The 60,948-nt window shown below is 53.4% G+C and overlaps 1 protein-coding gene across 1 annotated transcript; it reads right to left on the bottom strand.

Moving 5' to 3' along the window:
- Nucleotides 1-3,216: 3,216 nt before the first annotated feature.
- Hmgcll1 (3-hydroxymethyl-3-methylglutaryl-CoA lyase like 1) lies at nucleotides 3,217-55,718 on the bottom strand. Its single transcript, XM_048347601.1, has 9 exons — nucleotides 55,644-55,718; nucleotides 34,845-34,925; nucleotides 34,501-34,608; nucleotides 26,225-26,320; nucleotides 25,461-25,609; nucleotides 24,103-24,166; nucleotides 21,330-21,518; nucleotides 7,404-7,529; nucleotides 3,217-3,947 (listed from the first exon to the last, which is right to left on the bottom strand). Exons 4-9 carry the CDS (start codon nucleotides 26,318-26,320, stop codon nucleotides 3,846-3,848), a joined length of 726 nt encoding a protein of 241 aa, XP_048203558.1. The 5' UTR covers nucleotides 34,501-34,608; nucleotides 34,845-34,925; nucleotides 55,644-55,718; the 3' UTR covers nucleotides 3,217-3,845.
- Nucleotides 55,719-60,948: the final 5,230 nt, after the last annotated feature.

Genomic DNA, 60,948 nt, shown 5'->3' with positions numbered 1-60,948 from the left:
GGGGCTCAGGCTGGCGGGCGCCTTGCCTCCGGGTCAGGAAACGCCCATCCACGCATAGCGCGTGCCTTGGCCCAGGTTTCCCAGGTGAGAGCAAGCCCCGGGGACGTCCACCCCGTGAGACAGGAAGGCAAGTCCAGGGACACCCTCCCGGGGGAGGGCAGGGAAACCCAGGACGCACACCCCTAGCACCCTCACTCCACCAGGGGGCGCCTGCCGAACCCAGAGCCACACCGTTTATGGGTGATCCACAGTGAGTGTTGAGAGACCAAGCAATCTGTTCACAGCACCGCTGGTGAGGGAGACACTTGGGATTGGAACTGGAGTCTTCCGCGCTGAACCCAGGCTTCACAGCCTTGTTTACTGAACTGTCGGCATTTCAACAACCTCCTGGGATGAAGAAGAGAATGCATTTTGTAAACATGAGAAACGAGTGCCAACCTCTCTCCTTCGGGGCTCAGAAAACCCAGTTTTGAAGGCAGCGAATTTCCTGGACTAATACTGCTGAGGAAATCATTTCTTAGGGGGCCTGAATCGTTGCTAAAAAGCTACAGAGTGGCCTCTCCGGGGCGCCTGCAGCCGGTGAGACCCACCTGGACGCCTCAAAGACCTGGGCTTTGAAACAGACAAAAAAAACCAAACAAACCCCAAAACCCTTTCGTATGTGAAACTGTCCTTTGTGTGCCGATAAGGACCCAAGGAATATTTAAGGCCGAAGCTAAGAATTGCCTTGGTACCATTTGGTGTCCCTCCTGCAGGAATGCAGTTTGCCTGGGTAATTATCTGCATGCCCCCATGATCGTTTTCTTACTCTAGGTCTTTCATGGGACGCCGGTCAAATCAACACGTCTGGTCATTTTCTTGGATCTCTTTTTATTTTGATGTTCTTGAACGGATATTTCCCCCAAAAGTCCACAGATACACCTCTCGTTTTCACAGTGCAGTGTCACAGACACGGACCCCAAGAGAAGATCAGCCCGTGTGATCGGAGAAGTCCAGCCGTGGGACCGAGGGGCAGCCCGGCGTGCGCTCTGCCGAGGTTGGGGAACCGCTCCGTGCACGCACGCCAACCCGCCCACCCCGCCCCGCCCACCGCACTGGCTTCCACGCACTGCCCTCCACTCAACACTCCAAACGGCTGCTACCTCAGCTAGCAGAGCAGCCCCTTCAAAAGCCAATCGCACCGCGTGCGCTGAGATCAACGCAGATGGCGCTTTCACGAACGGGAACTGTCTCCGTGGTCTTTGGATCCCGCAATATTTTGCGGTGTGTCTTGGAAGTGGGCTGAGAATGACGGAAGCATCACGGGGCGCCCCACCGCTCTCAGGGCTGGAAGAGGATCACGGGGTGCACCCCACTGCTCTCAGGGCTGGAAGCAGATCACGGGGTGCACCCCACTGCTCTCAGGGCTGGAAGAGGATCACGGGGTGCACCCTACTGCTCTCAGGGCTGGAAGCAGATCACAGGGTACACCCCACTGCTCTCAGGGCTGGAAGCTGATCATGGGGTGCCCCACCGCTCTCAGGGCTGGAAGAGGATCACGGGGTGCACCCCACTGCTCTCAGGGCTGGAAGAGGATCACGGGGTGCACTCCACTGCTCTCAGGCTGGAAGCTGATCATGGGGTGCCCCACCGCTCTCAGGGCTGGAAGAGGATCACGGGGTGTACCCCACTGCTCTCAGGGCTGGAAGCTGATCATGGGGTGCCCCACCGCTCTCAGGGCTGGAAGAGGATCACGGGGTGCACCCCACTGCTCTCAGGGCTGGAAGCAGATCATGGGGTGCACCCCACTGCTCTCAGGGCTGGAAGAGGATCACAGGGTGCACCCCACTGCTCTCAGGCTGGAAGCTGATCATGGGGTGCCCCACCGCTTTCAGGGCTGGAAGCGGATCACGGGGCGCCCCACTACTCTCAGGGCTGGAAGCAGATCATGGGGTGTACCCCACTGCTCTCAGGGCTGGAAGCGGATCATGGGGTATACCCCACCGCTCTCAGGGCTGGAAGCAGATCACAGGGTGTACCCCACCGCTCTCAGGGCAGGAAGCGGATCACGGGGTGTACCCCACTGCTCTCAGGGCCGGAAGCGGATCACGGGGTGTACCCCACCACTCTCAGGGCCGGAAGCGGATCACGGGGTGTACCCCACCGCTCTCAGGGCTGGAAGCAGATCACGGGGTGTACCCCACCGCTCTCAGGGCAGGAAGCGGATCACGGAGTGTACCCCACCGCTCTCAGGGCCGGAAGCGGATCACGGGGTGTACCCCACCGCTCTCAGGGCCGGAAGCGGATCATGGGGTGCACCCCACTGCTCTCAGGGCTGGAAGCAGATCACGGGGTGCACCCCACTGCTCTCAGGGCTGGAAGCAGATCACGGGGTGCACCCCACTGCTCTCAGGGCTGGAAGCGGATCACGGGGTGCACCCCACTGCTCTCAGGGCTGGAAGCGGATCACGGGGCGCCCCACTACTCTCAGGGCTGGAAGCAGATCATGGGGTGTACCCCACCGCTCTCAGGGCTGGAAGCGGATCACGGGGTGCACCCCACCGCTCTCAGGGCTGGAAGCGGATCACGGGGCGCCCCACTACTCTCAGGGCTGGAAGCAGATCACGGGGTGTACCCCACCGCTCTCAGGGCTGGAAGCAGATCATGGGGTGTACCCCACCGCTCTCAGGGCTGGAAGCGGATCACGGGTGTACCCCCACCGCTCTCAGGGCTGGAAGCGGATCACGGGGTGTACCCCACCGCTCTCAGGGCAGGAAGCGGATCACGGGGTGTACCCCACCGCTCTCAGGGCTGGAAGCGGATCACGGGGTGTACCCCACCGCTCTCAGGGCTGGAAGCGGATCACGGGGTGCACCCCACCGCTCTCAGGGCTGGAAGCGGATCACGGGGTGCACCCCACCGCTCTCAGGGCTGGAAGCGGATCACGGGGTGCACCCCACCGCTCTCAGGGCTGGAAGCAGATCACGGGGTGCACCCTACTGCTCTCAGGGCAGGAAGCGGATCACGGGGTGCACCCCACCGCTCTCAGGGCAGGAAGCGGATCACGGGGTGCACCCCACCGCTCTCAGGGCAGGAAGAGGATCACGGGGTGCACCCCACCGCTCTCAGGGCCGGAAGCGGATCACGGGGTGCACCCCACCGCTCTCAGGGCTGCAACCCTGTGGCTGCAGCCGGAGCTCACACCGTGTCGTCTCCCGTGGCCGCACAGTGTGCTGGTTTCTGCGGCAGCTGAGGACAGGTGTTGTATGGTACCCCCAGCCTCCCGGCGAGCGGGGCGGGGCCATGTGCCCCCAGGACACGGCTCCTGCCATGGACCACAGCCCCTTGGGACAAGGTAAAGCCATTGCAATCGTTAACAGATTGAGCTGACTTGAAGCGTAAAAGCTCTGCGGCTAAAGTCATGCAGGGTCAGCGTGGATCTTGGTCCATGGTTTAACTGACTTGGCAAATGGAGAGCGGAGATCCAGGGACCTCCTGAAGAATACCGGCCACAGTGCACGCCGGGCCCGAACTCATAAACCACGGCCCCTGCGTGCACGGTGCCGGGGAGCTGGAGTAAGTATTAACGCAGCATCTGACACTTAGGGAAATCAGAGTTCAACTTTCACATATCCTACATTAAGAGGTTATTTCTGAGAGAGCAGAAGAGCTTGCAGTTCACCTGAAACTGGCAGGCTTTCCACTGACTTCACAGTCTACTTTGTTATAATCCTTGGCAAGATATCGTTCCTTTCCTGTCTTGCCTACAACTGTACTTTCCAGAAGCTGTTGGTCTTCACTGGCTTCTGACATTATCTACGGAGCTGAAATGGATCTTCTCCGTCCTACTCATAAATCCGTTCAAGTCAGGGTTTGAAGGAGGCTCGTGCTACTTTAGAGTTTGTGGTTTTATTCAAAGCTTTGCAGATAAAGTCGCCAGCTTCCATCACCTTGTTGAGGTTCACGCCCTGGTGAGAAGGGAAATTAGAGAGGGAGAGAGACAGAGACAGGGAAAGAGACAAAGCAGAGCTTTAACGTTGTACCAGAAAACAAGTAACTTTTTTATCAATGCAGCTTCCACGTCTAATCTAGGCTGTCCTGCTTTCATTAAAATATATGCTGACTGTAACCTTAGTGTAACAATCTAGGCTGGATGCAAGTTAAAAACCGCGATCAATGCAGCAGGGGCCTACGGGGGCGGGGGGTGGGGTGGGGTGGGGGGGCGGACAACAATTGAGTTAGAACACAGGACACAGAATATTCTAAGCAGATGACTGAGCGACCATGGTTCGGGAGGGTTCCTACAGTTTATGGAAATGAGAAGAAGGGAAGAATCACTTTGCTGTAAGTAAGGGTGCCGATCTGCCGGGGGCTCCTCGCTGGCTTCACGGCCGTCGCGCTGGCGTGTTGGGGGGCTCGGCCCACGGCACACGGCGGAGCCGCACTGGCTGGAGCTCCTCGAGGCCTTCCCGTCGCCTGAACGGGCTCGGCGGAGGCTCGGGTCCATCCGCGGGTGATGGACGCCCAGCGGGCACCAGGAGCAAGCCGAGACCGCCTCCTCATCTCCGAGCCCTGGAGCAACAGCAGATCCCCCCCCCCCCACCCCGCCAGCCCCCTGCACCTGCCACCTGCAGCAGGCGCTGGACACAGCCAGGGCTCAGAGCGACACCGCCTCCCTCTGCCTGCTTCCTAAGGAGCGGCGTGCCCCGTCCACGGACGCCCCACAGCGCTACACCCTGGCCATCATCAGCTTTTCATAATCACGACTGCTGTTGCAGAAAATGCAGACCTTTTCATGACTCTTCCCAAGGAATGTTTTGGGATAATGTTTCCTTTCCCGTTGACGGCATTTTAGAGAGATCGAAAGCCGCTGGGTGAGTGGCACCTTGAGAGGAGAGATGGATGGGAGTCTTGCACGCGCACGCATGGGAATCGCACTCTGAGCTGGTGCGTGCACGGGTGACGGACGGAAAGGGAACGCGTGCTCTCGGGCTGAGGCACGGACGTGAGCACAGCCGTCTGGGTGTGGAGACGGAGGAGGGGGAATCGGCCCGGGAGGCGCAGGCAGCAGGGTTGGGGGGCTTAGGGGTGTGGAGACGGAGGAGGGGGAATCGGCCCGGGAGGCGCAGGCGGCGGGGGGGGGGGCGCGTAGCGGGGAATCCTGACCCCGGTTTATGTAGCGAGTGGAGCCTTTGGGAAGGAGGAGAGAGGGCGAGACCAGTGCTTACAACAGCCGGAGTCTTAGAAGCAGCTCAGGACCGTGGGTGGAAACACCATCATCACCTGTGTTTCTCTTTAGTTCCGGACAAGGTATAAGCGGACCCCTGATGGGTTCCTCCTAGCATGCGAGAGACATCCGCAGACCGCCAGGAGCAGGATGAATTCAAAGCCAAAGTGGGGAACATGAAGACTGCACACACCGTGGAAGTCAGCACGGAGGCTCCTCACAGAACGGGACAATCCGCCCCGCAAACCCACCCTAGCAAAGAGAGTACACCCGTGGGCGGGAGCAATACCTTCACAGCCACGTTTGTGGCAGCTCTGTGATGTGCCAAGCTGCCCAACAAAGACAGTGTGTGTGTGTGTGTGTGTGTGTGTGTGTGTGTGACATAGAATATGACCCTGGTAAAAAGAAAAACTAAGATGATGTCATTTGAGGCAATGTATGGAGCTGGAGGTCATCCGGTTGAAGTAAGCCAAGCTCAAGGTTGATGACAGTGAGTGACAGCCACTGTGGTAATGGGGTGTGAAGAAGGCAAAGGGGACAATGTCCAGGAGGGAGCCAGAGGGATGCCAAGGAGGGAAGGGGATCAGAGCCCTTGCTCAGATACACATACATGAAGAGAGAGAGAGAGAGAGAGAGAGAGAGAGAGCTCGAAAAGTGGGGGCGAAGCGAGGAGAACATGAATGCATTCAAAATGCATGGTTTTAATGTAACTCACAGTGAAACCTTCATCATGTTACAAATGTATGCTAGTTAAAAATAATAATAATAGAGGGCTGGGGATATAGCCTAGTGGCAAGAGTGCCTGCCTCGGATACACGAGGCCCTAGGTTTGATTCCCCAGCACCACATATACAGAAAACGGCCAGAAGCAGCGCTGTGGCTCAAGAGGCAGAGTGCTAGCTTTGAGCGGGAAGAAGCCAGGGACAGTGCTCAGGCCCTGAGTCCAAGGCCCAGGACTGGCCAAAAAAATAAATAAATAAATAAATAATAATAATAGAAAAAAAAATTCTGTGCAGAAACCAAGCTAAGTCTGTCCCCACAGTGAGTGTGGGGGCCAAGTCCTTAGGAAACAGAGCAGGGCTTACGCTTACGTCCTTATAACCACCGCAGTAAGGAACAGTACCCAACCGGAATATTCTAGAAACGGAATCATTAGTTCTTGGTTGTTGCCTAGGCCTTTCATCCACAGTGACCCCGAGGTCTATGGAGAACCGTGGGTTTTTAGCTTGGATAACTGGTTCAACAGTGACTGCTATGCAGTGTCATAGTGTCATAATCTCCCTTGAGTTGCAAAATGATTATGCTACTATGCGAAAAAATAAAAATAAAACACTTCTCCTAACCCAGAGAAGAGAAGCAATAGCTTTTGGTGTTTATAGACAACAGCTGTGGGTGTTTGGTGCCAGGTGGAATCTCAATAAATATTCATCCCGTATCTGCATGTCACAGGATCTGAGTGAGAATAAGCCGTAATTGCTTTCTGGCTGCACAGGAGGCCAGATGAACAAACAAGATCATGACACGGCCTGGCGGGGTGTCCAGAGGTAAAACTCGGGGAGCCCCGGGGAACGCAGGAGAGAAAGGGCAGAGCCCAGCCCCAGGGAGATTGGAACGTGCTGGAAGTGGGTGTCTGCGGGGGGGCAGGGCCAGGCTGAGAGCGGGCGCGGGGGGGGGGGGGGGTCTGGAAGAATGTCTGGAGAGCCGTGGAAGCACCGGCTGGGCTCGGGGCAAGCCCCAGAACGTGGGATCCAAACCCCTCCGCGGGGGCCGGGTTACGGACGCGGGGACGACGTGGCTAGGCGGGCGCGGGTCAGCGGTCGGCGTGGGTGGGGTCACGCAGCCCGGCGCTGTCTCCTCCCCCCGAGCCTCCCGTGCGGAGTCGGGCCCACTCACGGAGCGGCTGCGCGGAGGGGGAAGCCCCGGCGTGGGCGCTCGGGACACCGGCGCGTGCCGAGGGCCTAACCCACGCCGCAGAGCCGGGCGACGCCCACGGGAGACACAGGTGCCGCGTGGAGCAGTCCCGTAACGGTGCGGCAGGGCAGCGCCATCAGTGGCTCAGCCCCCCAACTCCCCCTAAAGCCCCGGGGGGAAATGTGGCAAAACGTGGCCCCCCAATGACTCCTCAGCCGCGGGAGGCACCGGGCCTCGCTGCTTTGGGGCGCGGGGCGGGGGGGGGGGGGGGAGCGGAAGCACTTACGGTGTGCAGCCCCAGGCCGTCCAGCATGTAGAGCAGGTCCTCGGTGGCCACGTTGCCGGAGGCGCCCGGGGCGTAGGGGCAGCCGCCCAGCCCGGCCACGGCCGAGTCCACCGCGCTCACCCCCATCTGCAAGACAAAGCACGGCCCGGTGTGCGCACGCGCCCCAGCGTCTCCCCCGCAGCCCGAAGGCGCGTTCCCGGACGGGAGGGGGAGGGGAAGGGGAGGACGCGCGTGGGATCTCCTCTGGTCCACGCGACTCACCGCGGACTCACGCAGTGACACGGACACGCGGCGTCGCACACACCGCTCGGCGCCTCTGCACGCGAAGGGGTGTCTGAGAGGTGGCGGGGCCGTCCCCTCGGGGCCAGCGCCCCCCCCCCCCGGGCCCGCTCGAGGGGCGGGTGACCGGCCCTCGCCGCACCGGCCGCGTCTCGGGCACTAACTCCGAATTGGCACCGAAATCTACGGGGGCCAGGAGGCAAGGTGCTAATCACGAGCCGCAGAGAGGCGTAATGCAAGTCCTCACCCCTGAGCCACCTCGTCCACAACGGAGGGGAGGCCGCCATGACACCAGGCCTCACCCCTGAGCGACCTCATCCAGAATGGATGGATGGCCACCATGACACCAGGCCTCACCCCTGAGCCACCTCGTCCAGAACGGATGGAAGACCGCCATGACACCAGTGCTCACCCCTGAGTGACCTCGTCCACAACGGAGGGGAGGCCGCCATGACACCAGTGCTCACCCCGAGCCACCTCATCCACAACGGAGGGATGGCCGCCATGACACCAGTGCTCACCCCTGAGCCACCTCGTCCAGAACGGATGGATGGCCGCCATGACACCAGTGCTCACCCCTGAGCGACCTCATCCAGAACGGAGGGAAGCCGCCATGACACCAGTGCTCACCCCTGAGCGACATGACCTCGTCCAGAACAGAGGGAGACCGCCATGACACCAGTCCTCACCCCTGAGCGACCTCGTCCACAATGGAGGGGAGGCCGCCATGACACCAGGCCTCACCCCTGAGCGACCTGGTCCAGAATGGAGGGAAGACCGCCATGACACCAGTGCTCACCCCTGACCCACCTCGTCCAGAACAGAGGGAGGCCGCCATGACACCAGTGCTCACCCCTGAGCCACCTCGTCCACAATGGAGGAGAGGCCGCCATGACACCAGTCCTCACCCCTGAGCGACCTGGTCAGAACAGAGGGAAGCCGCCATGACTCCAGTCTGGGCTTTCCTTGTGCACAGGTTGAAGGTGATCTGAGTAGTTAAATGTCGTCTGTCTCCAAGCAAAGTCTTCCAGTCGTTCCAGTCCTGCTGCCCACCAGAGCCACCTGCCCGTTTAAAATACCCATGCCGACTCCTCTTCCCAGTGGAATCGAACCCGCGCTGCTGCCTGGGCACGGGGCTCCCGTAAAGTCCCCCTGATGACTTCCATGGGTGACTGTGTGGGGGAACCCAGGCCCCTGTCTGCGCCATCCTCACCAGCTCTGGGTGTGAGCGGCCTTCACCGTTAGAGACGCTGCACAGACTTGAGTATTAGGAAAGAAGGGTGAGGAGGTTACGCCAGAAGGGCAACCGGGGTGTGAGAAAGCACGCTCCCCCCCCCCCCGGCGTGGGGGCTCCGCTCCCCCCCCAGCGTCGGGGCTCCGCCTCTGGGCAGGGCCCCCTCTAGCCCCCCTCGCCTCCCTCTGCAGGGTCAGGACCGGCACCCCTGGGAACATCGGGAAGAGAAGGGGCCACCTTGTCGAAGGGGCACCCACCTGCTATCTTAACTGACCTTTCACTCCTGTTTTGTAGATAAAGGCCAGTAGGACCCTACTGCTGGGCAAAAATGAGAGATTTATCCAAATCAAGCGGCCAGTGCCACCGGAGAGTGGCAGGAAATGGCCTGCGCCATGCTGCAAGGAAACAGCGGGGCCAAGAAAGTGCGGTCCACTTCAATCGCAGCCGGAACTGTGAGAGCGGAAACTCAAAGACTATCGGTCATTGAAGACATGGGAAACGATCTACACTCCAACCACGGGGCCATACTCTCACCACCGAAGTGAGGCTCAAAGGAGCACATGCACTCTCTCCCTTTAGGTCAAGTCCTGGGGTGGAGGAAGACAAGCCGCCGGCGTCCTTCTCTGCAGAGCGCGCACAAAAGCCCCAGAGAACCGGCGGGGTCCGGGAATGTGGCCTAGTGGCAAGAGCGCTTGCCTCCTATACATGAAGCCCTGGGTTCGATTCCCCAGCACCACATATACAGAAAACGGCCGGAAGTGGCGCTGTGGCTCAAGTGGCAGAGTGCTAGCCTTGAGCAAAAAAGAAGCCAGGGACAGTGCTCAGGCCCTGAGTCCAAGGCCCAGGGCTGGCAAAAAAAGAACTGGAGGCCGGGCTAGCGACACTAGTGACATGAACTCACTACATACATAATTCAATGAAGTTGCACTTTATAAGAAAAAATTGAAGCAATTCAAATGATTTGCAAAATGGCTGTTACATCCATCTATAATTAAGGAAAATAATTGGGTCGAAGTATACTCTAACTGTATATGAAGTCATATCATTTTCTTTTTTAAAATGGGGTTTAGCTGATACCTCTATGAAAACGCTAGCCATCTTGGGTAGGAGGGTTACACGCACTCTATTACGCGTTAATTCCACCGTCTTCCGATGCCCAGTGGTGAGTTTGGGATGAGCAGCCACAAGATGGCACCATAGTACAGGAAACAGGCAAGCTCGGGTACAGCCTTCCCGGGTCGGCCCAAGGAGAGACCGGGGCGGGGCAGGGGGGAGTGTTAATTTTTTCATAGTTATCAAATCGCTTATCACATTCAAGATAACCACGCGTTCACTAATAGCACTGGATGTGTGAAACTGCAATTCAATATATTCAATCTGGGCTTGCTTACTCTTCATTTACTTCACCAACAACATTCGACGTGAACATAGCACATGGGACTTACTGTTAGAAGTGGAAGCTTCTAGATTGGGTCCGTCTGACTCAGTGGTTGTGTGATCCAATGAGAAGCAATTGTTTCTAAGGCTTAAACATCTCTCAGAGGACTGAGGTTCTCTCTCTCTCTCTCTCTCTCTCTCTGCTTTTTTGCTCATGGCTGGTGCTCTACTACTTGAGCCATGCCTCTCATTCTGACTTTTTCATGGTTAATTGGAGACAAGGGTCTCCCAGATTTGCTACCTGGGTTGGCTTCAAACCTCAGTCCTCAGTCCTGTAAATGCCCCTCGAATGTTATGCCACCGGCCGCCCTGAAGAGATCCACAAATCAATACATACGCAGACGCGTGTTTCTGTGTTGAACTGGCCATCGGTGTGCGCGTGTGTGGCTGGATTTCATAGTCACTGTAATCTGAAATCTCACACTGGAAGAAGCGTCTCCACACCGGAGCCGGGCAGGGCTTCTGTGGTAGCCGACGCATTTTTAGCAGGAATTGGTCTGCTCTGGCTTCTCGTCTCAGGCAAGAACCAAACCTTGCGCCAATTCCTCACCCATCCAGGAAGAATTTGTATCAAGGTTCAGCTGCCACTTAATAAATGCTTGCATGCCCCTGACATACGCAGCATCGTCCAACACATTTTACAGAGGTGAGATACTGTAGGCAGGTTACGTTACTAATGAAAATGGAAACCCAATACCCATCATAAGACAAAGCGCTATAACAGTATGACGGCCAGATAGTAAACAGATGGGAGACAGAGAATAGACAGAGATAGAAATGATTAGCATTGTACATATGCATATTTGAGACGCATATATAATCCATAATTTACATAATAAGATTTGTATGTCCATAATATACATGTTTTATATTAAATGTTAATTAGGTAGGATGCTATATTTATAATGCTGATGATTTGATATATAACCCAAAATTTATTTGCAACTCAATCTTTAGCTCTAAACTGGAACCTGTGTGTATACAAATAACTCATTCCTCCTTGCTAGGGAAAAACTGCAAGTCACTTAGCATTCGTAGAAATGACTGAAATTTAATCTTAACCTTTCTTGTCATTTTCCCCAACCACATGTTTACAAACGAGGTTTCTCAGCACACTCCGGAGCGATGGCGTTGGTTTCCTCAGTAGCTCTTCATTAACTGAAGCTGACTTTGGAAAAGTCACCTGACTCCTATTTACCTAGTTTCCGCGTTTCTTAATGAGCTGTTGAAAGCCGCTCGCCCGTGGCTCTTGCCTCTAATCCCAGCTACTTGTGAGTCTGAGATCTAAGGTTCACTGTTCAAAGCCAGCCCGTCCAGGAAAGTCCATGAGAATTTGATCTCCAATTGGCCAACAAACAGTCAGAATTGGAGGTGTGGCTCGAGTGGTAGAGAGAGCATCCTCGAGTGAGAAGCCGAAGGGACAACACCCTGAGTTCAAGCCTGGGCGGGGTCGGGGGGGGGAGGACTCTTTATAAAGCACCCTCAAGGTCTATGTATATATAGTTCTTAACATAGAAAAAAAAAAGTAGAGCTCATTGTAAATGTCCTAATTCAGTAGCCACGCACGATGCTCTGGGGTTCCTTACGAAACCTTGAGCACCACACCTTTCGGGGTTCTGACGTCTCGCGGCGCCCGTGGGATCCTGCCTGGCCTGCCGTCCCACGGATCTGGCTGCCGCGGGGCCTCGCGGGAGGGCGCGCTGGCTGTGTGGCCACAGCGTGGTGCCGCTGCGCCCCCGGCACCGGCAGCCTGGGCATTCCTGACGGAGCACAACCTCTTTGTCCTTCACATGGATGCTACTGGAACAAAAGCACGGCCCTCCAGCAGAGGTCTTTAAGACAGGCGCGTCCTCAGCTTCTGAGGGAAAGGCTCTGCTTCTGAGCCACGCTTCAGAACCCCGCACGCTCCGGATCCCCCCAGGTCCTTCCTCCGTCACGCGTGGCGCCCACCTGGCCAGGCGCTGAGCTTCCTCTCCACGCGTGCGCCACGCCGTTTCCCGGCAGCGCTGAGCTTCCTCTCCACGCGTGCGCCACGCCGTTTCCCGGCGGCGCTGAGCTTCCTCTCCACGCTGTGCCACGCCGTTTCCCGGCAGCACTGAGCTTCCTCTCCACGCGTGCGCCACGCCGTTTCCCGGCAGCGCTGAGCTTCCTCTCCACGCGTGCGCCACGCCGTTTCCCGGCAGCGCTGAGCTTCCTCTCCACGCGTGCGCCACGCCGTTTCCCGGCAGCGCTGAGCTTCCTCTCCACGCGTGCGCCACGCCGTTTCCCGGCAGCGGTGCGCTTCCTCTCCACGCGTGCGCCACGCCGTTTCCCGGCAGCGCTGAGCTTCCTCTCCACGCGTGCGCCACGCCGTTTCCCGGCAGCGCTGCGCTTCCTCTCCACGTTTCTGAGCCAGGGTGATTTTTTACACCAACCATCTCTGAAACTTGGCAGGACGCTAACTTGTCACGCCCGCGTTGCCCACTGATCACTACAACGCGGGCCCCGGTGAATCGTTCGCCCGACGGGGTGGGGGGAGAGGCCCGCGCGGCTGGCACAGCGCCGGAGGCCGTGGCTCGCGCGGTGCGCGTGGTCCGCGGGCTCCTGTCGCTGCGGGCTGGCCGGGGGGTCAAAGGCCGTCTCATCCGTGGAGAGCGGCGTGGGGGCCGCACTCCCGGCCTGCGGGACTTTGGCCCCAAAAACGGATACGATTTCACCCTCCCCCCCCCCCCTCACGGCCCTGGGAGGGGCTGGGGGCAGGAAGGTGGGGCAGATGTCACGCATCTCGTAGGAGGAGGAGGATCTGCAACTACCGCCAGCGGCGGGTCCCATCCGCAGTGTGTGACCGCAGGACGGGGAAACATAACCTTCACCTTCCCGTTACTGCGACTAGCGAGCACACACCCGCACCCGCGTGCCTTCAAATGACCGCAAGCGCCATCACGTCCCCAGACGTGAAATGGCATCATCCCCACAGCAACGGGTTGTCGGTCACAGGTGGGCTCACTTGACTTCACCGTGGGGCTGAAGCAAAGGGAAGTCGCGGGCATGCGCCCCGCACAGAGCTTCTCGGGAGGACCCGGCCGAGCGGGGTGTCCTGCCCGCCTCGCTCCAGGTCCCGCGGCTGCGGCTCTGCAAACGCCGCTCCCGTTCCGGCTTGAGCAAGGTCAGCACTTGTCCTCTGTGCCCGGCCCGGGACCCCACCCGGAGGACGACCTCCAGCAGCAGAGCCCTCAGGGCGGAGGCCCGCCACACACGCCGCTCATGCACACCCGGCTCTGCTCCAGCGAACGGAACCGCCCGCACCCTCCCACCCCACGCGCCGTTTCTTCTGTGTCTGTCGCCCTCCGTATTTTGTCCGTCCCGAGAGCCAGTGACATCATAAACACACATGTCCTAAGTGTGCCCTGTTACGCAAGACTTTTGATACCTTTCGGTTGATTCACTGAGTCTTTGGTCTGATTTTTGTTGCCTATATCCTACAAATCTACATTATATTGATAAAGCAGATAGGTAGTTACATACATACATACATACATACATACATACATACATACATACATACATACATGTACAGCTCTGTGGTTCTCCAGCACCTGGAGGATGGAGAACAGCATTCTGACCCTCACCCTGACGCAGAATCAGCACGTGCTACCCAGCCCCATCATTTACGTCTTGTCTCCCCACTCACTGCAGCACCGTCTGCGCACTGCCAGTGTCTTGAACTTCATCTCAGCAGCGTAAAAATGTCCTGTAGACCCGCCCACACCCTTTCCAAACCCTTTGCCCTAAATAATATCTTTCCTGCCGGGAATCCTTGCATCTGTCTTGTCTCAGCGCAAGGCATTGCTTTTTCTTAGATGCTATACTTCCGGAGTAACATTTTGCCTTCTAATAAAGCTTTAAGAATTCCCCGCACACACACAAAACATTTATTCTATGGATTCCCGAGCCTGTAATTCAACGACACAGTCACCATAGATTGTGACATCTGTTTGCTCTGTATGCATATTTTCATCACATTATTCGAAAATCTCTCCACTGAGAGTCCTGTGTCTGTTCTGGCTTCATGTGTGTAAGCATGCACAGCTGTGTGTGTAAGCATGTATGACTGCGTGTTAGCATGCACTTCTAAGTTGCCAAGTGACCTGACTGGATATCCTCTCATTAGTGCTCTGCCTCACACCCAGTCACAGAACGGAATGTGGAGTTCAACAAAAGTTGTTAAAGAAAACAGAGATGTGAATTATAAATCATTTTCCAGAGACTTCTCTGAATTTAACCTCATTAAGGGCAGATGTATTGTTCCTTTTATACCTCTAGGTACTATGAACTCAAGTAATGGTTGTCGATTCCACCAGGAAATCAAGAAGCTAAATACACACACATAAATGCACACACACGCACGCGCGCGCACACACACACCCCCTCACCACTGATGTAAGAAATTGAGCCCTTCTGTGGGAACCGTGTTTGATGGCACCCCTCCCTCCCCGACGGCAGCAGGGCAGGCTGAGCAGATCCCGTGTGCCGCTCGCTGCACCCCGGGGGAGGCGGCATCTGGGGTGCCGAGCCCCTCCACCTTCCCCATGAGTACGAGTGAGGAGCCGACAGGGTAACAACCCGGGGGCGGGGGGTGAAGTTTCCCGATTGCAGAACTGTTTGTAGAGGAATGATGGGTGCCATCTCCCACCCACGACGTGATAAAGGGCCTGTGTGCGCGCAGCTCAGCCGCAGCTGCTGGGAGAGCTCAGACTCACAGGGGAGGAAACGGGGAGGCGAGAGCTCAGCGACCTGCCCGCGGCACCAGCCAACACTGGATGTGAGGTGTTTAGATTCCAGAAGATTCGTAACTGGCAGGCGTCGCTGTAGAGTGAGCACCCAGAGAATCAAGCCGATGCGTCCATCGTCAGAAACCTCCGCTGTGCGTGGCTGCCGTCTGTCTGTGGATTGCTCCAGCTGGCCGTTCCGTCTGAAGACCACAGATGACGCTTTGGCATAGCAAGAGCAGCGTCCTCAAGAAGGGGACGCCGGGGCGGGAGTGGCGGATTCACGACGTCGACTTGATCCTCTGTCAGATTCCTCAGCTTACATCCAGAGCCTCTAGGTTCGAATCTGAAACGGAAGCGAATGTACCCATGCTGGAAAGAGGAACTCAGTGCAGGTGAGAGGAACTGGGGAAGACATCAAGGCCGACCCAGGAGTGTGCACCCAGAGAGAGAGAGTCAGAGAGAGTGCGGAGGTTGACTGAGTCATTTCACACACACACACGCACACGCACACGCACGCACACGCACGCGTGCACCCGCATTCCCCAGGACACCACAAAGTAGAAACAACTCCTATGGCCTGTCACCTTGAAGCCAGATCGAGTGTTTTTTTAAGGATAAGCCAGCTACACTATGGTACGCTTCTGTGTTCATTCAACTCATGCACATCCTAATGTATTTATAGTTATGAGTGAGGTCACTGACAGACAGAATGAAAGTATATTATATATATATATGTAATAGCCTGTGGTACTACAATGAGAGTAGAGAAGACGTGAGAAGGCATAGGTAGCCTGGAAGAGGGGAGGGAGCAGATGGAAGGGGGGAGGGAAGCCGTTCTGTGCTCCTGTTTGCCCATCAGGAGGCTGAGTCACAAAGCCCAGGGTGGGCAAAGGACCCAGGGCCTCCCCAGTCCCCGGTCAGCCAGGGCCCACCCTCGTCTCTCACTACCCGGGAAGTGAAGCGCCTCTTCTGCAGGCAAACGCCGTGACGTTATTTACAGCTGGGCCTGGAGGCCTCCGATTCATCACGGTGAGGTGGAAAGCCACATGTCCCCTTGTCCAGGAGCACCAAAGATGAGCGGATCGGAACGCTTTCCACATGGCCGGTGGTACTGTGGGGAGAATTTGGAAGCGGTTCCCAGCTTCCGCCGCGGGGCTGGATGTCCGGGCCCCGCAGTGGCTGGAACCAGGCCCTCCCAGGAGCCTCTCCGCCTGCCGCCCGGGCTTCGCTCACCAGCCACGGGTTTGGCGTCCTAAGAACCACTTCTTGCTCACGACTGTCCTGTTTGGGGGCCCCATCGTCCGCCATTAAAGAAATCTGCTGACTTGTTTGAGCCCCTGCAACCCAGCAGGCTTTTCTTTTTCCTTTACGGTTTTCCTCGCGCGGCATTGTAATCGTTGTTTGTGTTGGCGCAAGCATGCCCTGGAAGTTTCCGGCCTGTGGTTTCAGACACATCAGTAGAGAACGTTTTACCAGCCGCATTTGTTTGTGCTGCTGCTGCTGCTGTGTGAACAAGCCCCGGTGTGTTCCGCTGCGGGCTCTCGGCAACTTCACGGGCTCCCCAAATAGCCCTGGGCGGGAAAGGATCGGCGGATGCTTGCTACAAATCATTTTAAGAGTAACGTATATTTTCTTGTAACTTTTAATTGATAGATTTGGTTCAGGGAATTCTTGCCCAAAGTCCAAATGTGGTTGTAACAGCATACTTTCTTCTTTCTTCTTTAACTTTTAAATTTGCCACCACTAGCATAGAAAGTAAACCTGAAGTGGACACACAGTTTAAGGCATCATAAAAGGACTATACGTCGATTGCCCACGCAGGGTAAGGGAACAGGAAAAGCACTAATCATTCTGAATCCCCTGTGACCGCTCCCTGACGGTTCCCCCCTCCCCCCCCCCCCCCCCCCCGCCGGCCTCCCGTTCGGAAAACCGTTGGTTGTGCTTCTCTGAGAGCACTACGGCTGGGGAAGACTGCATTGATCCTGATCTGGACTTGGGGGGCCTGGGGCGTCACTCCAGGAAGCCCTCTCTCGAGTTTCCCTGCAGAATCGTTGAACTCTCACTCGTTCTCCCCAGCATCCTTCCCTCCTCTTCCATGTGTTTGTTCCCTAGCATTTCCGCTTAATTCTTCTTGTAGATTACGTCTACATGCTTAGAGTTCCCTCATTCTCCATGCCATTTGCTTCGGTCATGAAGGTACTTAACACATTAGTCAAGATGGCGTCTGACTTCAGTGATTCCCTCCAGTTCTTCAGGCTTCACTCTTTATAATTCTTTTATCATTAATTCTGTTGTTATTAAGGTGTTGTCCAGGGGTTACTGTTTCATAAGTCAGCGTAGGCTCTACTTTGTCTTGACTTTCCCCTTGCGAATCTTTGCTTCCACTCTGCAGTGGGGGTGGCCGAGCCCGGGGTTCTGCGGAAGCTATGTGCACCCCGGTGGCTGAGCTGCACCCCTGACCCGCGTGCTTTGGGGGGAGCCAGGCGCGTGCGATCAGGCGAGAGGAGGTGAGGGGCTTGGTCTCGCCCGGGTCTGGCTGTGCTTGCGCGCAGGGGCTCTGACTGCCAGGGCTTTCAGATCTCTCTGGTTTCTTTGTCACCGAGCTCTTCCCAGTGGATCTCACTGGAGACTCCTCCGGAAAGTCTCATTTTAATCTCCCCATTCGTTGTGCTAATGGTCTCCGCCCTGGAACTCAGCTGTGAGTGGCGTCCAAGAACAGTTAGTTGCTTCTTCTCACTTCGTCCACTTTCCTTGCTTTCAGGGTAAAAGGGGAAAGGTTTTCACGCTCTGTGCACATGGGACAAACCCAGATGTCCATAAGTTATCGTTTTATGGACAGGAAACCCCAATTTGAATCTTTAAAAGATTGAGTCTGTTAATCAATATCGTTCTACATTATGTAATAGGTGTCTGTGCCCAAGATTTCCTCATGATATTTACTTCCACACTTACACTTACAATCAATCATAGTTGATTTTGTGTATAGTGTGAGACAGTTAAGATTTCCTTCTATCTCTATGGATATTCAATTGAGCTAGTGGCATTTATTTAAAAGAGCAAGTTTTCCTGCAAATTTATAGTGATTTTTTTTAAAATCTCAAGTCAAATAGCTACATAGTTTCGAATCTCTTTTTCTTCTTCCTACTGTGGTCTACATGTTTTTCTTTACATTATTGCGATCATTCGATTTATAAAGTAAATCCTTGATTTATAAAATAAGGTTAGATTTGTTATTTGGTAAGTTCTGTAGATATAACATTTCTGCTTAGATTGCATTCTCACATGAGTTTTATACTTGACTTGTACTTACACACACACACAGATGAAGACTTGGTGAGCTTAGATTGTGTGTGTAAATGACTCAAGGGACAAGGCAATTATTAAATACTGGATCCTTTAAGTCAACCATTTCTTTTATTGCTCCACCCATTTATCGTTTGAAAACTATTTTCCAGGCTATTTTGTTTTCTGTGAACACGTCACTTTTTTTTTTTATTAGATGGATACCTTATTACTTGACATTTTAGTGATACTGTGATTTCTTCTTGTAATGAATGCAATGGAGATGATCATATTTATTCTTCCTTTTAGACATTGAGGTAGTGCTTCCTTATCCTTTTCTTCTGCTGTTGAACTACACTTGAGTTTCTAGAGTACAGCAAAATTCTCTGTGATATATTATCTTAGGCACATTGTCGAATGTGGCTTACTAATATCTGGGTTAGAACTTGGCATACCTGTTCATGGGTGCGGGTAGCCGTAATTTCTTTTCCCTATACTGCTCTTTCCTGATTTGGCAAGCAAAAATGCATTATTTATAAAATTAAATGAGGTGAATCTCACTGTTATCTGAAAATGTCTGGTAGTACTGAAATTACCTGCTTCATTTGTAGTCAGAGCGACTCCTTGGTAAAGCATCTGAGCTTGTAGAAAAAAAAATGCAAACCCTAAACTTAATGAGGTTCTACTTCTATATCTCCATTTCTGAACTTTTACTTGGTTTACCAAGCTTTTCTATGATTTCTTTATTTTTAAAGACTCTATTTCCTTTCTGAATTTCTTGAGCAACTGCTGAATTTCTCATCCATGATTAGAACTGACTTATTTCATTCACATAATTATTTCAATTCCCCCGAGGACCTTGAAAATCTGGATTATCTAGACTTTTTCAACCACTTTGAAACCTTCGGATTTATCTGTTGAAATTAGGAGTGATTGACAGAGATGTGTTGGGGAAAAAACGATGCATATCAAACGCACATATTTATAAAACACATTTGTAATGCGATGCTTTCTGTATCCTGTCTCATAAAGAAGTATAAAAAGTGGTCATCAGTCGGGGCAGCAGCTCTTCCCACCCAGGAGAAGCATAATCAAATGCACTTCTACGGAGTCATGGCGCTAGAAGCTCTGCACCTCACTCTCTGTAACAAGTATGGAACCAGGAGTCAGACACTGCTAGCGAGCTAATGATGGGAAATCTGGAAAATTCTCCTTGGGAACCTCATAAACAAATCACGGGAATAAGGATTTGCCATTTGGTGGCATTTTAATATGCTTTAGTAAGAGTCTATATAAAAACGAATGCTTTCATGTGAAAATTAGGTTAATCATTCAGTCTTTCTGAGAGAAAATAATAAGCGTATGGAAAACGTTATGGGGAACGGCTACACGTCTGTGCAAGAGAAGAGAATAAAGGCACATGGTATTTCGTCGTGAGAAATGTAAATACTGCCAGCTCTCGTTGTCTCCGGACTTCTAATTAACATGTGGCGTTGGGTCCCCTGTGTTTCCTTCTGCTTTCAGCAAATTAGGAAGACTCCCAGCACTGCAAGGCCGAGCAACGGGCAATTGTTTTGCATTAGGCAGATTAAACAATTTGTTCACCGGCGTTTGGCTGAGAGAGCTGGGGAATAGGAAGGAGAGTGAGGCTCAGTTTTTGTGTAAGAATGGAGACAAGTCCACTGGGTTGCCCGTGTCACCTCGATTTGAACACCGTGCGCGTGGCCGCCTCCTTCCCGGCTTCCTCTGCCCTTGAGCGGCTATAAATACCTCACCCCTAAGCGCAGGCTCTAAGGTAATTCACTGTATCCCATCCCACCGGCTAACGAGGAATCCTTGCCTGCCACACGGCCGTCTCTCGGCCTGTAAGTCATGTGTTTAAGTAATCCTTTCAAAGCCCGGGGACACCCCCTCCGTCCTGTGAGTGGGGGGGCCTTCCGGCCCGGGGAGGGCCGCTCCTCTCAGGACTCACTGGTCTCCTGCCACCGTGCCTGGGTTTCCTCTCATTACTCGTCTCCTTGCCTGGGTATTATTAGCTTCGGCCTGTGGCCTCGTCTGCGCCCCTCCACCCCCAAACTCAAGCACAGCGGGCCGGGCCAGGCCAGCTCTGCTCCTCGCCAGCCCGGCCGTTCCCTGATTCCCACTCTGAGGAGCGGGGGGCGGGGGGGGCGGGGGGGGGTGAGAAATGTCTCCGGGGTTTGCCCGCCAGCAGCAGCAGCAATAACAATAAAACAACAAAGTTCAGTTTTAGACAAAGAGGAGAAGGTGTGGGGTGAAACTCTCAGGGCTTGAGGAGAAATCAGAGAAAAACCAGCCTCCGTGTTAAAATCCTATTCCTGAACGGCTGCTTCCACTCTCTGGGACAGGCACAGAAGCCTTTCTTCGGGCCCCGGCCTTCTCGATGGCTTCACTGTGTCATGCAAGGAGGGAGATACACGTGACTTAAGAAAGAAGAACATGGTTTGGGTCAAAAGCGAGTTGGCTGACATCAGGAAAACACTGTACACGAAACAGTCTGCACCTCACCTTCCCATCCCCACCACAGAACACCCAGTGAACGAGCACTTGTCCTTGACGGCCGCAGCGCTCCTCGACTCTGACTGTGCTCACCGCACAGAACACCACCGCGGCTCACTCCACGACGCTGCGGGGCGGGGGCCGCAGAACGGGCGCGACTCCTCCCCGAGGGGCACCCAGAAAGAGCGGCTTCTCACGAGACGGCCCTTCCCCTGAGCGCGGCACTGACCAGCAGCTCCTCGATGCCTCTCATGCCTTAAACACCATGTTCCATTCTTGATAAAATAGCGTGTGTTCTGTGTTACCTATTTTAGGGGATGTCACGTTATATGTAACACGTTATGCACACATCTCTACACAGAACGCTTTCTAAACACGGTCCCCGAGGCCTTGCGGGCAGGGCGGCCTTGCGGGGCCCGCACGCACCTGCAGGGCGGTGAGGACGTTGGCCAGGGCCTGCCCGTAGGTGTCGTGGCAGTGGACGGCCAGCGCGCCCGGCGGGACCTCCTTCGTCACGCTCTCCAGCACCCTCCTCATGCTGCCCGGGGTCCCCACGCCCGTCGTGTCCCCCAGGGAGATCTGGTAGCAGCCCATGGCGTACAGCCTCTTCGACACCTGTCGGGAAAGGAGGGAGCTGGTTCAGGGACGAGCGACAGACTCGAGGACGCTGCGCCGCAGGAAACCCCGCCTGGGTGAAGACGCACAACCGAGACGGATTCCCAGGCCTGCGTCTTCTAGCGCTTTCCCCGGCTCATTGTCCCCGAAATAGCACAGAAAACTTCCCAATGATTACCGTTATCTTTTTCTAATGTTTAAGTTTGCCTATTTAATATACATTCCTCTGTTCAGCGATGAAGTTATCAGCCCCCATTCTAATTAGGAGGGGCATATGCTTAGCAACACTTGCAAAGCATTGCCAATTCTCTTAACTTCATATAAACATAAAATTTACTAAAGCGGTCGTACTAGAGTCCAAGCAACCCCAGGAGTCATCACAGCGCTGTTGCTGCTCAGTATTTCTGGCCTGTTTTTTCTAGATCATAAGTGGGTGGACTGGTACAGCACACACTGTAAGTTCTCCCCGGAGGAAGCAAGTTTTCCTGTCATCAGCACTGCTTTGGTGAAGGCAGTGTGAATTAGCACGAAGACACGTGGACAGCCTTGGGAGATGCTGTGGGGTATGTAACCAGGCAGCTCAGCGTTCGAACAACAGCTCCGGCACCAGGGTGGTCATGGGAGGCTGGGTGGAATATCAATTTCCTGAAGCCTCAATCCCTGATCAGAAGAGTGCAGTCAACGGAATATCCTCTGTTAGGAAGCCTCCATTCCCTTGCCTTTCCCCCCTTCACTTGTAAGACGGCTCCTACTATTGTTAATGACAGTACGAGAGTGCGCGCATTTGGCACACGCTACTCATTCATTCATTCATTCATGTATTCACCCATTCACCCAGCTTGCTCTGCCGGGTGTCTGTGCCGAGCTCCGTGACCTCAGGTGTGAGAGGAGACGGCGTGTGAACACCAGCATTCCTCGTGCTGGGAGGGGCCTGGGGATGGAGGCAGGGTAGAGAGACGCACAGGTATGAACTAAAATAGGAACCCTGACACAAATGTTCAGGATCCTTTGAGCATGGCTGTTGACCTGGATATGTCAACCAGGAAGAGCTCAAGTGGCAAGATGAGGTAAAGTAAACTTGGAGAGGGCCAGAAGAAACGGTCTCAGAAGAATGTTCTAGAAAGAACAGGCAGATGAAATATGAGATGATGAAAAGGACATTCCAGGGTGGAAAAAAGTCAAATGCATAGGGCAGAGTGAAGGTAAAAAACGGGAAGGTCACAGTCCAGGTACGCACACCTGGACAGCAACGGAGCTCATACCGCAACATAACCAGAAGGGCTGGACAGGAAGTGAGATCGTACCCCAAAATAACCACTGGAAACACGGCCCAGTGGTGGAGCACCTGGATCCTAAGCACAAGGCTGAGTTCAAGCCCCAGAGCTAAGTAATTAAATAGAAGCAACTGCCATCCCAGCTAGGACCAAAGGAACAGGTGGTTCTGAGTCACAACTAGTCCACACCAAGGGACAAAAACTGGCCCAGCAGAAGGGCTGGAGGATTAGCCCAAGGGGTAGAGCATGCGCCTGGTGAGCATAAAGCCGAGAGAGAGAGAGAGAGAGAGAGAGAGAGAGAGAGAGATGATGCTATTGATGGTGGTGACAATCATGAAATCAATCTATTTGGAAAGTCTACAGTAACTCTGTAAAGTTCCAGTCAGTCTACAGAAGAGGAAGGGCTTTAGCTGATCTGAGAGGTGAACGTAGTAAACCTGAGGTTTCTAGCTACAAACATCTTCGCTGCTTCAGGGTCCTGTTATTCAACTCGTGAAAAGAAGAGTGTGCCCTTCGCAAGGGGCCGTGCATGCAGATGCATTTCTGAGACACCCTGAGGCCCCTCACGGAGCCAAGCCGGGCCTTCGCTTTCTGTTAGCACGAGCCACGTAAGGCACAGGTGCCCATGAGCAAAGTCCCCATGACCGCGGTCTATCACTGTGACGCCATCGACCCGGTCACACCGCAACCTCCCGGAGAGGCCAGAACCAGCCTGTAGCCCGCAGCGCTGGTGCAGAGGGCGGGAGGTAGGACCCACCAGCCCGGCCAGCCCAGAGGAGGTGCGGGCATGCGGGAGGGAGGGAGGGCGGGAGGGAGGGAGGGGGGACCCACCAGCCCAGCCAGCCCAGAGGAGGTGCGGGCATGCGGGAGGGAGGGAGGGCGGGAGGGAGGGAGGGAGGGAGGAGGAGGGCGGGAGGGAGGGAGGGAGGACCCACCAGGGCCAGCCCAGAGGAGGTGCGGGAGCGGAGGGAGGGAGGGAGGGCGGGAGGGAGGGAGGACCCACCAGCAGGGCCAGCCCAGAGGAGGTGCGAGCCGTGTGCAGGCTGCCCTGGCACTTGATGGAAAGGAGAAGGGTGCTCACTATGCTACAGTCACAGAAACACAGAGCTGGGGTTCGCACGCCTCCCAGTTAAGCAGCCAGTTAACAACAAGGGGCAGGCCGGCCAGCGTGCGCGTCTCTGGTGCAAACGTAATTAGCCATACAGTAAATGGATTCGAAACCATCCAGAGAGAAGAGGACAGTGCAGTCCCCGCGGGAAGAGAACGCTGTGGTCTCCCCACGGAGCGCAGAGGCCGGCGGTGGATCTTACCTCGGTCACTTTCCGCGGCTCGATGCTTCCCTCGTAAGGGCAGCCCAGGGCGCAGGACACGTACCTGCGGGAAGGCGGAGCCGCGTCAGCGTGCGGGGACCCCGACCGCCACTCCAGCGAAGGGAGAGGCAGCGGGAGAGGGGTGCGGCGGGGAGGCTGGCTTCAGCCTCCTTTCACGGGGATCGTACCCCAGGCAGGAGCATGTTCAGCCGACGCCCACATCCACATGTCCACCTTCCTTCGATATGTGTTGGATGGCAGATGACACAAAATCAGTGACGTGCCCCGAAAGGCTGTTGATACCACAGCAAGCTACAATGTTCAGATCCCAGTGGAGTGTGCATTTTTATTTAAATAATTATGTAGCTGCACTGGTCTATTATTCGGGTGTAGAATGCTGTCTCACATGGAAAACACTACGCTTCCCTTTGAACTGCCAGGTGGATTGTCAGTTTCCTTCCTGTCAGTCCTGGGGCTTGAACTCGGGGCCTAGGCGCTGTCCCTGAGCATTTTTGTTCGAGGCCGGCTCTACCACGTGAGCCACCGCGCAGCCTCTGGCTTTGGGGTGGTTCATTGGGGTCGTGGACTTTCCTGCTCCGGCTGGCTTTGAACAGTGGTCCTCAACCTCCGGGGGACGGCAGGCGAGAGCCACGGGCGGCTGGCTCTCTGGAGGTTCTGATGGTGTTGGAGGTCGAGCTGGTTTTTAATCACCCTCAAGCTCCTAGGATGGGGAGCCGTCTCCCCTCTCACCTGGGTTCTCCTCCGCCCTCGTGGATCACGGAAACCATTTGCACAGAACAAGGTCCGAGGTTCCCGGGGGGGGGGGGGGGGGGGATTTCCGTCAGCCGTTCTCTGGGAAACGGAAAGTCCTCCCCGCAGAGACAGCGAGCCCCGCGCGTCCCACCGGGACTCGGCCTGGGAACCGGCCTGGCCTGCTGCCCGGGCTCCTCGAGGCTCCTCCCCAGGCCCGCTCCGTCAAACAACCCTCGGGTTACCCGGCCCCGCGTGCCCTGCCTCGCCCTGCCTGGCGTGTGTGTGCGTGTGCGTGTGTGCGCGTGCTCGCGTGTGTGCGTGTGCATGTGTGCACGTGTGTGTGACTCATCCCAGGACACCACGCAGCCGTCACACGCGGCATCTGACGGTGGCACGAACCCCGACAGTTCGCCCTTGACCCTGAAGTCTGCGAGTCCCCTGGGCCCCCGCGGCCCCAGGCCTCCCGGCCATTCACTGCCCGCCCGCCCTGGACTGGCTTCTCCGGCCCGGGGCGGAGGGAGGAAGGCCCCCGCGACCCCCGGGGCCCCCCAGGCCCCCATCCCCCGAGCCCCTGCGTCCCCCCAGGCCCCCCAGGGCGCGCCTACCCTCGCACGGGGACGCCGAGCTGGCCCGCGGCCCGCACCACCTCCGCGCACCTGCCCAGGCTCTCCTCCACGGAGCAGTTGACGTTGCGCTGGCTGAAGGTCTCCGAGGCGGCGCCCAACACCGAGACCTCGGCGGCCCCCGCGGCAACCTGGAACACGGGGTCCAAGGCCGGGCGGGGCGCGTGTTCAGTGGGGAGGCGAGGTCCGCCATCGCCCTCGGGGTACCCCGCGTGCCCCCCCCCGGAAAGCTGGGGCCCCGCGCGCCCCCCATGGAAAGCTGGGGCCCCGCGCGCCCCCCCGTGGAAAGCTGGGGCCTGCTCCCGACAAGGACCCGCTCCGGCTAACCCCGCCCTCCAGCTCCGGGGAGACAGAGACCCGAAGGACCCTGTGTCCAGGCCCATGAGGGCAAAGCTGGGCCTCGCCCGCCTCCCCTGCCCACAAGCCCGCAGGAGGAGGCCTGAGGCCGGGGACCAGCCTGGGCAGAAATAGGAGGTGCTGAGTTCAAACCTCAGCGCCACCAAGGCGGAACAGAGTCATTCCGGGGGGGGGGGGGGGGACTCGCGTTTTCCCCATTGAGCGGCTGAACTGGGAGAGCAGCCGCCGCGGCTGGCTTTAGCTTGCAGTGCCTCATGCTCCTCCTGGGGCATTGGCAGAGCATTCCTACAGAAGGGCAACTGAGATGCGGTGACACCACTGTGACCTTGTCACCACCTTCAAAACAACAATGCCATATACAACCCAGAAAAACGTACTAGCACACTTACAGCCCGGTGAAAGCCCTGGAGATTCGGAGTGAGGATGGGGTACCGCACGCCCGGGTACTGACAGATGCCTTCCATGACTTCAGTGTGGTCCGCCATCTTTAGGACAAAACAGCACTATGTGAGTGAGGAGAGCTGAGCATCACCCACGGGGTTCAGAGTCACCCACGGGGGTCAGAGCCACCCACACAAAGACACCCAATTCAGAGTCACCCACACGAAGACACCCAATACATTGCCCACGGTATGCAAACACACTCTGCAAGTTCACCATCAGAATGACAGTACTGTCAGTGCGGCTGAAGGAAAGCAGGACTCACGCTTCAGCACTAGAAGCGTGCTCCACGTGATTCACACACACGTGCAGAAAGCCAGCAGTTCTACTCTTCTCGCGACCAATATTTATTCTCTTCCTGTCACTTAATGGTCCATCCCCACCGGGGAGAGTTGGAAAGTTAACGCACTGCTCTCCCTTTTCCATGAAAATCTATGCCTCAGTAATTTTTTCAGTGTGTGAAATTCCACCCTGGTCGAGAAAATATTGTGTGTCTCCCTTAGTAAACCTTAAGAAGGCGGAAGTCTGAATATGTGAGCGGGTGAGCGTAGGTATTCTCGCTCATTACTAATCCTTGCAATGCTTTATATAGTACAAGCACTGGAATATGGTAGGCTCTCATCAGCAAAGAAATGACTATCAGCTGGGTACACTAGTTAGCACAAAAACGTAACCCACCCTTGTCCATATGTGATTTTCTGAATCCATTCAGAAATCAACTGTGTGCCCAGCTCAGACCTGTAATTTTGTACTCAAGCTCCAGTATTTAAAAAGAAAAAAGTAAAAATGTTGTCAGAAGCGACACCGATGAATACATAACCCTCCTTCTTCTGCTCGTTAAGACGGTTTGCAAAGTAACTGTAAAGCTGCTGAAGCCGTCTCCACTCACGCAACACTGGTCACACATCTGCAGAACGTGGAGATAACGTCAGGAGTTATTTGTCCACACGCCTCCCTAGCCCGGCGAACGGGCCGTGACGGGGGCCATCACTCCCCGCGTGCGGGCTGCGGTGGGGCACAGAGGGAACGGGCAGCTTCGTCACCGCACTCCCCGATCACCGTGAGAACGCAAGCCATGCGGTTCCAGACCTAGAGCTCAACACCCCATTGGAGCAGTAACAAAGGCAGCATTCACACTCTCCACGGTGGGGTGGGCGTGTGTGTGTGTGTGTGTGTGTGTGTGTGTGTGTGTGTGTGTGTCTGGAGACACACTGCAGCCCCAGCGGTGCAAGCCCCGTCCACATTAGCCTCAGTAGCACAGCGGAAGTCTTGGTCTGCTTGTAGAAGTAAAACAGTTTTCATAAATCACAATCTTACAATAATAAACACAGGAAATCTCTGGAAAATTGAACATCCAGGGTTGTTGGTTTTTTGTTGTTTTTTTTTCCTATCCGATACCTGGTCTTGCCTGCCAGAGCTAAAACGGTGTGACAGCCCACTCACGCTCACGCGCCTTCTCAAGTCCACGAGCCTTAAAACCAATTGTGTCTGCTGTACAATTTCCTGTGCTTCTTGTTCAGCATTACCTCTGTGTACCCGGGCGCCCCTGTGCCGGGGGCAGGCCCGTCACCCACGAGGGGGGCCCCACAGCGAGCCCCGCTCCCCACGCCCGTCACCCACGAGGGGGGCCCCACAGCGAGCCCCGCTCCCCACGCCCGTCACCCACGAGGGGGGCCCCACAGCGAGCCCTGCTCCGCACGCCCGTGAGAATGCACACCAGACGTTCTGCTTTTATCTTCATCTGTCAACCTCTACAAAGGCTGTTGTGAAATCAGGAGATACACTAAACCCACCCCAGTGGAACTATGGCTTAGAAACTGGGAGAGCAACGTCCCTGAATAGAAAACAAAAGGGGGTGGGGGAGACCTTCTCTTTACGCGCATGCATTTCTTAGCTTCCTAAGGTAAACATCACAGCGGTGCGGTGCGTGGGCTGCTCTGGGTTCAGGCCGGCGCTTCGCACCCCTCCTGGTCTTCCCGGGACTGAACGTTCCCACGGCTGACCGCGGCCCCCTCCGAGTCACGCCAGCGTGGGACATCGGGGCCACACCTAGCTGCGCTCCCTCCCTCCGCAGGTGACTGGGCGATCCTCGCTTCTTCTCTGCACTTCCTCCCATGAGCCACTCGCCCTGCGAGGGCGGGACAGCTGCCCCACGAGGAGAGGGGGCGCATCTGCGCTGCGTGAGGGAGAGGAGAGGACAGGACGGCTGCCCCACGAGGAGAGGGGGCGCATCTGCGCTGCGTGAGGGAGAGGAGCTCAGGGGTCACAGGACACCAGCGATTCCAAGGGAGAAACGTGATCCTGCGTCACTGTCGTGCAAGCAGTGCCATCTAGAAAGCAGCCTGTGATGAGCAGGAGATCTCTGTAGCAATGGACGGGGCAAAGATAGAACATTCCAGGGGGTGGGGGGTGGGGGAGGGGCGTAACCCATTCCTGGTGATCTATCCCAACACCATTCTCGACACTCACCTGGTTGTTACCATTTTGAAAGAGCTTGAATTGCTTGAGTGGTTTTCATTCCCATTTTCCATTTTAACTGCACTTGCTGTGTTAGGCATACACTGTGGTGATTGTTAACCACTGACTGCTATTCAACTTGTGAGTCCAACAAAGAACTCGATACAGGTTTTTATAGAGACACAATAAAAGCAATGAACCAGAGAATGAATAAGAGGAAAGGATCCAAGGCTCCGAGAGAAGAAAATACTTTGCCAAAATCATATTATAGAATGGCAAGCGCTGGGTCTCGGAGCTTTCCACGGCGCCATCGGAAAGCTCAAGTTCAACAACGGGTATAATGGTGGTCCCCGAAGGGCAGGAACCCCGTGGCTGAGGATAGGAGAAGGAATTGGGGGGGGGGAATAGGGAGGCCACAGGGGGGAGGGGGAGGAGGGGGAGGCCACCGGAGGAGGGGGGAGCAGTCTAAAATACTCTATAAGCAGAATTCAATGTAAGATGTACCCATTTTCCATTCTGATGGGTAACGCTGTTAAACTCATCAACAGATTCACACAGCCTAACACTCAGGTAATTCTGCAAAGCCAAATTTAAAACGTAGTTAATCAAATGCCAAAGTGACATTGTCGTGTCTCTAAAAACAATTTTATTGCTATTATTAAGGGGTTGTGAAGCGGGGTCACCATGTCAGAAGTCAGGTGGTGAATGCATTTCTTCTCTTTGTTTTGACAGCGCTGCCCCTCCCTTGCTTTCCCCTGGCTTCCCCCAAAAGCGGGGTTTGAATTCATCAGAATGGACCTGCCTTTCCTTTTTCCATGGGAACATGCATCGAATGCTTGACAAACATGGTAGACGGATGGAAAGACGGGGAAATGTTTTGTTACATGTGACTTTGGTTACTTTTATAAACTTAAGAATGAAGAAAACCCAATTTGTTTGTCAAAATGTAATTGATCAAATCAACTAATTATCAGTCAATTGTCACAATACACACTTGTAATTCCAGTACCCAGAAGGATGAGGTGGAAGGGAGGAAGGGGGGAGGGAGGGAGGGAGGGAGGGAGGGAGGGAGGGAGGGAGGGAGGGAGGGAGGGAAAAAGAAAGAAAGGAATGAAGGAAGGATGGAAGGGAGAGAAATACAGAGAAAGAAAGAAAGAGAGAGAAAAAGAAAGAATGAATGAAAGTAAAAGTAAGAGAGAGGGACGGAAGGAGGGATGGAAGGAGGGAGAGAGGGAGGGAAGGAGGGAGGGAGGGAGGGAGGGAGGAAGGAAGGAAGGAAGGAAGGAAAGAGGCAGGGAGGCAGGCAGACAGGCAGGCAAGCAGATGTTGAACATAATAAATCTTTAGTATAATACTTTACATAGCCTAATGAGGTGAGGCCAAAATAAAATTGTATTATACCTTCTTCTTGAAAAATAAGGAAATCAATCCATTAAAATCTCTGGCATTATTACAAGTGTAAGCTTTGCTTTCACTTAGATGCACCAGAAGGAACTCTTAGCTAGAGAAGGCATTGTTGATTTCTGAGTGATACCAAACAATATCAGCAAAACATGTGGTTTTCCAGCTTCATTACAGGTCCGTCCTTCCTTCCTTCCTTCCTTCCTTCCTTCCTTCCTTCCTTCCCTCCCTCCCTCCCCTCCCTCCCTCCCTTCCTCCCTCCCCCCTTCCTCCCTCTTCTTCTTTCCTTCCTTCCTAAGACATAATCTTGCATAACCCAGGCTGGCCTCAAAACCTTGATCCTCCTCTCTCCAATTCCTGACTGCAGATTAATTTTTCAAAAAGTACTGTTTACTATCCTTCTGCCTTTCCCTCCAAATTTCTGTTCATATTTCCATTTTCTTTTCTGAGAGAAACAAATATTTAACAATTGGTGGGTGTACTTGGGGAGATGGCTTGTCCTAATTGGTAACAAGAACAATGATACATTTTTACAAAGGAACAATTTGTTGCCCTTTAAGTTAATCATGGGATAAAACACAGGCCGTGTTTACACAGCCTCTTTGCAGTCATGACCAGAAGAAGGTAAGGAGACTGAGCTGCGGTCAGACCTACCATCTCATAAGCAACACATACAGGACAGCGTTCAAACGGACTGCCGCATCAGAGAGAGTGGTAGCTTTCTATTCAGAATGCATGAATGATCTCCTATGGAGAGGACAACATCTTGCATAGTTGGGATGCATTTTCATATAGCAACTTAAAATAATGCATAGTGTTTGGTGCTAACAAAAATATCAATAAAATTTGACTTTTTATTTCTGGGCTACCGTGACTTTGGTTCTACAAAAGTCCTTCCCCTATTCATGCCTTCAGAAGCAAGTGGCATTACCTAAATAATGTCAGACATGAAAGTAAGTTGTAGACGTGATGTGCCGTCTAGGGTACAGAACGCTGTGCAAGGATGTCTGCCCACGGTGAAGACGCAGACAGTCAGGGCTGAACACGCGGGATGCGGCCTCGGAGGGTATGGAAATAACAGCGTGTCGTGGCTCACGTGGAACACACAGACATAATGAAATGCACGGTTGTCTCTGCGGAAGTCTGGGCTCGGTGTTTTCAGAGGTGACAGCGGGGTTTGGGGGGGCGGCGGAAGCGACGGGCTGTGCCTTGCGCCTTTCGTCTTCTGCCCCTGAACGCCCCCGTCCTGGAGGAGTGCCGGCTCACGCCTGTGATCCTCGCCCCTCAGCTCTACCCGCGGGAGGGCACGCTCAGGGAGACTCGGGGGAACGGGCACGCAGCCGCTACACACTCAGGCATCGTGAGTAACAGCCACGGGGCCACGGGGGCACGGGGCCGTGTCCTTCCACCTTCATAAATGAACTCTCCTTCCACCCTTTACCCTCACAGCGGAGGTGAAGGAGCAAGGGAGCGGCCTGAACCCAGCCTGCGCGCCACACAACCCCAACCACGGCCGCCTTGCTTCCATGAAGACCTGGCCTTCGCCTGAGTCGCTGCTGTGGGCGAACGGCCTTCACCACATGACCAAAGGGGGAGCGCCGTCACCCAGAAACCCCGTCACCGTGCCCGTCCACGGTCACCACTCGCCCGGGGCGGGGGGGGGGGGACCTGGCTCCCGCTCCAGTGCTCCCACCCACCCCCCCCCCCCCGAGTCACACGAGGGAAATCTCCCTCTTGATTCGGGTGGGTTGTACAGAGCGCGTGTTTTTTTAACAGCGGGTCTTTTCTCATGCGTGGCCACGCCGATGATTCACGGGGGACCCCGGTTTCTATGGCTCCCGCCTACCATGGAGCCTTTCTTTCGGTTGTTTGACTTAGCAAACCTCTGCCAAACAAAACAGTAAGAGGGAAGCTGAAAAGAGGGGGGAAAAAGCTTTCAAATACTAAAAAAAGAAATAAGCGAACGAGCAGAAATCCAAGCACAAGCGGGGAGCCGTTCCCACGACCGACGGGGCGCACACACGGGGCGCACAAGCCGCCCGCAGGGCCGGAAGGCGCGGGGGGGGGGCGGGCGGGCGCGGAGGGCCGGCGGGCGCGGAGGGCCGGCGCCCCCCACCGCCCCCCAGCTCTCCCCCCCTCGGCCCGGGGCGCCTGGGGGCCGCGTCTGCTCGCTCCCCCTCTGCTCCCTTGCTCTGGGCGTGTGGCTCTGCGTACAGCACGCAGGGCAGCGGGAAGGGTCTCACTGCGGAGCTTCCACTCGCCCCTCCGACGTCTCCCCCCCCCACTGTCCCCTGGTTTACACACCACATTGGGGGTTCACGAAGCTCGTGGGGCTGGTTGAGCATCCGTCACCGGCGATGATTTAAGATGGAACGTGTGTGGGAATAAGCACTGTGCACAGCACTGCCGGGCACTGCTCAGGAGTCAGGCACCCCGGATGGGGGCCCTGAACACAGGAGCACGGGAGATGTGCACATCCTCCCCCAGGCCCCCAGAGCTGCAGAGGTCCTGCCGGGGTTCCCAAGGGTCCCCGCCCCCCGCGGGCCTGAAGACACGGCGCCCACCCAGAAGCCTCTCGCCCCAGCCATCCAGCCTCCAGAGCTATGCGGGGGACTTCCGTCGCTTATTTGATAATACTCTGAGCCTAGAAAGAGCTCATTAAATCCCAGCAGGTTAAGTCCCAAATTCAACGCGGGGCCGAGCTCAGAGTAAATCACGGCGTTTTATAGCCCTGTCCCATGCGCTCTCTAAGCAAGGCCGGGAGGCCGTCTGCCGTCGCTGCTCACGCTGGGGTCTGCCTCCGTGGCCGTTCCAGCCGTCTGTTCTCTTCACCAGCTTGGAAGGAACTCCGGCCTTCGGGACAGGATTCCAGTATGCTATTTTAAAGGTCAATGGGTGCACTGTAGATGAGGCTGATGAATAATCAACTAATCAATTTTTTCTACTGTACAGCAATAGCAGAGCAAGGCCTTGAGCACCATTTCAGGGAAAGGGAATATTTCGTGTGCAACTTTATAGAAGCACTGGGAAATAAAATAATCATGCAAATGATCGGACAAGTTTACTCTCCCGAGTATGATTTCAGTGCTTCGATTTCACTGCTACCAGCGGGACAGGTCCTCGTTCCCGTTTCGCCAGCCTCGCTGGTTTCTTGACAGCAACAGTTCGGTCGTGAGAAGAACACAGAGTGAACGAGGGGAAAGACAGGAGGATGGGGCGGGCGGGAAGTTCTCCCCCTCCCTTAAAACGAAGAGCGGCTGGGGTGTGGCGACAGCGGACAGCTTTGCAACGTGACATCTCAGGGAAACACGCCTAGGGAAATCAAGTCACGTGTGCATGTCTAAGGAAACATGCGCTTCCGCAATTACATGAGAGCAAAGGGATGAGCCAAAAGAAGTCACTTGCCTAGGCCAGGAAAAGGAAATCATACTTTGTGGGTCTTTTTCGTTCCACAATAATTGACTGTGCATTTACTACAGTGTCACACAGTCATCTGTGTAATGCTTAAGGACTAGTACCACATCACTGGATGGAAATATAGAGTGCTAACACACACATATATATTGCTATATATGTATATATACATATGTTATGATATTTTAATTATAGTATATATTAGTGAAACTAGGGTGAAGTATATACTTTTTGTGGTGTTCGGACCCAGAGCATGACATTACACCTGCTAGTCTGCTACTCCCCCAGCCGCAGAAAATCACTAGGATCCATAAGCATCACGAAGGTGGAAAGCGATACCCTGCTGTCATCCCTCCCTCCGTGGTAGCTCGCGCGCGTGACAATCGCAAAGGCCTCGGAGACCACACCAACGTCTGGAGCACTGGTGTTTTGTTTTTGTTGGATGGAAAGGAAGGAAAATATTAAAGAACTTAGGATTCGCCCCCCCCCAGGCACTGAGTCTGCCCGCCTGTTCATCAGGGGCTTGCTGACCTCCAGATAGATCCACGACAAATGTACCTCTGATACCCCAGGAGAGCCGCGGCCCGCCCCACCCCGACACATGCGGGTTCAGAAGCAAAGCACCGCCGCGCGGGCACCTCTCCCCATCACGGAGGCTCCGTGGGCCGAGCGCCCGGCCACGCGCCCCACGGCCCTCTGTGCGCGGAGGGGGCGGCGGGGGGTGGGCAGCCCCCTCCGCGGCCGTGAGCCACTACGCTCACCCAGCACCAAGACGGAGCTCCGGCGGGACACGGCTCGCGCGGATTCCCGGTCCTCATTCCCGGGGTCCTCGTGGAGCCAGCAGCAGGTGTCATCACAGGAGTGCCCCCCAAAAACCAGCACGGGGCGTCGTGACAGGACACACCGAGGGACTCTGACTGAGTGAAGGGCACAGGGAGGGCGGGGTCAGTACCTGCGGCACCCATCTTGAAGACACGAAGCTGGTCACTTCTATGACGGGCAAGCCACTCTGGGAGAGCTGATTGATGAACTCGATTTTTATATCTGTAGGAACTATGATCTGTGAAAACATAAAAAGGTTATTTTTGTAAACAAACCGACAAGATCTGTTGAAGCGCGAGCCGAAAATGACTTCCTGGCTGAAAGACAAATACAATTTATAAATTCCGGAAGCAGTGGGAAAATGGATACAATTATTTTTAATCACCCAAATCCATGAGTCTTTGAAATCTAAACAAGTATTCGTATTTAGACATGGAACTTGAAATACACTCTGTGAAAGTAAGATACGCCTACCTTTTCATTCTGCAGGCCGTCCCTAGGACCAACTTCGACAATTGTGACATGTTCAGGGAGTCCGGATAACGGAGACAACTCCTGTAACGCAAAACATGAGGACAACAAAACAGATCACTGGTAAACAGCACCGCACATCTGAAAGATCAAACAACTACACTTGGCGAAATTCATGCTCCAGAAAGTTCAAACGGTAAGTAGGCAATGTAAGGAAAGAATTCAAGGATCCATTTATGTTACATGCACCAAGCAGAGTTTGTGTCTTATAACTGAATGAGTCAGTCTATTTATGATTAAAATTCAAAATTCAAAACGCCCACAAACGAATAATTCCCAAAATGGAACTGCGGATTAGGTAATCTACCCAGAATCTTAAGAGAAAGTTTGTTGAACAATTCTGTGAAAAGCTATAATTATACTATTGTTATTGCTCAATTAAAAAAAAAATCCTTGCTGGGGCACTGATGGCTCTCAGCTGTAATCCCAGCTATTCAAGAGGCTGAGATCAGAGGATCATGATTGGAAGCCAGAAAAGTCCCCTCCTGAGACTCTTATCTCTAATCAACCACTCAAAAACCAGGAGTGGCGCTGTGGCTCATAGTGGTAGAGCACTAGCCTTGAGCAAAAGAGCTCAGCGACAGTACACGGACCCTGAGTTCAAGCCCCACGACCAATAAAAAAAATACCTTTTGTCAGCTGTTTGTCTCATGTCCGGAAAGAAATCCAGAGTATTTAGAGTAAGGATTTGAAACACACACACACACACACACACACACACACAGAAATAATCCAATCAATAAATGGGCAAGTACACTGAATTGACACATTGCAAAGGAAAAAAGTACAAGCGGCCACTAAGTACACTCTGTAAATGCTTGACAGCGTAAACCCAAACTACACTGAGATTTCATCTCAGCACCGTCAGCGCGGCATCCATCAAAGGAAAAGGAGGAGGGAAAGCTGCGGAGGGAGAGGTGTCCTCTCGTATCGCTGGTGAAAACGTAAGTGAGCCCCTCACCATGGAAACCAGCAGAGCTGCCTTAGGAAGCAAGCGGGCCAGGCAGGGGGGCTGCACACTTCTGCAGTCCCCGGAGTCTACGGAAGCAGCGGCAGGAAGACCGTGGGTAGCCAGGGACGACTCAGTGAGACCCCACAAAAACAAAAGACACTCGTGGGCTGGGGGCGTGGCTTGAGCAACCCCGGGGTCCCGGGCTCCAGCCTCCGCCCGGCCCTTGAGCGTTATTTCCCCGTGGTGACGCACAGGCGCATGGAGTGTAATCAGGTTGGGCTGACCTCATCTGCCGCAGGCTGTCCTTTTGTCTTTATCGCTCGACGCTGGGCGCTGGCCATCTGCACCATCTCTCTCTCGGAGCAAGCGCATGGGTGGGCGTTTTGGAAATGGCTGGTCTGGGCACAGGATGGAGTTTATGACGAGGAAAAATGTTCCCTGGCCTTGTGTGTGCCCAGAGCTCTGATTGGATTCATCAGCACTCTGCTAATTCAATGAAAGTATCCAGATGGCCCCCGACACCCACCATGTCCATGCAACTGAGCCCTTCAGGAGCAAAAGGTAACGGGGAAGGGTCAGACCCCTCATTCCTGCACCTCCTGTGGGGGTCAGGATGCATGAAGTTAGCTCGGGAGGGATGAGAGACCCGTCAGGCTTGGTTAACAATCATGAAACGAAGCCTAATGGCGGAGGGGTAATGATGTGAACGGCCATAACCAGGAAGCATGGAATGGAAAGATGGGTCGAAGAGGGGACGATCACTCCCCTCCTCATTACATCCAGTCCTAAACCCGCAAAACGGACATCAAAGCAAGAACAAAGCCAGGCAGCCCCAACACATGCTCTCCTTACCACCGAAGGCTTCCCCAAACTACAGCTGCCAGAGCCACGGGCCACGCGTCGGCCTGGACGCGGGAGCACTCGCCCCAGGAGGGAGCACAGGGTTCTTTACGGCGATAACAACATGTCGAGGAGAACATTCTCAGCGTTCCCCTAATACAGCCCGCTGGATCCCCAGGTACATAAGGAGAATGAGCAAGGCCACGCATGGGGCTCACCCCTGGAACCCCAGCTCAAGAGGCACAGGCAGGAAGATGCACCGTTCAAAGCCTGGCCTGGGCAAAAGGGAGGCCTTAGCTGCATAACTAAAGCAAAGAGGCTGGTGGTGTGGTCCAAGAGGTAGAGCACCCACCTCACCAGGGTACAGCCTGAGTTCCAACCCCAGTACCGTCAGAAAGAAAAAAAAGTCATCTTTTCAGCTAAAGCAGACATGTACTCATTTCTTGGTTCTCTTTCGTCTTTCTAGATCACTTAATCCAGTAGCAGAATGAATCCCCCAGAACAACGGGCTGATAATGCGCTGTGCTGGTGTCTGGGTGTACACCGCGCGGTGGCCTCTGGCAATGCACACAGCTAGCACGGGCCGCACTGGAGAGCCAGGAGGCTGTGAGCACACTTCTAAATCACACCCCTGCCTGTGCCCGGGCGACATTTGGGTGAGACTTCCCACCAGTCCTTGTGTCCCTGCGTGGTCCTTGTCCCACAATCCACTTGTCACCCGCTGAGGGTCTCTTCGGATGGAATAAGTAACTTCATTGCTAAGATTGGATTGCACCCTACAGAGACGTATCTAAAAATATATCTGCATGGAAGTCTTTGCAGTAAAGCAAAGGAATTCTCCCTCCCTAACCTTCTCTTTCATGAAACCCTGGAGTTACCAAAGTGTATAAACACTAGATGTATGCTTTTTAGGTGGAGTCGGTGAATGAACGATTCATAGGAAAAGTAAGGCTGACCTCTCATTCCGCCAACACATCATTACAGTTAGGTATATGGAGTGACTCACATAAACAAAAATCCCTGACCACAACTAGTGCACATCCCAGTGTTCAAAGTCTGCCCGCTGCTGGGGCGGGGGAGGTCACGTCTCTAACGCACTGAACAGCGAGTATGAAGGGATGGCTTGTGACCGTGGATCCTGTTGCGTGTTCGGTGTGGTGTGGGACACTAGTGGTATGTACAATGTGTATGTAGGCATGTGTGTGTATCATGTATATTATGTGCCTGCACACATGGGTTTATAATGTATGTGCACACATGCGCATAATGTATAACACATTGTGTGTATATATGTGTGTGCATAACATACGTATGGGCACACACGTGGATATACAATGTGTGTATAATGTGTATTGTGTGCATGCACATGTGTGTATGATGTATATGTGTGTGCATGCACGCGAGTGTGTATAATGTAGATGCATCCCGGCAGTGATACTGAGCAGCTTTACGCGGTTAACACTTCGCCGTGCTAAGTAAGGTTTCTTTTTATCTACTCCGCAAGTACTAACTTTTCCTACTAGCACAGTACTACCGACAGAAGAAGTTCCTCAGTGTATTTGCGTGTGTTCCACTCACTTGAGAAACAAATTTTTTGTGGGAATAAAGTCTTAATGGATATTGAGGTCCCCCATCTCGGGGCAGAATTCCTGAGAACAGCCCCGGGGGTCACAGCAGGCGCTGCCCCACGGGCGGGAGCACGGCGTCAGGACCCGGGGCCGTTTCCTGTGGAACCCACAGTGGGCTTCCTGGCGGGGCATCACGGGTCCGGTGTCCCCAAATGACAGCCCCAGCGTGTCACCTGCGGTGCGCGCAGAGCGCCCTCCACCGGGGCGGCAGACCCTCCCGCGCTGCCCTTCGTTATTTCTTGGATATGAGCTTCTCGTTTAACCCTTTATCATCAGAAACACACAAACCGTCGTCACCGACTGTGCAGGCCCCTGCGCGCCTCTGCAGAGGACAGGGCTGAGGAAAGAGCAGGGGCCTGACACGCTTTCTGTGACACGCCCACGGCACACCCCTGTGACACACCCACAGCTGGACGGATGCTGAGGCAGCCTAAGAAGACAAAGCACGTTCTTCACCAGTAAGAAGTGAGTTTGTGATGCACTACGAAGCCATTTGCACCTCTGCGAGGGGACAACCGACCACTGACTTCAAAAGGAAAAGAAGAAGCCAACACACAGAAAAAGGAAAGCGACACAAGGCACAGCCTGACGTGAATGCCACTTAGCGTGTTAGAATAGTGTGGAAAGGATCTGCCTTTCCTTGTGCATTTCCTTTGAAATTATTATTTATAAAATTCACATGTAAATAAAGGTCATGCCTTACTCTTGAGAAGGTAAAGCGGGGACCCTGTTTATGTTTATTCCCAATTTAGAGGCCACACAGACAACACACAGTGCTTTCCTTCCCCAAAGCCCACCCCAAGTTCGGGCGGAGATTGCAAGCGTTCTCCAAGCTGTGACCATCCGCCATCCTTACGCACTCACGGGACTTCAGTGCTGGCACCCACATGGATGTCCATCTCGACTCAATACAAATCCACTCTGGAAATCCATCATTTTCCCAACACTGAGATGAATCAGAAGTAGTAACCGAAGCACAGTGTGCAAGGGTCACCTGCTACTTATTACAGGACCCGCAACAATGATGAAAAACGTAAGATCACACAGACACATTTGTCCCGTCCCCGTGAGTCACTAGATAGATAGGTAGGTAGATAGATGGTAGATCACACGCGTTGATTATGAGGATGGGAGGAGCCCTACCACCTTCCTCCCCTGTGGCCCATTTCAGACTCTGAATGTGAACCAGAATAGACATACTTGGTGGTGGAACAAACCTTACTGTGTGTTGGCCCCAGGACGTTTCATATGCAACTGTCACCGCAGGAGAGGGCAAGAGGAAGCTACCAACACTGCCCCCTCCCTCCCATCATCCGATACAGCCGAAAGGAAGAGGATGGGGGAGTGACGTGGCAGAAAGGGAGGGCCTAAAGAAAAGGCTGTAGAGTGGATGCCACATTATGGTCTGTTTTAATCACCCACACGGACTGCAAACAGCAAAGATGTGAAGGTTTTGAAGACTAATAATGGGGTGCCATAGATTGACTCCAAACATAGCTTCTGTGCTTGTGTGTTGGCTGTGACCTCTTACACAAGGAAGGCTTCATCAGGGATAGACAGCAGCAGACAATTGTAGGATTCTCCTAGGCTACATTAACATTCCCCTCATCTTGAAAGATCTGGACATTATCCAAAGTATCACACTGATCCAGTATATGGATGATTACTTAATCAAAGTCCTTATCATAGGAAGAGAAAAGCCACCTGAAGTTCATTAGGAAATTAAAGAAGTAATTCAGTGGGAGGGGCTTCTTTGAAATGCAGATATACAGACAAAACACAGCAATCTTAAATATTTAGTATAGAATTCCAAGTCTGACAGATGCTATACAGAGCCTGCCTCGGTAGGGTGCGTTCCTAGGCCTCCATTCTAGGCAGAGGGTATTCACAGCAATCACGCACAGTGTCACACGCAGTCACAGAGAGCACACAGTCACCGCAGCTGCACACAGCCACACACAAGCTGTCCCCACAAGAACCCAGGTACAATCACATGGAGCTTCTGGGCACAAGCACCCCCTCCACAATCAATCACAGGGAATCCCATCCGCTAGCTCCAGAGATCCACTAACAGCTGAGTCCAGCCCCCAGGGCAACGTCGATTGGCCACTCTGGGATAGCGGGAGACGTTCCTTTCCCTTCTCTGTCCCTCATATGTAGCATATCCAGAAACAATTGTTTTCCTTTGTCTTACACTGACCAGACACCTAACATAGGTAAAACACACTCAGGCCTGACTTGGTCAGAGAAAGCTTATGAGGATATAGAGGATGTTTCAGAGGAGTCACTTTTTCCACAATAAAGTGTGAGCCACACTTGTAGCTATATTTCTGATGCCACCACTGAAGCAAACCTTGGAAATTTCTTACTATAGTTGGCTGTTGATTGTGGTCATGAAAAAATTCAGAGACACACATCCTGGGCACACTGCAAACGATGACACAGATATGGGGAAACATCACTGAGTTACTCCTCTGTTCAAAACGAGACGAAGGGTACTCAGGAAGCCCAAGAAAGAGGAACATGGGCGGGGCCAGCGCCCTGCTTCCAAATAAAAGGGGAAAAAATCACCTATGTGGAGAACTCGAGGTCGGCTCAGTCGCAGAGCCCTTTCCTGACACGGTCTGGCCTTGGCTTCCCTCCCCCGCAATAGAATACCACTGCGGCCAGTCCCCGAACGGCGCTGTACAGATGAAACGGCACTGGAAGGAATTGAACAGGGTGCCTAGTAAAGACTTAGTGCTTGATCCATTCCTGCCACTTGCTTTTTGCATAGATCACTTGAGGACCCCAAAAGTTTGTTTATGATACATAAATAAATTTTTTTTTAAGAATGGCAGCTTAAAGTTATTCCGTGTACCAGTCAGCTATGTACCTACTGGTCTACATGTTTCAGTGAAAGAGATCATTGTGGGTATTACAGTGGATTACTTTCTGCTGTGCTTGCCACAATCAAAGAAATGCATGGAAATTATTCAAGATCTTTCAGCCAGGAGCTCAAAGCCCTTCAGGGGCGTGGTGCCAACCCAGACTTGCCAACCTCCCGCCCGCCACAGGCCTGACGCCACCAGCCCCACCCGGCCGGTCCCACTTGGCCACATCAACCTGGCTCTGAACCTCCGAGCGCCCCCGCCCGCCTCCCCCCACGGCCCCTCTGCCCTCTCCTCCACCGGAGGAAACATAAAAGCCCAATTCAAGACCGGACGGGATAAGGCCATCAGTTAATACAGGAGTCACAGCAATTTACTGGCTGCAAAAGTGTTTGTGGAAAATATGCTGATGTCAAGGGCAAATAAAATGCAGTGCTAGTTCCAATTTGCACCCTGTGTTCAGGAGCAAGAGAACGGTGCCAACCCTGTGACCTCTTCAGGATCTGGGTTCCGCTTCTCGCACTCGGGACTTGGCCTTCCTGCTCTCAAGCACAGCTCCACTCAGAGTCTCCTGGCTCTGACCACGCAGATCTCTGTGGGGTACCCAGCTGGCCAGGGAAGACCCCAGCACGAGGGCTGAGTTGACCTTGGGCAGAGGAGGCTCTGCGCTGGCTGCCCTCGCCTTTCTATACCCCAGCTGCTCACTCACTCCGCCACGCCTCCGGGCTGTGATCTCTAGACTCTGTGATCAAGTAACGTGCAGATTCCCACCATCACCAGGCCCAGAGTTCAGAACTCCAGGACCGCCCCCTCCCAAAGTCAGCCACAAGCAGTCAAGAACAAACTCCTCTCCCCTCTCCCTCCCCCTTGACCTTCACGCTGCTTCTCGATTCTGTTGTCACCCTACGCTACAAGCGATGTGCCGACGTATTTGTCTGATGCTTGCTTGCTTCTTCCCTTAGACCGAGATCCCTTTTAGAATATCAACTCTGCCTCTTAGAACAGAGCCTGGTGTGTAAACAGCATGCAAAAATCCCTTACAGAAAGAATACATTGAAAAGATTTCTCCAGAGTTCGGAAACATGTTAATTTTTTTAACCACGCAGTCATATAATGGAGGATGTCATGTTACAGCTTCAAAAACCTAACAAAAATCTTCCCCAGTACTCTGGAGAAGACAACAGCGTCTGTATCTGTACATGATTTGTCCAAAGCAAGTCCTCAAAATACAGGCTGAATGGGAAATGCATGCAGTAAGAACGCTCCTCCAGGAGGAAGGTTCGCTGAACACCTTTTCTTTTCTCAAGAACAGGCTTTCTGCTGGTCCGGAGGAATGCGTGCATCTGCGTGCAGATTCCCGTGGGGGTGAGTGGGGGTAGAGTTGCGTCTCTATACGGATAACAACTGCCAGAATATCAAAATTCTTGAGCCCACCCTTCCAAATGCCTGCCAGAATGCGGATCATTGGAGGCTACTTCACCTCAGAGGCCGAAAAGATCACAGTCATTGCCAGCATCGTCAACCACGGGCCTGGGGAACTCGGTGGTCGTTTACAGGTTTCCTTCATTTGGTGAGTTTCAGCATGCAGCCGTGTCCAGGAAAGTGCAAAGACCGAGTTTCACAAACACACAGACATCAGAACAATAACTAATTCAGGCAGGTGGGCATAGAAATAATGTTATGAAGAGAAAGCATACAAGGAAACAGAGAAACTGCTTCCCAGCAGACACGCCGCCATGTTACACAAGAATGTGTGTTTTGAGAAAAGAAGATGAGAGCAAGGGTGCAGGTGTTTGGGGGAGCAGCCAGTACGGCGCTCTCTGACTGGAGTGGGAAACGGTTAAGAGTTAACTGTTCCAAAAAGATCTGGAAGGCCAGGCTTTAGTGGAAAGAGGATGGAGTTGCAACCACTGAGAGGGCCCAAGGAAAGCCCTGGAAAGCAATGGAAGCCACGGGGGACAGGGGGTATTGGAATAGAGAAATGGCATGGTTTGAGAGGAGATTCGATGGGTCTGCAGACAGAAACAGGAAGGCCATGAGTCGGAGGGTAGAGAAGCAATCACACGAGAGACGGTGCCCACTCGGGTGGGGAGGGCTTGAGTGCACAGGGCAGAGGACACTGAGCAGAACCACGTTGTCCCCGACAGAGAAAGTCTCCAAGACCTCTCCCCACTCACAGACTTGCCCAGGGCAGGTGTGAACCTACATGGTGAACTGTCCCTGAGAAGTTGGACCCTGTAAAATGTATAGAAAGTCAGACTACGTAGGAGAGGAAAACAGTCCCAAATGGAAGAAAACGTAAGTCGTGACATTCATTCAAACCTTGCATCTCCTTTGAACTCTTTCCCACCCAGAACACTACTCTTTTCTTACAGGAAGCTGCTTCACGCTTTATAAAGTTAGATCTAATCACCCTAATGACGCCAATACTTTCTTCTCTCTATTTTCCTTGCAAGGTCTCAAAAATGAGAACTCAACAGCTCCTAATTGAGAGACAGCGTCCTCACGCTTGGTGAGGATGTTGAAGGTATACAGCTGTGTTTCCCCTTTTCCCAACTTTAAGTGATGACACTGGAACCAGAGTCCTTACGGCCTCAGGCAGCGAAGCCTGGGTCAGCCCCAGAGGAGCCCACTTCCGGCTGCCTGGCAGCACTTCCGCCCCCCCCCCCCCCCCCCCCACAGAGCCATCGGTGGCTCAGGTTCCACGCTGTGCTTCTTGGCCACTCTTCACCTCACCTGGCTCTGCTTCCTCATCCGTTGTTGACCTTTCCCGGCCCCGATTCTGATTAACATTGTGTTCTGTTTCCTTAGGGCTCTTTCCCCAGCTACTGGCCTCATGGTATTTTCTTTTCCAGGTGGCCTGTTTCCTTCGAGAGGCATCCTATCTGGACCCCCAGAGGTGTTGCTAGTGTGGAGAGTGCGAGCGGGCTGACCGGGGGTGGTCTGGGGCCACTGCATGTCTGATCCTCCTTCAATCACATCACGTGTGTGTGTGTGTGCTCGCTCCCCGCAAGTCTAAATCTAACTCCGCTTCAGTGCTCTGCACAGAAGGTTGCTCAATAAATTCTGCGGCCTGTACAGACTACAGCTGGTGTCCATTGAAGCCTGGGTCTAATTCGTTCCACAACCATGTGTCCTCAAGTGAACAACAGGATCTCTACATAAAATATGTAGCCTGTTGTGCTGAGTCCAAAATACTCGTAATTGACTCTAGATTTGGTTGGAACCTAGCTACATGAAGTTACACTTGCTTCCAGTCCCAGTTAGAGAGATACAGAGACCTCAGAGAAGTTCTGCCGATGGATGGAAGAAGCGGCTTACAGGACAGACAGGCAAGCAATGGAAATCACTAATCCTGGGCGTGGGGAAATCAGCAGGCGATTTTATAGCTGAAGTATTCCACGGTTTATCTACTAAGACCGGTGTTCCTGTTTTTATGAAGATGTTGGCTGATTCATCTATAGCTTGAGGAAGAGGATGCACATTTCTCAAAGTGAAGGTCATCAAGTATTTTGAAGGGACGCCGTTACACCAAAGCCTCATCGCTGTCTTCACGTAACTATGGATCCCTGTGATTTGAGCGTGGTCCAGTCCACCGTTCTGTTCCAAGATATTTAACATTATCCCCTTTCAATCTCAAACTGTCTTCATTTGGACCATGGATTACATGAACATCCTGTCTATTATGAAAGAGTTTGAGATAAAATAGAGTTAATTCTATCACATATTCATGCCAGCCCCGCGAGAGTACTAACTCTTGTAGCGACAGAACCGTCTCTCTCTCTCTCTCTCTGCCCACAGTCTTTCCATGGGACTAGGACTAAGGAAAATCAAGCAAACCACCATGCAAGACTCCCTTACTCTCAGTGCATGGTGTGCCTAACATGGACTCTTTTCCAGTTTCTAAGCTGCCATCCCTTCCAATTCTCAAGGTCAGGACGGGGACTTTGCCACACGGTGGCCCTGCACAAGTTCAGGCAAGCAGACCACACACTTCCAGCGGGTCCCAGCCTAAGATGCATCTCTGGAGTCTCAAATACCCTTGGTATTCAGGGAGACAGTCACCCTAAGTATAGCAGACATGCACCAAGGCTGGACAGAGGACAGAAAATAACTTGAATAGAATCAATGAAGACCTTTTGGGGAAAAAAAAAAGTCCTCCCTGCCCCGAAAAGTTTTGAGCTACAAAAAAGCTGTAGAGAAAAAAAGTGCTACAGATGTAGATTTGTCTTTCATTTGCCCAGTCGGTCCTTTCACGCGCCTCCATAACTGTACATTTTTGTTGCAATCAAGAAAAAGAGTTGGGCTGGGGATATGGCCTAGTGGCAAGAGTGCTTGCCTCGTATACATGAGGCCCTGGGTTCGATTCCCCAGCACCACATATATAGAAAGTGGCCAGAAGTGGCGCTGTGGCTCACGTGGCAGAGTGCTGGCCTTGAGCAAAAAGAAGCCAGGGACAGTGCTCAGGCCCTGAGTCCAAGCCCCAGGACTGGCCAAAAAAAAAAAAAAAAAAGAAAGAAAAAGAGTTGCTTGGAGGGTGGACGCGGAGCTGCAGGCTTTGCGGCAGGCCCCCGGAACCGTGCTGGCCCGGCCCCCAGCCGCCCGCACACCTGGGGCTGGCCCACGCCACGGCTTCTGGGCAATCGCAGTTCGCAGGAAGAGGGGTCTCGCCAGCTCCCCTTCCCTGACCTCTAGATCAACGAAAGGACACAGTGGCCAGCAGGGACACCAGGGCCAGAGTGGAGCCCAGAAATGACCAGAGCTTCAACACGACAACTTAAGCAGGAAACCATCTGTGGGCTCGCTGCTGCTGCTGTTTTATTTTAATAGAGTTATCTGAAAATACACAAATACCGGGATCCTGAACTTAGGCACCTCGGCAAATGAGATCCAGTTCTCAGATGTACGCCATGTTGACAAAATCTTTGTCCAAACAAACTCCAGGAAATGGAAACAAGGGAGTTATTTTTTTCTTTGTTGTTTTTGTTTTGTCTTGTTTGTTCATGTATCTGTCTTTGGGAGCACAGAAGGGGGGGCACAGAAATGGAGGGACAAGGGACAAAGGGCAGACAAATGCAGCACTGGTGCTCACTGGACACTACACTGAAAACGAACTGTGCAACTTGTGGGTAGGGACAGGACAGAAAAACTGGGAGAGAGCGAGGGAAGGAGCGACATTACTCAAAAAGAAATAGACTCATTACCTGGCTTATGAAACTGTAACAGTACATCACCTTCACAATAACAATTAAAAAGAAAAGATGACAGGGTCTCTAAGTAACTGCCAACACACATGACCCGAGATGAATTCAAAGACTTGATGCCACACGAGGTGGCTGTACCATTTCCTAGGTAATTGCTAACTTTTCTGAGATGTTCAAATGCCTGCCCTCAAGAAGGACATCTGTATTCTAAAGGACACTTGATTTTATTTTATATAGACGAGCATGAGTCTTTGTGGGGGAAATATAATTGTCTTAAACCCAGATTCTAACTTAAGCATCGAGCTGTATTTGTTCCTTTAGTCACTTTATTAGTTTCTAATTGAAACAGGGCATAAAGACATGTTTGTTCACAATAAGAGTAAAAAGAAATATTTGTTCAACTTAAAAACCAACACTACCTGCTACACTACAAGTGATCTGGTATCAAATTGTTAAACTGAAAACCGCTTGCTAATCAAAGCCTTGGATTCCCATTCCCAAGGCCAGAGCTGTTCTAGGACTTAGAAGAAAAGCCAATATAATTGGAGTAAGACCGTAAAGCTGTAACAGCAGGATGTCTGACAACTCCGGAAAAAAAAGTATTTCCAGTGGCTCTGAATAACGAAACATCATCACAGTCCTTTCTGTTCCAGAAAAGTGCTTCCCTGTGTGTTCCGTGCTCTGAGGATTGCGTGTTCCCTTTGATGTGATACCTACGCGCTTTTCCATCCAAACTCCAGTTCCAGAGGTCTTTGTTTTCTCCGTAAGTTCCGCTGCGCCCTGCAGTTCATTCCGCTAAGTCTTTTCCATAATCCCTCCGTCCCGTATCATATACACACCTTCGGAGCCTCCTGCCCTCGCTCACGTCCCAACACCTTCGCCTAATCGCCCCTTAATCATCTGCCTGAAAAGTCCACCCCCGGGGTCCCTCAGCGTTTCCTCCCAGCTGCTGCGGGGGAACGAGCCCCGGAGGCCCTCACCCCGCCTCCAGCCCGCTCATTCCGCGGGGCAGGCCTCGCACACTCGGAAGTCCCTTCCGTCCAAGAACGCTCAGAGCTGACACCACCACTTCCTCACCCAAACAGCGAACATCTGCGGGCTGGAACGTCAAGACAAGGAAACACTGCACAGCTCTGCCGAAGTTGGACGCAACCTTTATCGGCCATCTTAAGCAATAAATCAATGTTCTCATTTTCAAAATCTATTAAAAAAAATAATAAAGCACGGTGGCCAAGTCCAATTTCCCCTCAAAGGAATAGTTAACAAATAGCTGCACACAATGGCTAATTAGTGTTTCTGCCTTCCAGCTAAGGGAACTAAGTCTCTATGTGGGCAATCAATCTCAAATACAAGTCATCAAGTTGCTCCATACAGTTTAATTTTATTCTGAATGCAGAGAGCTGAGTTTAACAGCATTATTTAATTTAGTGAATAAACTACCCCAATAAGCTGCTCACTCGAAGCAAATCATGTGTGAGCTCTATCAATATTAACCAAACCAACAAGAACCAACTCTACAACTGAGCTACCTAACTATACAACTCAACGATCTATGTAACTGAACGATCACATCTTACAAAGATGATTGGTAAAACGACAACCTTCAGCCTATAATCCCAGTCAAGGAAGCTTCTTTTCTGGAAACAAGAATATAAGCTCCCCCGCCCCCCCCCCCCCGCACACCCCCAAAAAGACTGAGACAGACTGGAGGAGCTGCCTGAGTCCCAGCTGTTTCCTGTATCGATGGTAATGGCCTTGTCACTGACTTTTCAGATCAGTGGTTCTCAGATTTTAACATGCACGGGAATCCCACGGAGAGCTTGTTAATTCTGCATCCTGGGGTCTGCTCCAGAGGTTATGATTCACTAGGTCAAGTGAGGTGCAACATTTGCATTTCTAAGCAGCTCACAGATGGTGCAGGAGCCTCTGGAGTGGGGCAGAGCTCTAGACCCAGCCAATTAGGAAGAGATGGCAGACTGCCTTTAAGTAACAATACACATCCATGCTGAAATCCCCGAAACCCCTCCTCCTCTCTGCTCCTCTCTCGGTTGCTCTTTCCAAATACTGCGGGAATCACAGTTTGCAAGACGCTGGGCCCAAGCTCCAGGAGTTTCACAGGTCGGTCACCGCTTTCTGCCAAATGGAGATGGTAGCTGTGGAGGGCTGGCTTCCTGTAGAGGGCGGATGCCCTGGGCAGGGGAAGGGAGGGCTGGAGGCCCTCTCCAGACATCCTCCAGGGCGCAGGCCTGAGCCAGGGTTTACCCACACAGAATGAGGGCAGGGGATTCAAGGATGCACACTTGAAACAATCCTGGGCATAGATGTGATCTCCCGGTCAGGGCAGTCAGGGGCGGTCAGGGGCGGTCAGGGCGGTCACGGGCGGTCAGCAGCGGTCTGACACCCCAGGGTCTCCATCTGGTCAGGTGAGCCCTGTTGGAGTAAGAGTCTCAAGGCCTTACAGTTGGGATGGCCCCGCCTCCCCCTGCTCCTTCCTGGGGACTCAGAGCACCAGAGAGAGACGCGGAGCAGAGCAGGAGGAGTGCCCAGCTTTCCTCTTATCTCTACTTAATGTATGAGCCCAAGGAAGCCGTCAGTATTACTCAGCAGCAAAAAAAAAAAAAAAAAAAAAAAAGGCTTTTACACCCTTCCTGCAGTGCCATTATGTTTCAATACAAATGATGTCTCTGTCTTCAATTCAAACACGCCAAGTAGCTCTCCTCAGCAGGACACCCTATTACTTAAACAACTGCGTAAGAATCCTCTTACAAAGTTCAAGAGTCATTTCAACATTTGTTCTATGTTACTTTAACCTTCTGGTGGTATTTTAGAAATATTAATACTAGACATATCAACTTCGAGTGAGCAGGAGGAAACACACACACACACACACACACACACACACACACACACACACACACAGTGTTGCATGCTTCCAAGGCATGGGAAATAACTCAACAGAAACCGTGTCAGGATCTCTGTACCAGCGTGGGCTCTGCTCGCAGCAGAGGGTGGTTTGTAAGCTGATGCTGGGATGTAGCAAGCCCTGCTCCATTCTTTGGGAGAAAGAACTAGGAATACCAATGACAGACTTCAATAAAATTATCTAGCAATAGCTAAGCTCTGTGTCCCAAGTCATTCCATCGCAAGCCAAAGACCTTCACACAGTCATTGGACGCTTTCTGCATAAAATGGTTGGAGGCTTCAAGGATAATCAATAGCTGAGCAAGCTAAGCAATCAACTATAGAATAAGCTGTATCCAGCACTGCCCTCTAAACCCCTCAGCCCTCCGAGCACCTGCTGCCTCTGGGAGCCCCCTGCTCCACAGTCCCTAGTCCTCTAACTAAACCTGTATGCTTTGATGGGCTGCCCGCGGCTCAGCAGTAATCAGCAACTGTAGATGAACACATTCATTGACATAAAGCCGTGTGGGGTGGTCATGCGTCGACCAATGCATCGAATGCCATCGGGTCCATTTCAGAGGGTTTACAGATACCTGTGCATACGCACACCAGTAAACACCTATTCCCAGACACGAATTCACGCGCAATGCATGGGAATTAGAGCAACTGCAAAGGTGTTCAAACTGTTAGCTGCTGATAAAGAATCATTTACAAAGGGGTCATCTGATAGAGTATTGTGCTGGAGACTGAGACTGTTAAGGACAGAACAAAAACCTTTCCATGATACGCACACACGGCCCTCGTGTGCTGGGACAGTGATACAGTGCAGTTCCTCTGCTGTCTGGTCAAGAGCACATGAGCTGCTGATGAGGTGGCGATAATGACCCTGAGCTTTGAGATGAAGAAATCATCTCCAAAATTCTTGTTACAGACGTGGGTGAACAATCAGAGTAGGATACGTCACGGTTATTCTTTGATCTGATTTATTCCATGTGACACCGCTGCCCACACGGAGCAAGCGTGCTAAAATGCTAACCTTCTCTTCCCTGAGTGAAGTACATTCTGATTAAGACAAATAGTTGGCATCCTGTTTAATAAATTACCACTCCATCTTTCTCATTAGAAGGTCCCCATGCGCGTGTGCTCTTCAAAGAACAAACGGAGTCGAGATGGGCTTCTTAGGGGTGTTCATGCAACCTTCACCTTACACCTCCCGTGGCTCAAGTTTTCCTTGCAATATTTGCTAGTGCACACATTCAGCAGAATTAAATTAAATATTAGAATCTTGCCATAGGGGAACGGCTCTAAGTGATCGCAGACATTTGGGAGTGAAAGCCCGGATATCTTCAGCTGTTTCTCAATAGGTTTGGAAATAAATGCCTTTTAAATACGGCCTTAAGACTTAGGCAACAGAACTGCAAGTCAGCTGATCTGTAAAACATAAGGTAGGAACCATTCTATATTATTTCAAAACAACAACAACAACAAAAAAAAAAAACTAGGGAACTCTTGGCCCTTAAATCAAAATTCCCCCAAAGTAGAAATTGTGTCTACAGAAAATGAGATCCATATTTTGACTCCGCCGTTAACCTGTGGCCAGCTTCTATTTCAAAGCGAAATGAATACAGATTGGGTGAGGCATTTCAGGAGGCCAGGTCGGGCTCCACCCGGCCCGCGGGCTGCAGGTGGAGGAAGCCAGGGGCCAGAGCTGCTCTGCTTCCCCTAAGACCACCCCGAGAATGCAGAAGGGACCCCCCTCCCCCAGTGGAGGCCTGACAGGGCAGGCGTTCTCATTGCCAAGTAGCCCAGCCCCACTGGGCGCTGATAAAGCTCACCGAAGAGACTTTACGAAACGCGGATTTCATGGGATGAAGCGGTCACTCATGGGGGTTTTCCGTCCTTGGAGCTTTCTGCCATCTGCATTGTTCCTCGCTTTACAAACCCAAGGAAGTACTCACTCCCAGAGGGAGACTGAGCCCAAGCACCACACCTCAAACCCCGAGGAAGACAGGGGTGCATGCGGTGCGCAGGACTCCCAACAGAGTATATATGTATTTACAGAAAGCTTTGCCAATGTTATTAAGTGATGTTTGTGTAAACTTTATGACAGGGGTTTACAATGGAAGCCTCCATGGACCTAAATAATTCTGACAGTCACCTTCACATAGTATATTATCTTTATGCAAAACTTTGTTTTACAATACGCGTTTTGAGAATAAGATTTAACAGCCAACATTATTTAAGAAAATACCATAAAATGTAAAATTCCCCCCTGCATAACTAATATAAGACAATAAAAAAGAAAAAAATGACTTATAAGCCAGGTGCAGGTGGCTCAGTCCTGTAATTCTAGCTACTCAGGAGGCTGAGAACGGAGGATATAGGTTTGAAACCAGCCTGGGCAGGAAAGTCTGTGAGACTCTTATCTGTAATTATGCACCAACGAGTTGGAAGCAGTGCTAGAGCGCTAGCCTTGAGCACAAAAGCTCAGAGACAGTGCCCAGGACCTGAGTTCAAGCCCCAGGCCAGGACATCAATAAAAATGGACTTGTAAGTATACTTAGATCCAAGGGAAAAATGAAAACATTTCAGTGTTCGTTTGGGACTAAGTTCTGATACTTCAGAGAAAGAGTCATTGTAAAATAGGGGAATGGAAAACTTCTGGTAATTTAAAGACAATTTCCTAATAGTTGAATGTTTATAAGGCTCTGCATAGTTGAAAACTGTGCTAATGTTCAGAAGTGTACCGGATGAACTTATTACAATATTGCCATGAAACTGTCCGCTGAGAATCACAATACCCGATCAAAGATTATGGGTCCTGCCTGCATGCACTCCTTTGTACCTGCATTTAAAGTAAATTACAACCCAACAAAATATTCCCAGAGATTAAATCTGGCTCAGGTGCACAGTAATTTGTATCTCCTACTTAGATTCATAATAGTCACAATCGTAGGAGGAAACCAGGATCCTAAAAGTTACTTTTGTTATTTGTGCCTCACACAAACTGGACAATTACTTTCAAAGGCAACTTTCTGTTAAAAGGATAGCTTCCAAATATATGAACTTCCTTTCTCTTTTTAAAGAAAACCCCATACCTGAGAATGATTCCTACTAAAGTTTTGGGTCACTGCAGTCTAGTCTCATGGTCGACAATACAAAGAAACAGAACTGAAAGCTAAAGGTGAAGGGGGATAGAAAGAAGGGAGAGAAGAAAGAGTTGAGAACTCGCAGCCCAGCATGAATAGCAGAAAGAAAGCCAGAAAACTTGTAGGAGCTCAGATCTAATGGAAAAAACAAGAACTCGGAGTAGAGGAAGGAAGGATGTAGAAGCCAGCTGGAATACGAGAGAGCCAACAGAAATCCAAGGACAGAAAGTCTTGAAGATTGAAGGGAACCGGAAATTTATTGGAAACCAAGTTGTTTTTCCTTTTGTAACCCATGCAATCCTATTCCAGGCTGAACTCTAGACTCAGCCTCAAAGAAGACAGAAAGGAAGTGCAAGTCATGGGCTTTGCTTCTCTGGCGGGCCGGAGCCAAGGGCTCTGGAAAGATGGAGCTGAGGAAACACAAGGACTGCAGAGCTGACAGCAGATACAGGCTGGGGGTGGGGGGTGGGAGGAAGGAAGAGGGGGCGTGCAGCATCTTGTAACACACTGTTTACCAAAATGAGAAGAAGGAGGAGGAAAAACACAGTCAGGTTCCAAACACAGTTGGGTTCCAATTCCCCCCTCCTGAGTCAGGATTTCCAGCCTATTCAGCCGAAGCCAAGGGAGACCCCCACCACAGGTGCCACAGATTTGCTAGTGCTGGCACAGGCTCTGAAGTTTCTAGAACTTCTTTGGATCAAACCCTAGCTTGACTACTGAATATCTGATGGCTAAAATGCAAAGTCAATTGAATAGGCATAGCAAGGGAGGATAGGTAGAGCAGACTGACTGAAGATAGAAACAGTACCGCCGGAGACTCTGTAAGAAGGCCGGCAAGCACAGGTCAGAACCAGCACACAGACGAGTCTTGAAAATCACACCGACTGCACACTCATGTCCACGCACGGCCACGGGCCAGCCAGGGTTCTGGACCTCGAGGAACACTCAGGTCAGTGCCACAAGCCTGGGAGGGGGCCCAGGGCCCGCGAGGGTGACCCTGGCTCACTCAGTCGTGTGTCGAGCGCACACTAAGCAGATCCCGGCTGCACGCTGAGGGCGTGCTTCCTCGTGCTCAGTGTTCGTCACCGCCGGCAGACAACCAACCATCGAACAGTGGCAAATAAGCGCGTGACTCCCACCATTCCTAGCGCGTCACCGCCCGGAACAGGCGTTCAGAGAGAGTGCTGACCTTGAGGGTGTAGGAGAATTGGGGTGGGAAAGTGAGATGGCACTGGGAGGGGACAGGGGCACTGCCACCCCCGGCCACCCGTGCCGGCGACAATGAGCCCATCAAACTGAAGGCAGCTGTGAAGCTGGAGAAGGGGACGGAGCAGAAGGAATTGAAACCATTCAAACCACCGGACTCAGGGAAACTTGGGGTGTGGAGAACATGAAGGCAAGGAGCTTTGGGGTTGTGGCTCCCAGGGCGGCCTGGAGTGTGGTGGGAAAGTGTGGAAGGTTTGGAAGGGATAGGACCTGACCGCGGTTGGGACGGTTGGGGAAAGGCCGCGTCTCCATCGTTCTTCAGACGCCGCGCCCATCATGGCATTGAGGGGGTGGCGGGGGGGAGGCCGGAAATGCAGAGCGGAGAACCGAAATCAGACACTCGCGTGGACCGAATTGTGGACGCGAGCGTGGGATGCCACCTCGTCATTTCCACTTTCCCTGATTCTGAAGGAGACGAGGAGACACTCACCTATCCGTCCACACTTCATCAGTTCCCGCAAACTCACAGAATGGGTGGATCAGCATGCTGGGGTGCAGAAAGGAGGCTACCCACCTGCAAAATCAGAGCCACGCAGACTAGGCCAGGGCAGTAACCGCTAAGAGTTTCTGACCAGAGAACAAACTGAACACAGACACGAACAACCGCAGGAGAAAACGTGCAAGGGGAAACTCGAAATCGAATTCAGGAAAATTAGACAGACATACAGACATAGAAGATTACCAAAGCTGATTTTACCATCTACTATTGCTGACAATGGGTCGGGATTAGCCGACCCAGACACGTGTGTACTTATTTATTAGCATGTCCAAAATAAAAGGCTTCAGTTTGGCTTTTATTTTGTTTTAAATCAGTTGTGGGGCTTGAACTTAGGGTCTGAGCGCTGTCTCTGGGCTCTTTTGCTCAAGGCTAGCGTTCTACCACTTTGAGCCACCAGCACCACTTCTGGTTTTCTGGTGGTTAATTGGAGGTAAGAGTCTCACAGACTGTCCTTCCTGGGCTGGCTTTGAACCTCGATCCTCACATCTCAGCCTCCTGAGTAGCTAGGATGACAGGTGTGAGCCACCAGCATGGGGCTAGTTGGCATTTTCACGCATGCATACGACACAGCTGGCCACCCTCCTCCCCCTCCCCCTTCCTTTTTGCTGAGTTCTCCTGGCACCATCCTGACCACCCTCCCTCACCTCTGCTAATTTCACATGACAGGGAAACCACATAGCATGGGGTTCCTGGAGTCCGGGTTTCTGGAGTCGGGCCCACGTCCCTGAACAGGACGCCCTCTAGTTACATGGGAGTTCTGGCAAGTGACTATCTTGTTCTTCTCCATACTGAATATGACCGCTGTCACAGGGCCCTTTCCTGGGAAGGGGTTCTAACAGGTACCTCATACTTTATCACGTAATGAAGTTGTTAAAAGTTGTGAACTTATAAATATTAATCCTTTTGGAGGAGAAGAAAATGTGCTTCGCAGAGCAGGACGAAGAACCAGGCAGATAAAGGCCACCGCCTGTCCCTGGGTCTCCCCTCCCGGGGCAGACTGGGGTCTGGGAGAGTATTGGGGCCCGAGGAGCGCTGAGATCAGGGAAGGCACTGGAATCTGGGGGAGCATTGAGATGGGGGAGCACTGGAATCTGGGGGAGCAGTAATACCTGGGGGAGCACTGAGGTCGGGGGGAGCACTGAGGTGGGGGGAGCACTGGCTCCTGGCGAGCCGCCCTCTGCGGTGTGGATGGCAGGGGCTTTGGGGTCAGGGAGGAGGGCGCTGGCGAATCCTCTCAGCCTGGGTCTCCCTCGCCCAGCTGGGCCCCAGTCCCTCCGCCCCCCCCCCGCCCCCAGCCCTCCTGGGGCGCAGGCGGGGTCCCCCCAGCCGGGTGGTGCTGAGGATGCGGAGGAGGAGGCGCCTCCCCAGGACTGGGGCGGCTCCTCCCGGCGCCCCGAGAGGGGAAGGGGCGCGGGGCGCGCGGGGCTCGGTACCTGCGCCGAGTCCTGGCTCGGGAGACGCCGCTCGCGGGGCCGCTGCGGGCCGCAGAGGCAGCGCTGCACGGGCCCGGGCTGCTGGGCCGCGGGCTCCGGCTCCGGCTCCGCGGCGGGCCCGGGCTGCTGGGCCGCGGGCGCGTTCCCCATGCTGGGCGGCGGGGCCTGCGGAGGCTGCGGGGCGGCGGGGCGGCGGGCGGCGGGGCCTGCGGGGCCTGCGGAGGCTGCGGAGGCTGCGGGCGCCCCGGTGCGAGCGGGAGCGCGGAGCCCTGCGCCGGCGGGAGCGCGCGCCGAGCCCGGCGGGAGGGGTGCGGGGCGCACGGCGGCGCGCCTGGGGCGGAGCGGGTGTGGGGACCCGGGGAGCAGGAGCGCCCCGCGCCCCTCGCTTGCGCCCCGCGCCCCGCGCCCCTCGCTTGCGCCCCGCGCCCCTCGCTTGCGCCCCGCGCCCGGGGCTGCCCCGCGCTCCACGCCCGCGCCGGCGCTAGGAGCGGAACGGAGCGGAGCGCAGACCCGGGCCCCGGCCCGGCCCGGCCGCGCGCCTCTGCCCCGGGCGGCCCCCGCCCCCGCCAGCCCCAGTGCGGGGCCCGGCGCAGAGCCGGAGCCGGAGGGTCCACCCTGGTGCTTTGCTTCCGGGGAGAGCCCGTGGGAATGGAGCGCGCGGACGCCCCCCCCTCCGGGGTGCCCGGCCTAGGACGGGGCGTGGGGGACCCCGGCGAGCGGCACCCACGCCCGGTGCGGCCCTGGAGATCCCGCCCATAGCCGCGGGCAAGCAGAGAAGCAAAGCGATCCGGACAGGGGAGGAAGAGGTCAAGCGGTGACATCCACCGCGCGCCCTGTGGAGGCCACGAGCTCCCGGGTGGGCCACGCCGCCTCCTCCCGGGGTGCAGGTCCAGAGGCATGCCCCAGCCTCCGAGGAAAACACACGTCCAGGAACATCCTCCAACGAGGAGGCGAGTGACCTTTGCAATGGAAGTGACCCAACCTCGGGGAAGGAAATTCAGGACCCCCGAAGATGGAAAGCCTCCCCCACTCCCCGAGGGGCAGAACCAGCAGTGTGAAAACCGCCCCAGGGACCAAAGTCTCCCCTCCATCCTCCTGAAAAACCCCACTCCCATTCCTCAGGGCCTGGGAACCAAAAAATCAGCCCCTAAATGCACACAGCAACAAATGCCAAGGTGGCGTTTAGTGAAGACGGCTCCTGGACGGGATCGGCGGTGCCCGTGGGGGTCTCTGAGACGATAGCATAGGCCTGGGGGAGATACCAGAAGAGCGGCGTGCATCAGCCCTAAACGAGAATGAGCCGAGGCAACAGATGAGTTCCCAGTGCCGCCTGACACCGGAGGAGGACAAAATCCCGCATCAACGCGGTGTCTGGAGTTCTAAATTTTTACGTCTTTATTATCTTTAAGTAGTTGTGCAAAGGAGTTCTAATTGAACGTATCAGCTCATGGGTACAGTGACTGCGGAGGCACCCCTTCTGGTTCCTCACCTGACTCTCCCAAGCACTGTGCTGATATAGACCAGGCTTTTGAAAATAAGGAAGAGATTCTATTTTAGTACAAAAGCATCCCTCCTTAAGTGAGACCACCTAGCCAGCAGTTACAAACTCAGAATGAAGTCACACACTCAGGAGTATCCACAACTATGAATTTTGCCAGTGAGACTGGAAGAGACTCAGATAAGTGTGAACTGCAGGGCATAGGACATTTGCCACTGGACGGGAAAGTAGCTTTTCATCGAGTCAACAGAAAACTCAAACTCTGTTTGAAACTTTCTAAAAAAAAAAAAAAACCAATCATTCAGTTGATCTGTTTGGGTGAGGTACATTACTGTGATTTAACTGTACAAAATTGTATCCCTGGGTGACACCATTCTTTAGATCTATATCCAGTTTGGTTGGGTTTGGCTTTCCAAGGGGTTTGAACTCAGGGCCTTGTATTGGCTCCACAGGAACTCTTCCACTTGAACCACACTTCTAGCTCCTTTTACCTTAGTTCATTTTTGAAAGATATTAGTTATGTGTAGGCTGTCCTGGACTGAGGCTCCCTGATGTATGTTTCTAGCACGGCTGGGCTGACAGCTACGACACCTCCACCCCCAGTTTCTTTTGCACTGGTCGAGAGGGGGACCTCTAAAATGTGGGCTGATCTCAAACCACGGTCCTCCCAATGTCTGCCCAGTGAATAGGTAGCACTCCAGGTGTGAACCACAGCAACTGGCTCCAGTAGGGTTGAATGAAAATGCAAGTCAACACAGATCACGAGTGCAAAGCACACGGCGTTTTGTCTTGTACAGAAAAGGCTCTCGATGGTCCTTAGACGTTCACGTCTGGAGCTAGCACGAGAGCTCAGCTGCAGGCTTCTCATCCCACCTCGGGGAGCCAGCCTCCAGTCACACATGGAATCCCAGACCTCTCCAGACCTGGAGGCCTAGTTGTCATTTTTGCTCATCCCCAGCACGCCTCCTGGCCTTTGCTGAGCTGCAGATTCCCGCACCCCACACACCAGCCAAGTAAGAGGGGTTTTATTAGTGAGTATGCATTTACCAACACACCTATGCAGCCACTAGCAATGACCAGTTCTGAGTTCCTCATTAGATTTATTTCCTTTTATCCTTCTTCTAGCATCGCCTGCCCTGCTCAGTAACATATCAAACCACACGAAGGAAAAGATAATCTCTTCCCCAGCAGTTTGCAAGATTTCTCTCACAACTACAATTCTCTGATTCATAAAAAGGGGATGGATAAAGACATCCCTTTCTGATGCTGTCACTCCGAGAGCCTCTCAGTTGAGAGTTGCAGGGCCAAAAGTCCAAGAGAGCATTCCTGGCGTTGTTCAATGTAGTATGCTCTGATAGCCTCAAATTGCCACTAAATTAACCAATGGAAGTGCACAAAGATGGTATTCTGTAGTAAAATAGCAACTTTTTAAAAGAATCGCGTTTGATATTTGTGTCAGTTTTGTATGCGGGCAGTTGAAGGTTGCAGGAACATTGCAATCCATGGCTGGGTCCTCGGAGAAAGACGGGGGCAGGAGCAAGAGTCTCCGTGCGCCCACTGCCTCCTTCCTCGGCCGGGGTGGCCCCCTCCCACCTCCCCCCACCCATGGGGCCCACACACTTTCACCGGAGTCACGCCATGCTCCCCCGAGGAAGACCCCCCTGTCACGGAGATGTCCAAGTGTGCTTAACAGAACAAGTTAGGACTAATCGGCTTTTTGTTTTCCTTTTGCAGCCTTTGAAAATGGTTTTGGCCTTGCAATTTCCTTCTCAAAACTGGTGGAATCCTTACATTGTTGCTTCTCAGCTAACCAGAGATAAGGCTTCCTGTGCACCTCAGATAAGTAGGTTTCCTTGGCGACTTGGTGATGTTTGTGGAGTTGTGGAAAGCCTTCTACAACCACATGCCCCAGGGAGAGATAGAGCCCCAGGCTCCTCGAGTCTCACTCCCCGCAAAAGCATGCAGGGATGGGAGAGACCCGGCAGATGGAGAGGGGCTTGCGCATGTTATCACTGAGCAGTCAGCAGCTTAATTTTTATTGAGCGTCAGAAGTTCAAAGGAGAACGATGTAAATTGTTTTATCAGGACGGATTCACATTTTATCTTTCTAATCTTCCCAGGGCTGGGGGGTGACTCTGTGATTGGGCTTCCAGGCCCAGGGCTAAACCCCCAGCACCGAACGGGAGCAATGACAGCCAGCCGTTCCCTGCCAGCTGCACCCAGCAGCGTTCATATTTCAACACAAAACAGGCGCGACTGCAAGTATGATTTATCGAGAGTCCACCTCGGTCAGTACCGTGCATGCACACCGTGGGATTCTTCTGGCTCTGAAATCGGGTTTTAGATAGTTCCAGGATGCTGATCGAAGGTGATTTTTAAGTTTGATAGCCCAAGTTTTAATCTCGAAAACATAATCCATTTATATATTCCGAACTATCATTTGTCTATTATCCTCTTTCAGACATCCTACGAATTTGGTGGAAACAAGAACAATGGCACATGCATTGACAGCCTGTATTTACCACACACTCCCTGACCAGGGATGGGGGGCACTTACACACTCACTGACCGGGGATGGGGGGGGCGCTTACCCAATCGTTCTTTGCACGCTAACCCACCCGTCTTCCCATCGGCCACCTCCGGCTAGTGCCTTCACCAGCGGCATTTTGGATGGGAGGAAGCAGAACCACAGAGAGGTGAATAACTTAATCCAAGTAATCTAGCAAGCCAGTGATTCCCGTGTAACAGTGAGCTACTGACGCCTTGCTGGCTGCGACCGGTGTCTACCATCCCAGCGAAGCAGAGGAAGTCCCACCAAAGGCGAAGCTCATCCTTTGGCGCATGGATTATGATATCACACAAGTCTCAAATGCCACAAGAGGAAGTACATGCGTTATCACCTATGAAATCCTTGCCGACAAGGGGTGAGCGTTATTTTTACAGACAAATGAATTAATAGTCATCAAGTAGTTCTGCCCCCCAGGTCCCAGGGACGGCCGGCGGGCCAGCCTGCTTCCCCTCTGGTCTGCTTGGTCATTTTCCTCCCTAGGCTGTGTCCCGCCACACCGGTCCCCGTCGCCCAGGGTCCGCCCCGGACCCTGCCCCGGACTGTGTGCAATTCCCGAGATACACACTTCTCGCCACCAGCCACAAAGAAACGGCTTGAGCGTTGCACTAACGCCGGCCGGCCGGGGTGGGGTGGGCGGGCCTCCCTCCGTATCAAACGTCCATCTCCTGCCAACAATGCCTCCTTGCAGCGCGCGAGCTGTTTGCTCTGAGAACCGAGTTCTCACTTTAACACATGGTTAAAACTGCAAGACGACGGACAACAAGCCTCCTGCCCGGCCTGATGTCTTCCAGATGTGACGCGTCCACCGTCTCCCTCCCGGGATCGGCGCCGGTGCCCGCAGCTCACGGGAGGCGGGCCCGGGGCTCGGGTGCGGGCCACGGGGAAGGAGGGGTCCTGTGCCCCCGCCCGTCGCTGGGGCGGGCTGCTCTTACCCACCCCCCCCCCCGCAGGCCCCAGATGCCCCCGAGGTGAAGCAGGAAAATGGCTTCGCTTGCACGCGCACAGATTTTGCAAGCGGATTCTGGTGGAGAAGCCGGGGCTGCAATCGAAACAGGAGTGAACATGCGGGGTGGCCCGGCCGCGGGGCTCACGCGAGCGCTGCCCCCCCCCCACACACACGGGGGTCCACACTGCCACCATTTGCGGGCTGGATCAACCGCGGGCAGAAGCCGGGGGCTGCGCTCAGGGGCTCGAGGCCACCCCAGCCTCCCGCACCCCCGGGCTCCTGCGGGGTGGGT

The sequence above is a fragment of the Perognathus longimembris genome, chromosome 6 (assembly GCF_023159225.1).
Source record: "Perognathus longimembris pacificus isolate PPM17 chromosome 6, ASM2315922v1, whole genome shotgun sequence".
Lineage (NCBI taxonomy): Eukaryota > Metazoa > Chordata > Mammalia > Rodentia > Heteromyidae > Perognathus > Perognathus longimembris.
The sequence above is the reverse complement of the archived record's forward strand: the minus strand, read 5'-3'. Positions and strand labels throughout refer to the sequence as shown.

Excerpts from the sequence above, each read along its gene's own strand:
- Hmgcll1 (XM_048347601.1), bottom strand. The coding sequence starts at position 26,320 with ATGGCGGACCACACTGAAGTCATGGAAGGCATCTGTCAGTACCCGGGC. Across the intron at positions 25,610-26,224 it reads TCCAGGGCTTTCACCGGGCT|GTTGCCGCGGGGGCCGCCGA; the intron begins GTAAGTGTGCTA and ends CCCGTGTTCCAG. Across the intron at positions 7,530-21,329 it reads ACGTCCTCACCGCCCTGCAG|ATGGGGGTGAGCGCGGTGGA; the intron begins GTGCGTGCGGGC and ends TTTGTCTTGCAG.